The sequence below is a fragment of the Silene latifolia genome, chromosome 2, assembly GCF_048544455.1.
Source record: "Silene latifolia isolate original U9 population chromosome 2, ASM4854445v1, whole genome shotgun sequence".
Lineage (NCBI taxonomy): Eukaryota > Viridiplantae > Streptophyta > Magnoliopsida > Caryophyllales > Caryophyllaceae > Silene > Silene latifolia.
In genome coordinates this window covers 134129533-134201621 of record NC_133527.1, presented here as the reverse complement: position 1 = coordinate 134201621, position 72089 = coordinate 134129533, and the positions used below count along the sequence as shown (strand labels likewise).

The window sequence follows — 72089 nt, the reverse complement described above, 5'->3', positions numbered from 1 at the left end:
GGATCCGACCTTTACTTGCCTCTTTACTAATTGTAGAGTTGTTTGTGGAGCTATAAATTGTGTTTTGATTCGACCGTGACCAACGACCACATCTTAATTTGTGAATACTTAGCGGGATCGCATCAAAAATGGCGCCGTTGCCGGGGACGGTGTTTGTTTGATTTAGATTTCTTTTTATTGTCATTAGTTGTGTCTTTCTTCGCCTTGAGGAAGTAAAACTCCTCAAGGTTTGTTCTAATTGTTTTCGAGTTGTTTGATATTTTGCATGTCTAGAAGGTTACAAAGTGATTTGTTACCTTTTGACCGTGAAATCGAAAGAACCTTGACGAACAATAGGAGAGTTGTTAGGAGGAATTTACGAGGTATTAGTGAAGTTGTCCAACCCACTAGTGAGTTTGTCAATCCTTTCGCAATAGAAGGAGAAGAAAACCCATTACACAATACCCCACAAAATCCACCTACAATGCCAAAATTCTCGTCACACTCCGTACCCACCGAGGAGAATCTACCAAATGGTACTCCTACACCGCAACATCTCACTGGAAATTTTATTGCCATGTCCGCCTTCATCCAATTAGTTGAGAGGAGCCAATTCGGGGGGATGCCTAGTGAGGACCCTCATTCTCATATGGAAACCTTTTGCGACTATTGTGATGCTATCTCTCAAACGGGCGTGACTCAAGACCAAATTAGATGGGTCTTATTTCCTTTTTCCTTAATCGGCACCGCGAAGCAATGGTTGAAGGGCCTTGATAAGGCCACCCTTGGAATAGATTCTTGGAAGAAGTTGGCTCTAGCTTTCTACAAAAAATTCTACCCACCGGAAAAGACTAACATGCTAAGAGCTCAAATTACGGGTTTTAAGCAAAAGGATGAAGAGTCTTTGTATGAAGCTTGGGAGCGGTTCAAGGGAATTTGTCGCTCATGTCCTCACCATGGACTTAGCGAATGGTTTTTGGTACAACAATTTTGGAATGGTTTATATGAAGATTCTAGGAACATTCTCAATATGGGATCAAATGGAATGTTCACCGAAGTTGATGACAATCAAACATGGAACAATATTGAGGAAATGGCGGTCCATAACTCACAATATAGTATACCTCACAAGGCTACTAGAGAAGGAAAGCATGAAGTGGACTCCGTTACTCAATTGGGTGCTCAACTTAGTGCTCACATTGACACAATCAACTTGAAGTTTGAACAAGCTATGGCTAGACTTGAGGAAAACTCAAAATCATCAAAGCATCATGTTAATGCCATGACGGCATCCTCATCAATCCCAAGTGGGATATGTGAGAATTGTGGAACTTTGGGACATGACCAAGGTGAATGTAGGGGAACAAATGAACAAGTGAATGCTTTCCAAGCATACAAGAGTGGTACCCCTTATTCCAACTTTTACAATGAAAACACCAAATTCCATCCAAATCTCTCATACAAAAGCCAAAATATTCAAAACCCTCAAACAACATACACTCCACCACCCATGAGGAACCAAAATCAAAGACCCTTTTACAATCAAAACCAAGGTTACCAAAATCAAAATCCATACAATCACCAAAATGACCAAGGTTTTGATGTCCAAAAAGCGGTCCTCCAAATGCAAAAGAATCAACAAGAATTTTTCACTCAAATGCAAAAAGATAGCCAAGCAAAGGAAACCACCATCAACAACATTCTAGCTCACACCAAGATGTTGGAAACACAATTGACTCAACTAGCATCTTCAAGCTCACAAAGACAAAAGGGGCAATTACCACCTCAAAGTAATCCCCCTAGACATGAAACGGTTAGTGCCATTCACTTGAGAAGTGGTACAAGGTATGAAGCACCGAAGAAGCAAGTTGAGAATGAAGTTGTGGAAGCTAGTGAAAAGGAACAAAGTGTGCAAAACTCCAAAGATGGAGAATCATCAAAAGAAGAAAGTTCAAAGAAAAATGAAGACAAGGCCAAGGAGAAGGAGCCCATTGTGATTAGACTTCCTTTTCCGAGTCGTCAAGCCAAGCCCAAATTTGATGATCAACTTGGAAAGTTCATGGAAATTGTGAAGAATTTGGAAGTCTCAATTCCTTTCACGGAATTAATCAATCACGTTCCGGCCTATGCGAAATACATGAAAGATATCCTCACAAAGAAGAAGTCGATCCGGAAGCTTGAGACTATCGCCTTCACTAAGGTGAGTAGTGCAATACTTCAAGGGAGTTCACCTCCAAAGTTAAAGGATCCGGGAAGCTTCTCAATACCGTGTACCATTGGCGACACGACGATCAACAAAGCCTTGTGTGATCTAGGGGCTAGTGTGAGTGTCATGCCGTACTCGGTGAGTAAAAGGTTGGGGATGGGAGAGCTTAAATGCACCAACATCACACTCCAAATGGCCGATAGATCGACGAAGACACCGTTAGGGATATGGGAAGATGTCCCCGTGCGAATTGGGAAGTTTTTCATCCCGGTGGACTTTGTCATTGTTGATATGGAGGAAGATTCCAACATTCCAATCATCCTAGGAAGACCTTTCCTACACACCGCCGATGCGGTAATTGATGTGAAACATGGTGAGCTCACTCTAGAAGTGGGAGATGAAAGCATAACTTTTAATCTTGACAAGACTATGAGAGCTCCTCGTTTGCATGAACCATGTTTCATGATTGATCATTATAGCCGAAAGGATGAAAGGAAGAAATCGGAACTCCAATGGAAGAAGAAAATTGAAGATGCTCCATTCAAAGAGCAAGTGAATTGTGACAAGGAGAGCTTGCAAAGCTCATCAAAATCAACCAAGGAAGAAGAGGATGGCCTCATTGGCCAAGAGAAGAAATTAGGAGAGTTGTCTCCATCTAAGCAAGAGATTTTCAATGATCAACTCAATGAAGTTTGTGGTCTTTGGGACGACGAGTTTGAAGGGATTTTTAATCCCTACATTGGTAATGCCATCGATCAAGACCAACAACAAGGGCCACGGTCTATTGATAACCTCTACCATGATAATGAACAAGCTTTTGATTACTTCTTCAAGGTGTTGAGCAACATCAAAAACACCTTGGACATGCCCCCTTGACATCTCATCAAGAATGAGAGTTTGGTGGAGTCCTCCCTAAACCACCACTTGTAAATATTTCTAACTCCCTAACTTACATTTCAATTCTTATATTGCATTTTTGTCATCTTTGGATTTTTTATTTACTTTGATCAAAATAATTGTCATGTTTGAGAGAAAGTGAGGGAGGGACTAACGATTTCAATTGATGTGTAGTGCTTTTAACTTAGTGTGGGGATGGCAATTGCCTAGGCTATCCATGCCTTAGTAGTGCCCCCACAATGACGAACACAAGACTTGAAGAAAGAATGGAAGAACGGTATGGGAAATGCAATGTGCACGGATGGAACTGAATCCGTGTACACAGGGCCAGAATCCGAGCGGATTCGGAGAATCCGCCCGTCTTACGTAATCCGAGCGTATTGCGGAAAAAGACGCCCGTCCTGAACTGAGCTAAATTTTGAAAAATTCTTGACTGTGACTGAATCCGGGCGTCCTGTGAAGAATCCGCCCGTCTTGAAGAATCCGTCCGTCTTGTAAGAAAGACGTCCGTCTTGGCAGCTGAGGAAAACAAGCAAAATTTTCTGGACTGAAATCCGTCCGTCTTTGAGCAAATCCGCCCGTCCCGTGTTCAGCAAATCCGAGCGGATTGTCACAAATCCGCCCGTCTTTAGGCGAGTTTTGCAAAGTTCGAAAGAGCGAGAATCCGCACGGATTGGCGAGAATCCGCACGGATTGCCCCCGTCGAAAATTTCGATCTCTTTAAAACCCCTCCCACCTTCATTCATTCATTCATTCATTCATTCATAAACACTACCCACAACATCAAAACCCTCATCCTCTCCATCACAAAAAAAAAAACCCTCAACAACATTCACCAAATACAAATCAAACCATCCTTCCAACAACAAATTAATCACTCCTTCTTCAACAAAAATCAAAACCAAGCACAAAATCTTTAACCTTTGAGTCGATTTTTGTTTTCATAAAGGCAAAGCCTTTCACCTTCAAATCGATTTGGGCATACTACAAATTGAAGATTTTTCATTCTTTTCTTGGTTAGTTCATCAATGGCAAGGACTAAGGGAGCAACAAAGGCAACAAAGGCACCAAAGGCTAAGGCACTCTCACAAAGGCAAAAGGCTCTTCAAACAAAGAAAGCATTGGCTATGGTGGTAGCAACACCAAACTTGGAAGTGCAACAACAACAACAACCTTCTATGGGAGCAACAACACCTTCTACTCCGGTAATTGATCAACTTTTGCATTATCCGGAGGTAACTTTTATTTCCGATACCCATAGAAATACCTTTGTCAAGTTTGCTATGAAGTCATTAAAATCCACCAAATTCATATGTGAAGATACCTTACAAAAATTGGGTGTTCTTGAACAAACAAAAGCCTTTTTCAATGCCATGGGGTTGAAGAAATTGTTTGAAACAAGGGAATTGACATACCCCTCCCTTACCTTGGAATTTTTAAGTTCTTTGAAAGTCACCAAAGTTGAGAATAGGGAGAATATCGAGTTTCGTCTAGCTAATGTTAGTAGACGCATTACCTTTAGGGAATTGGGTGAAATTTTGGGTCTTAGTGATGAACCGAGTTATTTTAAGAGTTATGGAAAGTATGACCCCGAACCTCTTTGGGAGGCAATCTCCGGGAAGAAATTTGAGGATTTTCATGCGAGTCGTGCTCTTTTGGTCCACCACCCGGGCATAAGAGTATGGCACAAGGTCGTGGGTAACACCATAATTGCTAGGAAAGATACCAACCATTTCACAAGACTTGATTTTATTCTCCTTGAATCGGCTTTGAATATCGGAAGAGTTCACACCAAGCCTTACAATTCTTTGAGGCTCTTGGTAGATAGATGGCTCAATATATATTGTGGGAAGAAGGGCACGATCGTTATTGTCAATGGCAGCCTAGTTACACTCCTAGCCAAGCACTTTGATCCTAACTTCAATAAGGATAACAAGTACAAAGCAAAGGAGGGTGGCCATCTTGTTGATATGCATACCATGATTCACAAGTTCAAGTGGGTTGCCCATAACCCCCTTGACACTAAGTATGGATGGCTAACTAGTGAAGCTAGATCGTTCACCTTGCCTTCGAAGATCTGCCGTCTAAGCGTCCACCGGACCAATTATCTACTTCCCCTTTCCAAAGAAGCCGAGTATATCATTCAACAACAAAAGGGTGATCTTGAAATGCCCTCCTCTTCCATTGTCATACCACCTTACCCCTTTAAGTATGAAGAGTTCAAGCCGGAAGGAGTTGAAGTTGGTAAAGACTATGTGACTCTTCTCATGCAAGCAATGCACAAGCAAGCCTATGAAGATCGGAAAAATGCCTACTTGGCTCAATATCCACCCCTCCTACATTTAGCTAGGCAAGGACTACTTGATCCATCTTGTCCTTTGCCTAGTTGGGCGGATAGAGAAGTCTTATTTCCGGGTGCATCTAGGGTCGTTTTGGGTGACAATGAGGTTGTTGGAAATGATGAAGAAGTTGATGATAATATTGAGGAAGAAGCAAGTGAAGGAGAAAAGGATGGTGAAGATGATGATGAGGAAGATGAGGAAGAAAGTGAAGAAGCAAATGACAAGGAAAGTGGTAATGTGACCACTTCTCATGAGGGAAGTGATGATGATAGCATGATGGAAGATTAGCAAGCCTTGGAGACTCCTACACTCTCATGGTTTGTCTATTTCTCTCTTTGTATTTTATTTCATTTTGATCATTGTTGGAGTAGTCCTAGCCCCATTAGAGGACTCACACCTCGGTACCATTGAGGTGTTCTCATTCTATTGTTCCCATTTTAAAAAATCCAAAATGACAAATTAGTTTCATGCATAGCATAGTGTGTGCATGAACTATACCCATCCTTGGACATTAGCAATAGTGTCTCACTCGGTTTGGGGAAGTTAATGCATACGCAATGGGAGGTAATCTAAATTATCCTCTCCGTCATAACAAAAACCATGCATCATGTAGTGTAGCTTAGTATAGATTGCATTTAGTATAGAAATCATGCATCATCTTTGCATAATTTCCATCATTTTGGCCATTGAGGACAATGCCCATATTAGTGTGGGGATGGGAATTCTAACTTTTAACTCTTATTCAAAAATCCAAAAAAATTGAAAAATTTCAAAAATCATAAAAATTTGAAAATTGAAAACCCAAAAACATGTTTATTTCCTTTTGTAGTCTTGTATATATTGTCTTGTGTATATATTGTGTTTGTTCTATCCTTGTTCACATTGATTGACTACGCCACATCCGAGACATGAGGATATTGAAGACCGCATGGTATGATCTTTCTAATCTCCTTTTTCCTCTTTATGTTAATGACTATGTGGCTTTATTTTGATTGATGCGGTATAACAATGTGAATTTAGGACTTGCATTTAGTTTATATGTCATATTAGTTGATAGAATCACTTGCATTAGGATGTTTATATTAGTTGCATCATGGCATGTAGTTGCATGTTAGAAATGTTTTGAAAAATGCCTATTTAGGAATTTGACAAGAGCAACTAAGCCATTATAAATACTTGTTCAACTTAAGACTTTACCTACTAGAATGGTTGTAAAACACCCTAGATAGTGTCATACTAGTGTCTTTTGACCCATGACCCAAGGCCTAGTCAAGGGTTTGCATGTGAGTCACCTATCCAACCCCGTGATGCGATATGGACTTGGTTAACTTGTCTAGGTGACCTTGTTTGACCTTGTGATAAGGCAACCCAAAAATATTTTCTATCAATAAGCTTGAAGTGCTCATTTCAAAGAAATTTTGTCATGTGGAAGTAATGTAATGCCAAGGAAACCTCAAATGTTATGAATTGTTGAAAGTTGAGAAAGTTAAGTTGTTTTGATGAAGGCGTACCACTTCGATGTGCTTTGGTGTGGGATCCATTGAATTGGGCCCCCATACGGTTGTGAATTCGGCCGCCCAGAGACAGAGTGACTATCACCCCGAAAAGCTATTGTCTAGAGGTTAACCGGTTGCCTAATAAGCGATTGGCGAAAGCAAAGGACACTAGCCCGGAAGGGACAAACCCCATCTTAAATTTTTGAAATGTGAAAGTGAAATGAGGACAATTTTGAATACTAGTCATATCCACCCGTTGTGAATAAAGATTTGAGTATTTCATTCCGAAAAAGCCTTTTGTCAAGCCACTTGGTCGAGCTTGGGACGATCCATGACCTTTACTTTTGTAGAGAATTCGAGACTTGTCATGTCATATGCCACTAGTATCATAGAGATCATCATTCCACCACCATCCGATCGCTCTTGACGAAAGCATTTGGAAATTGAGGACGAAAGTAGTCTAGTTTAACACCATTTGGAGGTGATTTAGTGCCATCCTCTTAGACTTAGTAATTTGTTGAACTAGTATTTGTGAAGGATTACATGCTCTTAAATTTGTTCCTCTTTAGTGCCACCGCCACTTGATGAGGGAGTGGCTATTCTTTTTGTAGATGCATCCATTATGTGTTTTTGTGTGCTTAATGTTTGGATGTGTCGCCATTTTGGCAAGACCCACCTTGCCTTGCAAGAAGGCATCCTACCTCATGGTTGTCTTGTTGTGAGTTGAAGGGGCGGAGTGAGACCCGCTAATTGTCTCATATCGGCTATATTATTAGGATAGGTTAGTATTGGTCCTAGTCTCTGTCACCTCTTTACTCGGGACGAGCAAAGGTTCGGTTTGGGGATATTTGATGTGACCATAATTGGCGCATATTTAGCCCCCGAATTAGCCTTGTTTCCATGCTTTTTAGTGCTTATTTGGGTCATTTCTTATCTTTAGTTCTTTGTTTTGCATATTCTTTGAGATTTTGATCCCTTGGTAGGAAAGGAGTAAGAATCTTGCATTTTCATGGCAAAACGAGACTAAATTGATCAAATTCAATGACCAAGCATCAAGGAGAGACAAGATTAGAAGGCCTTTGTACATATCATAGTAGAAGAGCAATGTTGAGAAAGGATCCTTGAGTCCCCAAGGAAATCCCCAAGGAATTTATGAAGAAAAGGGAAGAAAAGAGGAAGAATTGTTTCCGATCGACAATCCGAGCGGATTGTCACCAATCCGTCCGTCCCGCAAAGAAGACAATCCGAGCGGCTTTGCCACAATCCGCTCGGATTCCCCTCCACAATCCGCCCGGATTCCCAGAATCCGCTCGGATTCCAAAGCGAGAATCCGCCCGTCACCGACCCTATTCCGCCCGGATTCTAGCACAAAGACGGATTGTCTTCTCAAGCTACGAAGAAAGAAGCCTTCTCTCAGAAAATACCGGCTCCTCCTTGCTCAACTTAAAAAGTGTAATTACTAGTTTAGCCCTTAGTTAACCCTAATGCATCCTCCCTAATTTCCACTATAAATACCCCATTAGTCTAATTAGAGGGGCATGTTCTTCTTATCAATAATTAGTGTAGTTAATATCAATCAAATCTCTCTTTAATATTGTAATCAAGTATTAATCAAGTTTTAATCCAAGTTTTAGTTCTTTAAATCTCTCTTTTGTTCATCCTTTATTTTGGGTAATTGAAGATTATTTGGGTTATTGTTGGGAGATTGACAACCTCTCAATCAAGCATTCAAGTACTTCTTTTATCTTTGCTTTATTATTGGAATCATTAGTAGGTATAATCTCTTAATCCCTCTTTAATTATTGTTAATTACTTTCATTTATTCATCATGTTTCATATTGTTGGTATGATTGACAACCTTGCTAGCATGATCAACATGATAATGAGTGAGTAGTCTCTTAGCTAGGGTTAATGGGTGATTAGGGGAAACCAACCCCATGGGGAATGATTCATGCTTAAATTAATATGCTTTCATGTTTTATTTGCTTGCTTGTTTTGATCTCAACTCATGCACATGTTATATTTGATGAAATGCTAAGCCTATGAATCCTTGCATTTACTATCATCTTCTATATTTTCAATGAGACTTGTAAGACATAACCCAACTCGAGTCTCATTAGACCATGCAGGTTGTTGAGTAGGGAAGATTAAGTCGACTTGTAGGTGTTGTACAATCTAATCGATTCGGCTCCGGGACCCAAACTTTCCTAGGATTGTAAGATATAACCCAACTCAATCCATCACAACAATAATTGCTTGCTTATAATTTGAGAACATGTTTGTATGATCATATCCCATGATTCCCCTATGATCCCATGACACCCTAGTGCCTTTAATCAATTGTTTACACCCCTTTAATTCATCTTGCTTGTTTATTTTTATTGCTATTTTAGTTTAGTAACCTTCTACATCAACCCAATTTGTGACACCCCTTAGACACCACTAGTTACAATAGAAATCTCATTTCAACTCCCGTCCCTTGGGATCCAACCTTTACTTGCCTCTTTACTAATTGTAGAGTTGTTTGTGGAGCTATAAATTGTGTTTTGATTCGACCGTGACCAACGACCACATCTTAATTTGTGAATACTTAGCGGGATCGCATCAGGGCTCATAAATGAGTCGCTTGAGTTGGTCACATTTATCCTGTAGATTTCACATAACGTAAATTAGTCATTATCGCTTATTATATTGTATTTAACCGGCATGTCAAATTATAAAATGGAATATTTATTAACATAATGCAAGTATGAGATATTTATTATAAATAGTTACTTGTAGTGAGTTGTATTCTTAATAATGTCTAGTATTGTTCGGTTGTGTGAGTCTTGGTCCTATCAGACACTAGGGGTGAGCCATAGGCCTTCTAGTTGAGATATGATCGTCGTCCTACCAGGAGGTTGGAGTCTAGGATGTAGTCTTGTGTGTGGTATCTCGGACATGCTTTCAAGGTAGCCTCTGAGTCGGATACTCCGTCTACACTTTGTCTTGGTCTTACACATATGAATCGTATTTGATGCGTGTCTTTTATATGATGTTTTACACCTCATTTTACACGCATTTCAGAGCTCATTCATGTAGTTTATGCTGCATTTCTCCCTATTTTCGTCTACTTCCGTATTTTGTACATTATTGCAGAAATGTGAAGAATCCAACGGAAATCGAGCTAAATCCGTCCCCGAGTATCCTGCATTGCATATGACGTAAAGTATTCACCCAAGGAACGAGCTTGGTGCGCAATTCAAGGCCCAAAAGACAAGTCTACGAGTTTATAGAAGTCTAGTAGCAGCTTAATCAGCCGATCGACCATCTCCAGCAGTCGATCGACCAACCATCGGGGTACAGAAGCTACTGTACACTGCTAAGCAGTCGATCGACCAACAACTTTAGTCGATCGACCAAGACGCTATTCCAGACGAGAATTAAAAGATCGATATTTATCAAGCCCACTAGTTACTAGGTTTAGGAATTATGTTACGTATACTCTCTTTATAACGTAACCTAATTCATTCAGTTTATCATCAAGCTTTATTCAGTAGTTTTACATTAAGTTTTACATCAAACAGTTCTTTATTTATTCATTAGGGTTTGGGATTATTGTTAAGCATTGGATTTTTGGTTCTTATCAACTAATCTTTCCTCTGCAAATTCGGTATTCATCTGCCCTAATTTCAGTTTATTGCTTTATTTCATCATTAGTGTAGAATTGATAGTTAGATTCCCGCAACCAATTTTATCGTTTATGTTAATTGTTTACTTTATCGTTTCAAGCATGAATTCAGTAATTCTCATCGTTAATGTTATTGTTTCCGCCATTAGCATGAGTAGCTAGATTATTTGTGCTAGGATGTAGGCGAATTTTAGCGTAGGCGGCAAAGTATTGAACACGGACTGAATTCGCGTGTCAGTCGATCGACTGACCTCGTGAGGATACCCTTCGTTTTAATTGATTTTAATGTTGTATTTAACGAATCGAATGCATGCGACCAGTTAGATGCTTAATTTATGACCGACCCATTAGATCGAAAGATAGGGAAAGTTATTTGACCACCAATTAAAATGACTAAACTGTGCTGAGATCGGAAGATAGGTGTAGTTTAGACCGTTAGTCACTTTTCAGGACGAGAGTCAGTATTAGTGATATTAGGGACCTATAGCGAGATCAAGAGATGCTATTTGTTAAGAGTGGACCGAGAGGACCTCTTGTTTCCCGCCTCACTTGTGTTCGATTTAGACCTGTTTAGTATGCTGCCGCCGAAGCTTTAATGAACCGACCATCCTAGTACCCCTTCTTTATCTGTTTAATCTGTCTTTCTAGTTTATTATTTATTCTTAGCTGTAGACCAATTCAAATCAACCCCCACAATTTTTACTTTAGACTGAATTTAAATCAACTAGAATTTACATCTGCCTCTCTGTGGTTCGACCCGACTGCCGCTTGCTATAGTTGTAGTTGGAAATTATAAATCTTATTTTTGACACCTCACGACGGGTATCAAATTTTGGCGCCGTTACCGGGGAGGCAATAGTTCTAATTTTAGTTGTTTTAATTTTAGTCTTTCTTAGTTTAAGGGACTTCTGTTCCTTAAACTTTTCTTATATTCTTTTTGTAGTTTCTTCTTATGCGCAGGGCACAGGGTGGTGAACTAGTACCATTTGATCCTGAGATAGAGAAATCTTTGCGCGAGTTGAGACGAACACAAAGGGTATTACCGACAGAGGAAGAGCTGAGTACTCTGTCAAGCTATTACGAGAACGACCTGTTCGAAGAAGACCCACATTCTTCACCCGTTTCCACTTCTTCAGACGAGACAGTTACTTCTCCAGAAATTCCAGTCATGGCCGAGGAAGCGAGTATAGCTAGTCATTCTGAGCCGACAGCTGAAAACTTATATAAGGGGTTCGAATTACCAGGAGATGCCAGGAAGTTCGAACCAAAGCCTTCATACATCAATATGGTTGAGAGAAACCAGTTCGGGGGAGCTGCAAATGAAGATGCAGCTAAGCATAAGGAGACCTTTATTGACTACTGTTGTTCCATACCCCCACCAGCCGGTGTGACCCAGGACCAGATCAAGGAGACCATGTTTATCTTCTCCCTTCGTGATGCTGCAAGGGAGTGGTATAGAGATCTGGACCGAGCCGTTCATAGGATTACTGACTGGAATTCCTTGGCATTGGAATTCTACAAGAAGTACTTTTATGCTTCTAAGACGATTGCTATTAGAGCCCAAATCACAAGTTTCAAACAAGGGCCGGATGAGAACTTCCACGAGGCATGGGCCCGATTTAAGAAGCTGGTGCGAACCATACCTCACCATGGGTTCGAAAAATGGAGCTTGTGCAATCATTTCTATAATGGGTTGTAGGACGATCAGAGGGCCATTTTAGATGCTGCAGCCAATGGCCGGTTTGCTGAGAACTTGGGGGCAACCAAGGGGTGGAAGATCATTGACGATGTAGCCACCCATAAGGCTGAGTACGGTAATTCCAGAGGGAACCAGAGGAGAGCTGCTGAATCTTCCTCTGTTGTTGCGCTTGAAGCTCTTACTGCGAGATTTGACAAGTATGAACTAGGAGGAGCTTCTAAAGGTGGGATGTACCAAGTAAATACTGTGTCAGACGGTCCTTTCGTCTGTGAAAGGTGTGGAGCTGAGGGACACGTTTCCAAGAACTGCCCTAGTCCCTTTGAGTCTTATGCTGCTTTTCAACACTATAGGCAGACAAACACCTACTATGAGCCGAATGCCCACCCAAACTTGAGTTGGAGGCGCCAAAATGTCCTGAATCCAACTCAACCTCCGCCGCAGCAGCAACCTTATGTACCTCCTCATCAAAAGCAACAACAATATCAGAAACCTCCCTATGTGCTGCAGCAGCAACAATCGCAGAATTCTGAATTTTCCGAGCTTAAGAACTTGTTGCTAAAGGAGTCCCAAGCAAGAGAGGCCGGGATGAAGCTACTAGAGAGCCAAATTGCTCAATTGGCTAGCAAAAGTAACACTCGAGCTCCCGGACACTTGCCGACCCAAACTGACCAAAAGGAGACCTTAAATGCCATCACTTTGAGGAGTGGGTCCACCCTTGAGGGTCCTGCCATGGTCGAGGATGCTGTTGAAAAAGATGAGTCGGAAACAAGTCAAAAGAAAGCTTCAACGAATAAATCAAAGAAACAGGCGTCTACCGGGTATATCGTCGATCGATCGACCGATACACCCGGTCGATCGACCGATACACGGGTTACTGGGGGCTTCGGAATCTGTACTGTGTCGATCGGCGAGGACAGTGGTCGATCGACCAAGGTTACTGCTGATAGCGAGATTTTTCGTCCTCCAATGCCCGACAATTTGAGGGACCATTTGTTTCGAGGCACGACAACTCCGAAGGTGTTAGGACCAGACCCGAGTGCTGATGGGTCCGTCCCGGTTCCGAAGTTCAACCCAATGACGGTCAATGGCTCACATTTGAGACAGTCTGAGGAGGGTTCAAGCTTCAACAAGGAAAAAGCAGTGGACTTCCAGCCTAAGTCCACGGATGCCGGCACGCGCGATTTAGAAGAGAGGGCTAAGGTACTTCTTACAGCCCCATATCCGGAGAGACTAGTGCCAACAAAGGAACAGGTATCTTTCAGTAAGTTTGAGAAAGTTATTCGTAGCTTGAATGTTTAGGTACCCTTCCTTGAGTTAGTTAACCAAGTGCCAGCATACACTAAATTTATGAAACAGCTATTGTCAAAGAAAAGGTCGCTTGAACATGTTCACACTGTTGCATTAACTAAAGAGTCTTGCTCCTACTTGTCTCACACTGCACCCCATAAGCTAGAGGACCCGGGTAGCTTTTCTGTTCCATGCAATATAGGTACCTTCTCCATTGAGAAGGCATTATGTGACCTAGGCGCTAGTATAAGCGTCATGCCCTTGAGTCTAGCTAGGAACCTCAAATTGACTAGGTTCGCAGTGACAGATATGACAGTTCAGATGGCCGATCACTCCGCGGTCCAACCCATAGGAGTCCTAGAGGACATCCCTGTCCAAATAGGGAAGTTTTTTCTTCCCCGTAGACTTTGTGGTCCTTGACATGCCTGAGGATGCTCATATTCCCATTATTTTGGGTAGGCCATTTCTGCACACTGCTGGTGCAGTCATAGATGTCGGTCTAGGTACCTTGACTTTCAAAGTGTAGAGTAATATCCGTATAAGACCCTTTAATTATAGGATTATAACGCAAATTTTATATGCAAATTATTGTCATAAACGAAAAAAATGATGAAACGATAAAGATCAAGGAATAACCTTCGGTCCTAGTGCAAATTGGCAATGAGAGATCAAAGTAGATCTCCTCCTAAATGATGCACCCAAGATCGTCCGAGAAATGCCCTTGTGCTAGAATGAATCCTCTAATTGCCTTGCAATATTGAGAGGATTATTTTGTGAGTTTTTCTTTAGATGAGAGATCTAGGTTTAGAGAGGAAAAATGTCTCTCAAAACCCTAAAATTTTTATCAAAATGAATTAGGTTTCAAAAGAGAGAAAAAACTCTCTTTTGTCCTCACTTGGCCGGCCATCCATGGGCTCACTCGGGAAGTGGGCTTCCACTTCCTTTTAGTTTTAGCTCATGGTCCGGTTCGCAAATTGCTAAAACGTATACGACGGGTTTTCTAATTATAAATTGTCATCGGTTATCGGTAATTAAAGCATCAACTAATAATACGGGTTAGTTGAATTATTAATACATGTCCGACAAAGACAATATTGTATAATTAATTTATTCAATATACGTTAATCAAATATAAATCATTTATATTCAATTTTACGAATTAATTGCTTAATTCGCCTTATCCGTTATTATTTAATCCGTATTAAATAAAATATCTCAACATCACATTTTGACTAATTACTAGTCAAATAACTCGGACTAACTGGTTAGTCAAATTTGGCATCTACATGACTGTATTTTAATACCGTCACATCTCTCAAACGTATCCTATAGGTGTGACTTTTAGGGACCAGTTGATCACCGCCATCTGTATGACAATAACGTCAAACTTATCTAGCAAGCCAACCGTTATTGATAAACGTGGACCAACTGATTATGATACAAAAGTATACCCTTTGATCCTTTTAGAGATTTATAAGTCCTTGCACTAACTGTAAAGGACACCAGCCCTAACAAGCTCCCACTTGTCCGTACAAGTGTATGTGCAATGACGTTATCCGCACTAACTGGAGGACACCACCTCCAACAAACTCCCACTTGTCCGTACAAGTGTATGTGCGATAACCGATTCTCATATTCATTTAAAATTTCTCCCACTCAATGTAAAACAATTTGCAGATCCGGATCCGCAAAGGTCGTATTTTACAATCGATCTGTATCTAGAGTGGTTTCCCCGACTAGAGAGTAACTTAACCGATAAAACGAATCCGTATCCGAGCATGGCCATGCATTTCGATTCTGACTCCTCGAGTGGCCCCGAGAAATATCGAGTACTGATAAAGGCTGAATATTTCCTTCAACTCGAACTCCTTCCGATCTAAGCACAGCATGAAATGACCCAGAAACAATCTACTTGGCCCCGTGTTACGGATGACCGTGAGAAAGAAACCAAAGTCACCCAAAATCTGCCTTAGTCTCAAGAGACAGTCGATAGTCAAAAGAATCTACTCTTAGAATCACCATGGAGGTCCTATCCACGACCGGGCACCGAATGTTATAAAACATTTAGGACTCCACGTCGATGTCACAATTGTGTCCTACGAGATATTCGTATAACTCGCCTCTGCGATTGGTCAGTCAACCGGTTGACTTATGGCTCGTTGAACCCACCATCAACCAACGTCACAAAATAATTGCCAGAGTTATCAGCTCATGTGGGCAATTAAGGACTGAAAAATATAATGTTTGTTCAGTTCACTTTGTGGTGTTCAAAAATTGTCGTACAATTCCACATGAAAAACAAAATATATAAATATCAAAACGATGATGTCGTATAGAGTACAAAAGAGAATGAATCTAATCCATAAAAGAGTACTACAACTTAGGAACACGTTTAATTCCCATGGAATTAACGTGCCCTTCATGCTTATCTTGTCGTAATGGTTTAGTGAGAGGATCTGCTATGTTATCATCTGTAGCAATCTTTTCTATCACTACTTCCTTTTGCTCCACGTAATCTCGGATTAGATGAGCTTTCCGTTGTACATGTCTAGACTTGTTGCTAGACTTTGGCTCCTTAGCTTGGAAGATGGCACCACTATTGTCGCAATAGATGGTGATCGGGTCATTCGAACTAGGCACTACGGATAGTCCATGTAAGAATTGACGCATCCATATCGCTTCCTTTGTAGCTTCAGACGCGGCATAGTACTCGGACTCAGTCGTAGAATCTGCTGTAACAGTTTGTTTGGAACTCTTCCAGCTGATGCAGCGCATTATTAAGAGTAAAAACGAATCCGGACCGAGATTTCGAGTCATCACGATCCGTTTGGAAGCTAGCATCTGCAGAATCGGTTGCGCATAGCTTTTGTTCGCCTCCATAAGTCAATGCCCAATCTTTAGTCCTCCGTAGGTACTTAAGAATGTTCTTGACAGCCATCCAATATGATTCACCTGGATCTTTGTTGGAATCGACTTGTCATACTCAATGCATATGCCACGTCCGGACGTGTGCATATCATGGCATACATGATTGATCCTATAGCCGAGGCATAAGGAATCCGTGTCATGCGCTCTTTCTCTTCCGGTGTCTCTGGTGACTGAGACTTGCTCAAATGCACCCCTGGAGCCATAGGAAGAAACCCCTTCTTGGAGTTAGTCATGCTGAATCTCTCTAGGACTTTGTCTATGTAAAACTCCTGAATGAGAGATAACATCCGTCGTGATCTATCTCGATAGATACGGATGCCTAGAATTCTTTGTGCCTCTCCCAGATCTTTCATCTGGAAATGGTTTTTCAACCATACTTTCACCGAAGTTAAGAGAGGTATGTCATTCCCAATCAGGAGTATGTCATCGACATACAATATTAGGAAGACGATCTTGCTCCCACTCGACTTGATATAAAGACATGGTTCCTCGACCGATCGAGTAAATCCATTTTCTTTAATCACTTGGTCGAAGCAATGACTCCAACTCCGAGATGCTTGCTTAAGTCCATAAATGGAACGCTTAAGCTTGCACACTTTCTTAGGATGTTCTGGATCGATGAAACCTTCGGGTTGTACCATGTACAACTCTTCCTCCAAAAAGCCGTTTAAGAAGGCGGTTTTCACATCCATTTGCCAAATTTCATAGTCATGAAAAGCGGCAATTGCTAAGATAATCCGAATGGAATGCAACATGACTACGGGTGCGAAAATTTCATCGTAGTGCAAACCTGGCACTTGGGTGAAACCTTTAGCAACTAGCCGTGCTTTATAGATATCTTGTTGACCTTCCACAGAATGCTTTATCTTGTAAAGCCATTTGCATTGAAGGGGACGAACCTTAGCAGGTAAGTCAACAAGATCCCATACGTTGTTCTCATACATAGAGTCCATCTCGGATTGCATGGCCTCAAGCCATAGCTTTGAGTCGGAACTAGTCATGGCACCTTTATAGGTTGCGGGTTCACTACTTGTTAAGAGTAGAACGTCATCTATGTCATGTTCCTCGACCATACCAATGTATCTGTCTGGAGGAATAGAGACTCTTCCCGACCTCCTAGGTTCCTCAGGAATATTCACCGCAGCCGGGATTGAAGGAATTGGTTCCTCCAATGGTTGCTCGGTATTTGGTTCTGGAATCTCCGACAGGTCGAAGGTTCTATCACTCTTTGCATTCTCGAGAAATTCCTTCTCTAAGAATGTCGCACTAGCCGCAACAAAAACACGTTGTTCGGTTGGCGAATAAAAGTAATGACCAAGTGTTCCTTTAGGATAACCTATAAAGTATGTCTTGACCGATCGCGGGCCGAGCTTATCCTCGTGTCTCCACTTGACATAAGCCTCGCAGCCCCAAACCCGTATAAAGGACAAGTTAGGGACCGTTCCTTTCCATAGTTCATATGGAGTCTTGTCAATGACTTTAGACGGACTTCGGTTAAGTATTAGAGCGGTGACAAAAGAGCATAACCCCACAATGAGTCGGGCAACACGGTGTGACTCATCATGGATCGAACCATATCAAGTAGTGTTCGATTTCTCCGTTCGGACACACCATTCAATTGAGGTGTTCCGGTGGAGTTAAGCGTAGGGCAATCCCACGAGTCCTTTAGGTGTTGATCAAACTCGTGAGAAAGATACTCGCCACCACGATCTGAACGTAGTGTTTTAATCTTTCTACCCAATAGGTTCTGTACCCTATTCTGGTATTCTTTGAATTTCTCAAAGGATTCACTTTTGTGCTTCATTAAGTAGACATAGCCATATCTACTTAAATCGTCCGTGAAAGTGATGAAATACCTATAGCCTTCTCGTGCGGTGATTGACATAGGTCCACATACATCCATGTGTATGAGTCCTAATAGGTCAGCAGCGCGCATTCCAACACCTTTGAAGGAAATCCGAGTCATCTTACCGATGAGACATGATTCACACGTGCCAAATGATTGAAAATCAAAGGCCGAGATAGCTCCATTTTTTATGAGCTGTTTTACGCGTTTCTCATTAATGTGTCCCATACGGCAGTGCCATAGATACGTTTGATCTTTGTCACCAACCTTTAACTTTTTATTCATTACGTGTAATATTTCGGTGGTCTGATCTAAAACATAAATTCCGTTCATGGAGACTGCCTTGCCATAAATCATATCGTGTAATGAGAAAATGCAAGTATTATTCTCTATTACAAATGAAAAACCAAGTTTGTCAAGTGCGTAAACCGAAATAATGTTTTTCAAAGATGGGTACATAATAGCAGTTATATAAAAATAACTCAAATCCGCTAGGAAGCTGGATCACGTATGTTCCCCTCGAGACGGCGGCCACTCGTGCTCCATTCCCGACACGCAGGTCCACCTCACCCTTTACGAGGGGTTCGATGTTTTGAGCCCCCGCACATGATTACACAGATGAGAACCACAACCAGTATCAAGTACCCAAGTTCCGTAACTTGCGTGGTTAATCTCAATCATATGAATAAAAGTAGAAGGAGAAGACATACCAACAGGTTTAACGCGACCTGCTTTTATGTCCTCATGATAAACAGGACATGTACGCCTCCAATGCCCAGTCTTGTGGCAATGATGGCATTCCATGTTTTCGGTCTTGCTCTTTGTCGCGCTTGATGAGTTACTTGCCTCACCAGGCCCACTCTTACCTGACCCTGACTTCTTAAACTTCGGTTTACCTCCGCTAGGCCTGTTTGAACTTTGCCCTTACCCTTGCCCTTGTTTGTTACAACGAGAACATCCTGTTTAAGGCTCCCACTAAACTTCATGTCCTTCTCGGTCCGTACGAGAAGGGAGTGTAGTGCGTGAGGACTTTTCTTCAAATCATTCATATAGTAATTGGCTCTAAAGAGCGCAAAGCCATCGTGGAGTGAATGAAGCATGCGGTCAATCACAATGTTCTCGCTGATTTTACAATCAAGCGTCTCATTTCTCGACATTCTCAATCATCGAGAATGTGTGGGCTAACCGGTTGGCCCTTCGGAGTTTCGCATCAAAGAAGCGACGGTAAGCTCATAGGTCACGATTCTCGGTGTTTTCGAGAATTCCTTAGTGAGCGTAGTGAAAATCTTGTTTGCACTTTGGGCTATGAAGCGTTTCGGCAAATTGGATTCCATTGCAAAAATAAGTACGTTCTTTACCGCACCCGCTTCCATGGCAAAATCGTTATACTTGTCGATCTCGTTTATTTCAGCCGTGGGGCCTGGGTTTGGTGGGATGGGCTCAATAAGATATTTGAGCTTCCCATCGGCAATGGCAAAGCATTCCGTAATGCCGCCTCCCGATCCGTGAAGTTTGATCCATCATTCTTGATCGAGTAGATCGATTCATCCGATCCATGAAGATCCGAAGCCGGGACTCACGGTCCAACGTGACACTTGGCATTGGGTCGTCATCACGGCCGATCATTATGTTATTAGCGAGTTTAAATGATCGTGTTTCTACTTTGAAAAAGGAAGAAAAAAAAAACGAAATAAGCAACTCATCGAGGTGATTTAAGTCTATTTAAAATTCATTTTAACGTGTAGACTCATTGCACTTGCATAATTGATCTCCCTCAAGAATAATACAAGTGATCCCAAGACTCAATTTCCGTAAATTGATAAGCCAACTGTTTAGCTAATTCTTCCGTAAGAACTCTTGGTCGATAGATTTCCGTAAATCCTATCTATAGTCCACCATGATCACAGGATCGTACGAGTGACCATAGTGTTGAGATAAAATAGGTCAATCGGTTTCAACTTACCCGACGTAGAAGGGGTCATATTATGCCTACCGACGAAGAAGGGACTCATTGGAGTTTGACCTATAAAGACTATTCTCAATTTTTGTTTATACGAGGAAGATCCCATCAACTAAATTATAATTCATATTAAGTGAACGAATAACTAGCGTCTGCGTGAATGAATTAATTTGGGTGATGGCTTAAAATCATGTGACATAAGAATGTCAAAGAAAACTAACTCGTGACCTCTATATGTGTCAGTTTTCATGCAATAATTAGGTGGTTTGGTTTTTTGGCGGAAAATGATGCAATCTATCGATACGATAAAATAAATAAATGAATGCAATACGTAAATAAAAATTCCTAGTGTGGCCTATCCTAATAAAAAGAACATAAAACAACTTTGGAATCCACCGTTGGACCCGAGAAGCTTGTCTTGATGTTCCATCTTGATCCATGTAGCGGGAGTGAGCATCCAGTCTCCATCTTTGGTCGTCTCAAAAATTACAATTTAAAATTTACAAATATAAACCTATTTACATTCTAAATAAAAACTGTAATTAAAAGAAATAAAAATGGAGATACGAGATCTCAAAATACAACCAAGACCGTGTTCCATCATTACGGTAACACGTTCTACTAAGGCCACACTAAGTTACAACCGTTTGTAAAATAAATAAATACGTAATTAAAAGCATTCAAAATAATCAAAAACGATAAATAAAATGCATCAACTAAATTAAATTTATTCGTGACATAATTCCGTAATTATGTTAAATTTATCCAAACCACCAAAGATAATTAAAATTATGTGACAAAACCGCTTCATCAACTTAATTTTAATTCATGATAATCCGTTACTTTAAATCGTTTCAAAGTAACTAAATTGTTCGTGGGTGAACCGTTTCACTATCAAGCGAGTGCATAAATCCGTATTATGCAATAATTGGCCGAAAAAAAAAAAAACAAAACAAAATTTTTTTTTTTTTTCTTCACTGCTGGGCGTGAACAGTACCCAAAAATTTTTTTTTTTTTTATTTTAGGCAGAAATGCCGAGAGCCTCAAAAGGCCAAAAAAAAAAAAACGGCTCAAATCGTGAGCAACAAAAGGTCAAAACAAAACGATTTGTTAAAACCCAATTGCAATTTAATCTAATCTGTATAGAATTGAAATTACAATTGAAACGACTTTAACATATTGCAATAATTATCGATTAAAATTACAATATGCAAAGAACGATTGATAGACAAAAATCGAATGATCTATCAAAATTGTGTGGCACGCAAATCTATGCAAAAAAAAACAGAAAAACAGGCCGTGTCAACCAAGGCCACACGGTTTTTCCAAAAAAAAATTTCCGAGACAAAAATTTTGTGCCGCACGAAATTTTATGCAAACATTTTGATGGATCTTTAACATATTGCAATGAATATCGATTACAAAACAATATGCAAAGATCAAAATGAAAACAAGACAAACGACAACCATCACCGTGTAAACTTGACACGGATCCCAAGGCACAAAAAAACGCAGCAAACGCAACAAAAAAAAATGCCGTGATGAAGAAATGGCTGCCGAGACAAAATTTAAAGAAAAATCCATCGATTCAAAATTCGTCTGATGAAAATCACATAGAAAAATTTACGTGGCCTCGCTCTGATACCACTTGTAGGGTAATATCCGTATAAGACCCTTTAATTATAGGATTATAACGCAAATTTTATATGCAAATTATTGTCATAAACGAAAACAATGATGAAACGATAAAGATCAAGGAATAACCTTCGGTCCTAGTGCAAATTGGCAATGAGAGATCAAAGTAGATCTCCTCCTAAATGATGCACCCAAGATCGTCCGAGAAATGCCTTTGTGCTAGAATGAATCCTCTAATTGCCTTGCAATATTGAGAGGATTATTTTGTGAGTTTTTCTTTAGATGAGAGATCTAGGTTTAGAGAGGAAAAATGTCTCTCAAAACCCTAAAATTTTTATCAAAATGAATTAGGTTTCAAAAGAGAGAAAAAACTCTCTTTTGTCCTCACTTGGCCGGCCATCCATGGGCTCACTCGGGAAGTGGGCTTCCACTTCCTTTTAATTTTAGCTCATGGTCCGGTTCGCAAATTGCTAAAACGTATACGACGGGTTTTCTAATTATAAATTGTCATCGGTTATCGGTAATTAAAGCATCAACTAATAATACGGGTTAGTTGAATTATTAATACATGTCCGACAAAGACAATATTGTATAATTAATTTATTCAATATACGTTAATCAAATATAAATCATTTATATTCAATTTTACGAATTAATTGCTTAATTCGCCTTAGCCGTTATTATTTAATCCGTATTAAATAAAATATCTCAACATCACATTTTGACTAATTACTAGTCAAATAACTCGGACTAACTGGTTAGTCAAATTTGGCATCTACATGACTGTATTTTCATACCGTCACATCTCTCAAACGTATCCTATAGGTGTGACTTTTAGGGACCAGTTGATCACCGCCATCTGTATGACAATAACGTCAAACTTATCTAGCAAGCCAACCGTTATTGATAAACGTGGACCAACTGATTATGATACAAAAGTATACCCTTTGATCCTTTTAGAGATTTATAAGTCCTTGCACTAACTGTAAAGGACACCAGCCCCAACACAAAGTAGGCAAGCATTCCATTGTCTTTGCCCAACCGGCTAAGAAGAAGGACCCCATGTGGCCTGTGACTTGTAATACGGTTTCTGAAAAGAAATCGTACTTTGTGCTTCCTGAATTACCTGTTTCTATTACTACTCCTGTGTTAACCCCTCCGCCCCAGAATGGGAGCAAAAAGGAGGAAGAACCTGTTGTTTTAGATGTTGCAGGAGCTGGTTTGGGGAAGGAAGTGCTGCAAGTTGTTCCAGCTGTAAAGAAGCCGATCATTCAAAGAGGAGGTCTTGGTTGCCTGAGCTATGGAAATGATGAGGTAGTTGATGACGAGCCGGTCAACGCCAGAGAGTCTGATTTGGATTCTGACAAGCCCGAAGAGATCCTTGACTGGAGAGATGATGAGAGTGTTGATCCGTTGAGCCATACGGACATGGAAGCTAAGAAGGGTGCAGCTGCTCAGATAAGCACCGTTGAGGCTACCTCAAGTAGCCAGAAGCCGATGAAGTGGGCCATACCGTGGTCTTTCTTGATCAACTATTAGTTGATCGAGCTCTTCATAAACTCCGTTTTATTTGCTTTTGTTAAGACAATTTTTATTGCTTTTGTGTGCGCAAAAACTTCTCATTTTATTTCTCTTGCTTAGGACTTTTTAAGTACTTTAGAATTTATTCTGGGTTTTGCGCAATTTTGGGCGCGTATTATTGTGCACTTGCAGGTTTTTAGACCTCATTTGCTCAAGTTATTGAGCAAATACGAAGAAGTAAGGAGTACAGCAGTACTTTCAGTCGATCGACTGGCTTCATCGGTCGATCGACTGAGTTGCGCTTTCCAGGAGCTTCTGTTCCTGTTCATCTGGTCGATCGGCTGCCCCCTTTGGTCGATCGACCAAAGACGCTGTTGTACCTGTTCTTGACCTCTCCCCTGTTGTGTTTGGTCGATTTGCGGACTTAAGGGAGTTTTCTAATCCACTTTACTTTCCATCAAATCATTTATTTCTTCTGATTTTCTCATTTGTGCACAATTTTACCGCTTCAAAAATTGTTTTCTCGGTTTTATGTGTGGTCTTGTTTGTCTTTCAGGTAACTTTTAGTAGCACTGCTGGCTACTGAAACCTCCTAGCTCACGCTGGTTTGGGGATGTTTCCTTTGCTGCGCTTAAAGTCTTGTAAGTTCCCGATTTTCACTTCATGTCATTTTTATTTATTTTCCCGCAAATTCCCATTTCTCTTTTCTTCATTACATGATTTTGCACAATGGGGACATTGTGCGATTTGGTTTGGGGAAGGGTTTTGCGTCGCATATCATTTGCTTGCATTCACGTTTACATTCTGTCTTGCAGTGTTCATTTCATTTTATATAATGCAAAAAAAAAAAAAAAAAAAAAAAAACATCAAAAAAAAAATTGAAAAATTTCAAAAATTTCCAAAAAATGCACGTTTATTTTAGCATATAGGTCGAGTCGGAACGGTAGTATTTCAAGGATGATATAGCATTTGTACCTGTTTTTGCCTAAGCCTTGCTAGATCAACATGTTATTAGTAGAATCGTAATTGCATATCTACGAGTTTTCGTTAATTATTTGCTGAACTGGAGACGTGACTTAGAAAATTGGCAAACTACATCATATTTCTAAGATTTAGAGCCTACAACTGGTGACATCTATGACCAGTTTATTTAGGAATGTGAGTAGTACTCCTTATGAGGCATGTTACATAAATGTGCATAAATATGAACTTAATCTGCTTAATACCTGTACGCATTCGGTCTGTGGTTAGTTGACACATGTGGTAGAGGTTTCCCTTTTCTCATTTTGCCCATAAACTCCACACTGCCAAAAATATCTTTTTTTTGTCCTAATTACTACATCCTACATCTAACCTGTCCTTTGTCAAGCTAGTAGTCTGTGTTCTTGGGGTTGTTACTCGTTTTTGGTGGCATATGCTCATGTTTGAGATAATATTGGGAAGATGAAATGAAGGAGGAAAGAAAGAAATATAAAAAGAAAAAAAAAATGAAAACAAAATTATTCGAAAAAGAAAAAAGAGTTTTGTACTGTTTCAGCAGTCGATCGACTGCCCCTATAGGTCGATCGACTGAGGTTCGAGAAAGAGAAAAATTCAAATTCGCATAATTCAATCCTTTATCTTTTGGCGATTTTTGCTCCCATGTTTTATTCATACTTCATGGGGAGTTAGTTGATTACTTGTATCTCTGGAAATTGTGAGATTTGTGCTTGCTATAGTACCGTTTCGTTTGATTATGAGCAAGAAGTTGGATGTTGCCATTTGGTTTAGTTTTGGTACTAGCTTGATCACCTGTACCTCCACTTTACCATAATTGTTTTGCCTCTTCCTACCCATACCTCACATATCCACATATATACCTCGGCATGTGTCATGGTCATTTTGTTGGTTGGAATGCGTATGTACGGTTGTAGAGATCATTTTCATATTAGATTGCAGGCATGTTCTTATAGGTCGTAGTTAGGTGAGAGTCACTACAAAATTACTTCTTTCTATCTTATACAATATTCACCTGTGCTTATTTGAGTGATTTGAGCGACTCGTGAGAGTCCAATTTGATAAGTCTCTACAGTTGACGGTTCATCAGTTTTTAACGGCTCCATACTTCGTTTGCATGATTCAATTGCTAATTGATTGTTGGTTAAAGCATTAAATTGGTTTAGGCTTCACATGTTGCATTTCGCTCTGAGATTGAACTCGTTCCATTAGGTCATTAGATCGAGTCTAGTTCTTGCTTGAGGACAAGCAAGGGTTTGGTTTGGGGAAGTTTGATGCGTGTCTTTTATATGATGTTTTACACCTCATTTTACACGCATTTCAGAGCTCATTCATGTAGTTTATGCTGCATTTCTCCCTATTTCCGTCTACTTCCGTATTTTGTACATTATTGCAGAAATGTGAAGAATCCAACGGAAATCGAGCTAAATCCGTCCCCGAGTATCCTGCATTGCATATGACGTAAAGTATTCACCCAAGGAACGAGCTTGGTGCGCAATTCAAGGCCCAAAAGACAAGTCCACGAGTTTATAGAAGTCTAGTAGCAGCTTAATCAGCCGATCGACCATCTCCAGCAGTCGATCGACCAACCATCGGGGTACATAAGCTACTGTACACTGCTAAGCAGTCGATCGACCAACAACTTTAGTCGATCGACCAAGACGCTATTCCAGACGAGAATTAAAAGATCGAGATTTATCAAGCCCACTAGTTACTAGGTTTAGGAATTATGTTACGTATACTCTCTTTATAACGTAACCTAATTCATTCAGTTTATCATCAAGCTTTATTCAGTAGTTTTACATTAAGTTTTACATCAAACAGTTCTTTATTTATTCATTAGGGTTTGGGATTATTGTTAAGCATTGGATTTTCGGTTCTTATCAACTAATCTTTCCTCTGCAAATTCGGTATTCATCTGCCCTAATTTCAGTTTATTGCTTTATTTCATCATTAGTGTAGAATTGATAGTTAGATTCCCGCAACCAATTTTATCGTTTATGTTAATTGTTTACTTTATCGTTTCAAGCATGAATTCAGTAATTCTCATCGTTAATGTTATTGTTTCCGCCATTAGCATGAGTAGCTAGATTATTTGTGCTAGGATGTAGGCGAATTTTAGCGTAGGCGGCAAAGTATTGAACACGGACCGAATTCGCGTGTCAGTCGATCGACTGACATTCTTGGTCGATCGACTGACCTCGTGAGGATACCCTTCGTTTTAATTGATTTTAATGTTGTATTTAACGAATCGAATGCATGCGACCAGTTAGATGCTTAATTTATGACCGACCCATTAGATCGAAAGATAGGGAAAGTTATTTGACCACCAATTAAAATGACTAAACTGTGCTGAGATCGGAAGATAGGTGTAGTTTAGACCGTTAGTCACTTTTCAGGACGAGAGTCGGTATTAGTGATATTAGGGACCTATAGCGAGATCGAGAGATGCTATTTGTTAAGAGTGGACCGAGAGGACCTCTTGTTTCCCGCCTCACTTGTGTTCGATTTAGACTGTTTAGTATCTTTCTTTGAAGCTTTAATGAACCGACCATCCTAGTACCCCTTCTTTATCTGTTTAATCCGTCTTTCTAGTTTATTATTTATTCTTAGCTGTAGACCAATTCAAATCAACCCCCACAATTGTTACTTTAGACTGAATTTAAATCAACTAGAATTTACATCTGCCTCTCTGTGGTTCGACCCGACTGCCGCTTGCTATAGTTGTAGTTGGAAATTATAAATCTTATTTTTGAAACCTCACGACGGGTATTAGTATTCTTGTAGAAATGCCATAATACCATCGTATGTGCTTGACATGCATTTACGCCCTACTTGTGCTGTTCTGGCAAGTACGGGTTTGGCCTACTTGTGCTGTTCTGGAAAGTGTGGTTTTGGGCCACTTGTCTTTGTCTTTGGCAAGTGAGTCTTATCTTAGTCTTTCCGCCACTTTCGTCTTTGTTTCGGCGATTGGGGTACTCGGTCTCCATGAGTAGCCGAGTCTTGGGTGCGTGCTGTGCTGGCGCACGTCGAATCGGAATGTACACCCGAGAATCTGCAGATTTAGACTAGGACCGTATCATTATCATAGTCCTACCCGGGGAAATTATAGTCTAAGAGTAGTAAATATCTTGCATTATTTGGATGGTTACTTTGGTCATATCACCTTGAAATACGTGCTCGTGGCTAAGTGGTCGTGTCTGTTTCCTTGTCTTTCTTCTCCAATTATTTTATTGTTGCTTATGCCTTACTTACTTGTTTATTCCATCATTTCTTTTATCCTTGTTGGTTTAAACACGTATGATCCCATGTTTAGTTATAAGTCGATTCACTCATAACTTATCTAATATGATTATTTGTTCATGTTCTTTGTTATGTTCGTTTTGACATAATGTAGCTGGGAGAACCCTGAGTTACTCCCCACTGATTGTGGCTTTCATGTTTACATGAATGACAGTTTTGTGAAGATGCATTTGTGGGGTTTAGACGTGTGAGCTAGCGAGCACCTTGGACTAGTAGTCGGTTTAATAGAATTGCTTAGACTCACCTTTTATCATTTGTCATTCGAGGGATATATTTTCCCTCACCTTGACTACCACGTTTGTATAATTTAAATATTTATTTCCGCATTCTCTAGTTATGTTTTAGGTTTTAATGAACCCGCGCTTTAAACTTTAAAAGTTTCAAAAAAATTCCTAATTTTCGCTTAAATTTATAAGTTATATTTTCCGTGATGCGTGTATTTTATATAAGGTTTTTACCTCATTTTTACACGCATTTATGTACTATTTACGTGGCAATTAGCTACAAATACCCCCGAATATTCTACTTTGGTTCGTTTTGTGTAAATTGCAGGAATAAACCAAAGAGGAGATAAATCGAGCCTAAACTCGTCCCATTTGCACGCATTTATGGAAAACAAGGAGCCGGAGCATGGAATCTATCACTTTGAAGACGCGTGAGCTGGTTTCGGAAGGTGTCATAGTGTCTAACGTGCCAAAATAGCTCGATAGACTACTTTTCTAGTCAATCGATGCTTTATATACTGAAGGTTACTCGATTGAGCAGTTCCAGTATCCAATCGAGAAGACAATAGAAGGAGTTACTCGATCGAGTGGTTTATTTCCACTCGATCGAAGGGTTTGTCGCTTAGTTGCTCGATCGAGTGGTTTATTTCCACTCGATCGAGTGGTTTGGCCTGTAATAGAGTTTTTTCGCCTATTTTCGTATGGGCTTTTGTAATTAAGCTATGGATTAGGTTTAAGGGGGATATTTTCGTATGCTACTAAATACAGTAGACTGCGTAACTCTTCCTTATTCACTTTTCACTCTATATTTTTCGATTGCTTCTTTCATTTCACTCCTCCTCTACTCCTTTCTACTCGGATTCGGATTTGTAATTGGTATTATTTCTCCTTTTATTTCTTAATCGCAATTATCATTTGTTTGTATCTTTCTCTTATTGCTTATATTACTGTTTACTCGATTCTCCATTTCTGTTATTATTATGTTTAATTCCTATTACCTATATGTTATTGTTGTTGATTCGATAGTAATGTGTAGCTAATTTCCCTTTGCTAAGACTAGGGAAACCATGATTATGACGGAATAGCAATTGCCATATTAGGTCTTGTGCTTGTGTGGTCTCTGTTGTTAATCGCTACACTTGTTTGTATCTGTCTAATTGAGTCGACGCAATTAGGCATTTAAATTATAATAAACCTCGACCTGGACCGGAAGGTTGGAAGGGGTGAGACTCGTAGCGAACATTAGGGCACTGTAGTGAGGGCGGAAGGTAAGCTATTTGTGCTTTAGGGCGAATTGAGACCGGAAGGAGATATTCAATGCTCCTCAGACCATACTTGTATTGACCTGAGATTTAGATTGCTTGACTGAATGATCGTGGTGAATCGACTGTCTTAGTTGTTTTCTCCATATTTGCTTGATCTTTATTCTTTTGTTTGTCCTCTTTTTCTTAGTCTCTTTAGTTTAAAACAATCAAATACAACCCCCCAATTTGGTTACCGTGACAAACTTAGGCAAATCTGACATTTTCCCATCTCCCTGTGGAGATCGACCCGACTTCCCTAGCTATACTAGTTAGAGCCAGTTGGTTATTTTTGATAGGTATACGACTGCCCTGTCAAATTTTGGCGTCGTTGCCTGGGAGGTGGCGCAATTTTGTTGCTTTATTTAAGTTTGTCTCTCGTCTCAAGGAATTTATTCCTTGAGACTGATCTCATTTTTGCAAAGTTTTGATTAGTCTTGCAGGTTATCTGTTCTATAAGAGAACATCGTCACACCTGCTCTGCTTTGTAAACTCTATCTGCCAGGATGCCGAATATAGCCAGCCATTCAGAGCCTAATGTGGATTCCCTTCCAAAAGGTTTCTTACTACCCACTACTGAGTCGGGAACTTTTGGAATCCACCCATCCTACATACAGCTGGTCGAGAGAAATCTCTTCGTGGGGGGTACGAAGAAGATCCATGCAGGCATATAGAGCTATTTACGGAGTATTGCTCTACCATTCCTCTTCTTCTTTGGGTGACACAGACAAAGTGAAGGGAGTTATTTTTCCCTTTTCTTTAGCTGATGATGCCCGGGAATGGTTGAGGGATTTAGATAGGGAAGCAGCCGGTATAACCGACTGGAGTTCTCTTGCTTTGGCCTTTTACAGGCGATATTTCCCACCGCAGCGCACCAATGCCTTGAAAGCTCAGATTACTTCTTTTGAGCAATTACCTACCGAAGACTTGGATGGGGCTTGGACTAGGTTCAAGAAGCTCGTCCGTTCTGTGCCTCACCATGGTTTCAAGCGTTGGTTCCTTTGCACCCAATTTTACAACGGGTTATATCGGAACCAGAGAGCTATTCTTGATAGTGTGGCTAAGGGGAGATTCACTAAAAATGTGGAAGATGATCAAGGGTGGCGTCTTATTGAAGAGATGGCTATCCATGTTGCAGAATATGGAAATCCCCAAGGGAGTGGGCAAGTTAACGACTTGGCTGCAGCTGTAGTGGAAAGTCCTAGCAAAAGTCTAGGTAATGTGGAGATTACGGAGACTATGGGTGAGAGTGCACAGGTTTGTTCAATTACTGAGCATGTGGAGATATGTGGTAGATGTGGTATAGAGGGGCACGACCCTATTGATTGTCTGGCGAGTATTGAGCGCGTCCTTGCTTATCAGAAATACAAGCAAGGAGTTCATTTCTCTCAATTATATGAAGAAATAAAAAATGTTTCTACTCCTTCTACGCCGGCGCCGCTACCGGTCTCTCCTTCTACAAACGAGGAAATTGCCGAACTGAAATCCTTGATGTTGAACTTAACACAACAGTTTGGGGAGAAATGTAGCAAGAATGAAGCTGTTATCGTGGAGTTAAGGGAACAAGTCGCACAATTGACACTCGCGAAAGACCAAGCTAACCATCCACCGACATGCGACCCAGTTAATGCAACGAATCTCCAAAGTGGTCTTGCTCATGAGGGTCCAAAAGTACCAGAAGACGGGGTTGTGATAGCTGGTAATACCCCGGATGATGATTTGGATGAATTTCTAGACGATATCCTTGCTGCGTGTTATCCAGACACTCGATCGAGTGAAATTTTTACTCGATCGAGTGAAATAATCCATCCAATCACTCGATCGAGTGATAATTGTGGTTGATCGAGTAGTGCCCAATTTATAGATGCTCGATCGAGTGATATTTCTACTCGAGCGAGTGAAAAAGAGGAAGAAATCACTCGATCGAGTGAACAAAATGGTCGATCGAGTAAGCCTGAAATAGAAGACCTCGATCGAGTGGTTCAAACAGCTCGATCGAGTAAAAGCCAAGATAAAACCACTCGATCGAGTGAGGAAAGTACTCGATCAAGTGAAAGAACCAGTGGAGACTCTATTTTGACATCTAATTCCGCTACCGTGTCATCTTCCCCTGCTGTGAAGACGTCATGCACTGATAAAGGTAAAGAGAAAGTCGCGGGTCCACTCATTGCTACCAGAGTACCCTTTCCAAGTCGTCTGAAGGACGCGAAGGTCGAGCGACAGTACGGTAAGTTTGTGGACGTCGTGAAGAACCTCCAGGTAACTGTCCCTTTTACCGAACTTGTTACCCAGGTACCCACTTACGCCAAATTAATGAAAGATATTGTGACGCGTAAGAGAGAGCTAAGTGAATTTGAGACGGTTTCATTTATGGAAGAGTCTAGTAATTTACTTTTAAATAAGGCTCCGCCTAAAATGAAAGACCCGGGTAGCTTTTCTATTACCTGTGTTATAGGCAATGTGGTTATTGATAAGGCTCTTTGTGATTTAAGAGCCAGCGTCAGTGTCATGCCCCTATCTGTCTGCAAGAAATTGAATATGGGTCATCTTAAGTTGACTAATATTACCCTACAGATGGCTGATAGATCTGTTAGGAGACCCTTGGGTGTCTTAGAGGACGTGCCTATGAAAATAGGCAAGTTCTTTATACCAGTAGACTTCATTGTTTTAGACATAGCTGAGGACACCCAGACCCCAATTATCTTAGGAAGACCGTTCCTTTGTACAGCTGGGGCCATTATTGATGTCAAACAAGGGCGTTTGACTCTTATAGTAGGGGATGACGCGATCACTTTTAGTCTGCCTAGTACCTTAGCTCGGCCAATGATAGAGGATACATGTTATTCAGTTGATATTATTGACGAGTCTATTTATGACTTCTGGTCGGGTTCTTTTATGAAGGACCCGCTAGAAGCTCTTATGCTTTTGGATGAGTGTCTTTGATAACCCGGATGACGATGATCTTTGTGTTGGATTTGCTTATAGATGATTTAGATGAGCGTGAACTCACCGACGCTGAGGGAGAGCATGTGGAACGGATGATCAGTACCCTTTGCTCCATTGAGGTAAAGGTGCTGGAGCGTAAGCCTCTTCCCTCTCATCTAAAATATGCTTTCTTGGATGATACTGAGCGATATCCAGTCATCGTTAGTGCTAAGCTTGATAATGATCAGCTGACTTCTTTGTTACCTGTGCTTAAGAAAAACAGGAAAGTTTTGGGTTATTCTTTGGACGATATCAAAGGGAATAGTCCCGACATTTGCATGCACAGGATAGAGCTGGAGGAAGATCACAAACCTTGCAGACAGGGCCAGCGCCGGCTGAACCAAAAGATGCAAGATGTTGTGATGGCTGAGGTAATGAAGCTGCTCGACGCAGGTATTATCTATTCTGTTGGTAATTCGAAATGGGTGAGTCCAGTGCAGGTGGTCCCGAAGAAATGAGGGACTACCGTGGTTAGGAATGACAAAAATGAGTTAATACCCACTCGAGTACTGACTGGTTGGCGGATGTGCATAGACTACAGACAACTGAATGCCGCCACCAAGAAAGATCACTTTCCCCTTCCTTTTATTGATCAAATGGTAGAAAGGTTAGCTTCTCATAAGTTTTTCTGCTATTTAGACGGGTATTCAAGGTTCTTTCAGATCCCTATTCACCCAGATGATCAAGCTAAGACTACATTTACTTGTCCTCAGGGCGTGTTTGCTTATCGCAGGATATCTTTTGGTTTATGTAATGCCCCTGCCACCTTCCAAAGGTGTATGATGGGGATATTTTCAGAGTATATTGAGTCTATTATGGAAGTTTTCATGGACGATTTCAGTGTTTATGGAAGTGATTTTTCTAACTGTATGTCTAACCTTGATAAAGTGTTGCAGCGCTGCATTGAGGTTAATCTCGTGCTTAACTGGGAGAAGTGCCATTTCATGGTCAACGAGGGAGTTGTCTTAGGGCACTTAGTTTCTGATAGGGGAATAGAAGTTGATAAAGCAAAGGTGGAAGTGATTCAGCAATTACCACCTCCTGTTAATGTTAAGGGGGTAAGGAGTTTCCTTGGCCACGCCGGTTTCTATCGCCGGTTTATCAAGGATTTCTCAAAAATTGCTAAACCACTTACACAGCTGCTACTTAAGGATGCCCCTTTTGTGTTTACTGATGAGTGTTTTTCTGCTTTTAACAGGTTAAAGCAGGCTTTAGTCTCTGCGCCGTTCATACAACCTCCCGACTGGGACCTGCCGTTTGAGATAATGTGTGATGCCAGTGACTATGCACTAGGAGCAGTGCTAGGCCAACGGAAAGACAAAGCTTTAAACGATATCTACTATGCGAGCCGAACTCTAGATGAGGCTCAAGTGAAGTACACAACCACTGAAAAAGAACTGCTAGCTGTAGTTTATGCCTTAGAGAAATTTCGTTCTTATTTGATTGGGTCGAGAGTTACTGTTTTTACTGACCATGCAGCTTTGAGGCATCTCCTTGCTAAGAAGGAGGCTAAACCACGGCTATTGAGATGGATACTCCTTCTTCAGGAGTTTGATTTGCAGATTAAAGAGAAGAAAGGAGCTGAGAATGTTGTAGCTGATCATCTGTCGCGCCTGTCGCGACAAGAAGGGGAAGATTCTTTACCTATTGATGAGTCTTTTCCTGATGATTCTTTATTTGCTATATCATCGTCTATTGTTAACCAAAAACCTTGGTATGCAGATATAGCGAACTACGTTGTCAGTGGCAAGCTGCCGCCTGACCTTTCTCATCAGCAGAGGAAGCGTTTTCTGTATAACGCTAAGCAATATTTCTGGGACGATCCTTATCTATTTAAGGAATGTGCAGACGGTCTCTACAGACGGTGTATTCCGCAGTGGGAGACCAAAGTAGTCCTGCAAGGCTGTCACTCCTCTTCTTATGGTGGTCACCACGGTCCATCGCGTACCGTGGCTAAGGTACTTCAGTTTTGTTTTTACTGGCCTTCTTTGTTTGCTGATGCTAAGTCTTTTGTTTCAGCTTGTGATGCCTGCCAACGATCAGGGAACATTTCAAAGAGACATGAGATGCCACAAAATGGTATCTTAGAGGTTGAGGTTTTCGATGTCTGGGGCATTGATTTCCAAGGACCGTTCCCGTCTAGCAAAGGTAACAGGTACATTTTAGTAGCTGTAGATTATGTGTCGAAGTGGGTTGAGGCAATTGCTTCACCTCATTGTGATGCCAAGACCGTGATAAAAATGTTTAAAAAGGTCATATTCCCCGATTTGGTGTCCCTAGGGTCGTCATTAGTGATGAGGGAATGCACTTTAAAGAAAAGAAACTAACTTCCATTCTGTCTAAAGTTGGTGTTCAACACCGGCGTGGTTTGAGGTACCATCCCCAAACTAGTGGTCAGGTTGAGGTCTCTAATCGCGAGCTGAAAGAGATCTTGTCTAAATTAGTTTCTAAATCACGGAAGGACTGAAGTCTTAAATTAGAAGACACATTATGGGCCTACAGAACTGCCTTTAAGACACCAATTGGTGCATCACCTTATAGGTTAGTTCACGGGAAATCATGTCATTTACCTGTTGAGTTGGAATGTAAGGCTTGGTGGCCAATTCGTGAGCTTAACTTTGATCATAAGTTGTGTGGTCAGAATCGTCTTTTGCAGCTAGATGAGTTGGAAGAATTTAGGCTTAATGCCTATGATAGCTCGCGCATTTATAAGGAAAAGACGAAGAGATGGCATGACAAAAGAATTTTACCTCGGGAATTTCATGTTGGGCAAAAGGTGCTTCTGTTTAATGCCCGACTGCGATTATTTCCTGGCAAGCTGAAGTCCAGGTGGAGTGGTCCTTATATGGTGACAGCTGTTACTAAATTTGGATCCGTTGAGCTAGAAAGCCCCGAGGGAAACTGGTTCAAGGTGAATGGGCAATATGTGAAGCATTATCACGAGGCAAATGAAGCAGACAATCGTGTTGAAGTCCTGTACTTCGACGAGCTTGACGCGCCAGTTAATTGAAGCTAGAAAGGTCGTGCGAGACCTCTTAAACCTGAGCTCTTCGAGAGGCAACCCGGACTGTATTGTTGTATTTTTGTTGAACTATTTATTTGTCTTTAGCTTTTTGTTGAACTTTAAAACACAAAACTATGATTTTTCTACATTCCCTATGCTTCTTGTACGTGTTTTGCAGGTGCAGTTACTCGATCGAGAGGTTTTTCTACTCGATCGAGAACTTTAGCCAAGAGATTCATTCGATCGAGTAATATTTCTACTCGATCGACAAGCTGCGAATTCACGTCCACTCGATCGAGGAATAATTTTGCTCGATCGAGTCCTTCTGACACCAAATCACTCGATCGACCTGTTCTAGGTCACTCGATCGAGTAGTTTTGTCTTCCAGCCGTTACTTTTCGTCTGTTGAGCTACTGCTTGACTTCCTTTGACCTCTCATGTTCATGGTCGGTTTGGGGAGGTCCCTCTTCATGACGTTTTGTAAGTATTCCGACTCCACTTATCCTTTTCTCCTCAGTTTGCATTTCTTTCCCTATTTTTGGTACAATGAGGGCATTGTACGGTTTGGTTTGGGGAGGTATGCATCCATATCTGTGTCTGCATGTTTTCTTGCATTTACGTTTGCACATTTATTTATTTTCGCATGCATTGTTGTTTTTAATTCAAAAAATCGCTTAAATTTCAAAATTTTCACGTTTAATTTGAGTCGGAACGTTTGAACTTTGACGCTACATTGAATCTTTACCTTAGCCCTGCATATTCTTAACATTTAGTTGGCATGATTATGTGCATGATCTACGAGTTTTTGTTTCTCTCTTATCTGAACGAATAGACTTGACTCACATATCGGCAAGCTACATTACATTATGAGGTTAGAGCTTTATAAACTGGTGACATTCATGACCGGTTTCATTTAGGATGTGAGTAGTACTCTCTGTAAGGCATGTAACATCAATTTGCATAAGCATGAGTCTAGTCTTCTTAATACCTGTATGCATTCGGTCTGTGGATGGTGACACATGTTAGGGGAGGCAATTCCCTTTTTATTTCATTCTACCCATGAGCCCCACAGCCAAATTGCCTTTTTGTCCTATTAGCTACATTCTATAATTTTCCTACCCTAGCCGAGCTAGTGATGAGTAGCTGTCTGGAATGCTTTACTGCAGTTTGGTTATTTTTTTATCTGATTTCAGAAGTTGGTGGAAGAATAGAAGGGAATGAAAAGAATAAAATGATGAATGAAAAAAAAAATGAAAAGAAAAAATTGGAAATACGAAAAAGAAAAAGGAAAAATCATGTGCGAAAAGAAAAAAAAATGAGAAATTGTATGGATGATTTTCACTCCCATGTTTTACTTATATTTTATGGGGAGTTGACAAGTTTATGGCGTATTGCGAGATGAGTGCATTGAATTTGCACCGTTTTGTTTTGTTTTATTGAGTATGAAGTTGGGATGCAGTTCAATATTTGGATTCGTTGTTGCTAGCCTGGCTATTAACTCCACATATTCAAATTCATCTTAGCCCCATCTTACCCATTACCTCACTTACCCAAATGTTAGTCCTCGGCATGTGTCTTGGTCATTAGTATGGTTGGAATGCGTATGTATGGTTGTAGAGACTTTATTCATGTTAACTGCATGCATGTTCTTATAGGTCGAGTTAGGTGAGTGTCTTTACTTCTTTCTATCTTTCACATATATACTCACCTTGTGCCTAATTTTGAGTGATGAGCGACCCGTGAGAGTCCGATACTTTTGAGTCTTGCAAGGTCGACGGTTCAGTAAGTTTGAAACATTGATTTAATTCGTTTGCACTTATCACTTGCCATTTTGTTAGTTGTTGCATTAAACTGGTTTTGGTGGATGATTTGTAGCTGATGCGTTGGTCTCGTTCCACTGTTTATTCTTAATTGCATTCATAGTTTGCTTGGGGATAAGCAAAGGTTTGGTTTGGGGAGATTTGATGCGTGAATTTTTTATACGGTTTTTACCTCATTTTTACACGCATTTCTGTACTATTTACGTGGCAATTAGCTACAAATACTCCCGAATATTCTACTTTGGTTCATTTTCTGTAAATTGCAGGAATAAACCAAAGAGGAGATAAATCGAGCCTAAACTCGTCTCATTTGCACGCATTTATGGAAAACAAGGAGCCGAGCTTGGAATCTATCACTTTGAAGACGCGTGAGCTGGTTTTGGAAGGTGTCATAGTGTCTAACGTGCCAAAATAGCTCGATCGACTACTTTTATAGTCGATCGAATGCTTTATATACTGAAGGTTACTCGATCGAGCAGTTCCAGTATCCAATCGAGAAGACAATAGAAGGAGTTACTTGATCGAGTGGTTTATTTCCACTCGATCGAAGGGTTTGTCGCTTAGTTGCTCGATCGAGTGGTTTATTTCCACTCGATCGAGTGGTTTGGCCTGTAATAGAGTTTTTCCGCCTATTTTCGTATGGGCTTTTGTAATTAGGCTATGGATTAGGTTTAAGGGGAGATTTTCATATGCTACTAAATACAGTAGACTGCGTAACTCTTCCTCATTCACTTTTCACTCTATATTTTTCCACTGCTTCTTTCATTTCACTCCTCTTCTATTCCTTTCTACTCGGATTCGGATTTGTAATTGGTATTATTTCTCCTTTTATTTCTTAATCGCAATTATCATTTTGTTTATATCTTTCTCTTATTGCTTATATTACTGTTTACTCGATTCTCCATTTCTGTTATTATTATGTTTAATTCCTATTACATATATGTTATTGTTGTTGATTCGATAGTAATGTGTAGCTAATTTTCCTTTACTAAGACTAGGGAAACCATGATTATGACGGAATAGCAATTGCCATATGAGGTCTTGTGCTTGTGTGGTCTCTGTTGTTAATCGCTGCACTTATTTGTATCTGTCTAATTGAGTCGACGCAATTAGGCATTTAAATTATAGTAAACCTCGACCTGGACCGAAAGGTTGGAAGGGGTGAGACTCGTAGCGAACATTAGGGCACTGTAGTGAGGGCGGAAGCTAAGCTATTTGTGCTTTAGGGCGAATTGAGACCGGAAGGAGATATTCACTGCTCCTCAGACCATACTTGCATTGACCTGAGATTTAGATTGCTTGACTGAATGATCGTGGTGAACCGACTGTCTTAGCTGTTTTCTCCATATTTGCTTGATCTTTATTCTTTTGTTTGTCCTCTTTTTCTTAGTCTCTTTAGTTTAAAACAATCAAATACAACCCCCCAATTTGGTTACCGTGACGAACTTAGGCAAAGCTAACATTTTCCCATCTCCCTGTGGAGATCGACCCGACTTCCCTAGCTATACTAGTTAGAGCCAGTTGGTTATTTTTGATAGGTATACGACTGCCCTGTCATTCCGCGTTATAGCGGGGGTTCACAGTGTTTGGGTAAATGGATGATATGAGTGAGAGGAGCGTAAAATAGAGGTATTATTGTCTCTCATGCGCAAATAAAAGGTTCATGGTCATTTGGTAATTAATTTTAAATCAAACTAACAATATTGGTAGCAGTTTTTAAATTTTTTTTACTTTGGTAGTAGTTGATAAAATCTGAATTATACGTGGTGGCAATTATAAAAAACGTTATTTATAACCATAAAATATTTATTTTATCAAATTTAAATAACGTGTCCCATGTCCAAAATTTTACAGGATGCCGTATCATGTGTCCGTGTCCGTTTTCGTGTTATCTAGAATATTCGTGTCAAACTTTTCCATTTTTAAATAATACTCCCTCCGTCCCGGTCAATTGTTGTCCTTTGGTTTTGGCACAAAGACCAAGGAAAGAGGAAGGGACCAATTACTAAATGACAAATGGAACAAATTGAGTGTGAATGATCAAATTGTTTAGCAAGTTCATTCTTAAGATAGAAATGACAACAACTCACTGAGACACCTCAGTATGGAAAAGGACAACAAATGACCGGGATAGAGGGAGTAGGTAAAAATTTTGCCATTTATAAAATGGTCAAATAACCGGTCTGAAATGAGTTTTTGCGTCTAAAAAATGGAACCAAGAATGATAGATAAGCCCATTAAGCCGTCAGGAAGAGTAAACTGAAACTAGTGATATTGATACAAGAACAATTTCCTATTTACTAAATGAATAAGCGATTCTACGTTTTTTCCCGCCTAATATATTAACTTCTATTTGGGCTTTTAATTTTTGCATTCTACTATGTGTCAAGTCTAACGTAAAAAATGTTTGCCAAAAAATATGTATAATGTCCTTCTATTCTACTATTGGCTAAATCTAGATCATATCAACTCTTGCCCAAAAATAACGTAAAAATTAATTGCCAAAAAAATAAGTATAAAATCCTCAATCATTGCCAAAAAATAAGTATACCGTCAATCATTGTTATAATTATCTCATTAATTCAAGTATATTAATAAGGCCAAATCTGCAAGCTCATAAGACAATCATTGCTATAATTTTTTTTTTTAGGTGAAATGTAAGATTTCATTAAGCACAAACTTAGGTAATACAACCTAACAGTTTTACAAACTAAGCCAATTTGATAGAGACAAGCCTCTATTTACATACATCAATACTTTCTAACCATTGCCTATCAAGAATATCCAATTGGTTCTGGAAAGTACAAACTCTTATCTTAGTAACATTCCTAGCCAACCTAACTACCTCAGCAGGCCTGACCAGGGAGTGCTCCACCCTTGCTCTATTCCTCTGCAACCAAATAAAGTAGAAACAAGCCATGAAAGCATAAAGTAAAACTCCTCTTCTATGCTTAGACCATTTCTGCAGCCAAATCCATCTAAGAATATCAGTAGATGGGAGGGCAACATGGCACAAACGAGCCATTTCTAACAAGATAGTTCTGCTATACAGGCACTGCTGGAATAAGTGCACATGTGTCTCTGCAGCATTCCCACATAGCAAGCAATCAACATCAGGAGCAATACCCAAACCAAACAGCTTTGTTTTAACCTGCAAAGCTTCTCTGGCAATAAGCCAACAGATGAATTTATGCTTAGGTATTGCCATCTTGTTCCACACAATACTATGCCAATCAACAGGATGATACTTCACTCTCAACATCTCATAACCACTCTTCATAGTATAACCCTTAGCATCAAGTAACCATTGACCCTGACTGTAACCAGAACTGAGCTTATCACGAACTCTGCAAACTGATCTTCATCCCCAGCTGATATCACCACTGGGTACATACTCAGTCCAGCACCTGCCTTTTAAATAAATCTGGCTGATCCATTTCACCCATAGTTTATCAGGATTAAAGTAGATCCACCACACTAACTTACCCATAGCAGCTACATTCCACACAAAACTATCCCTTAAACCCAGACCACCCTCCTTTTTAGATGAACAAATCTTGGCCCAACTGACAGGGGGTACTCTCAGGTGATCAACACTGCCATCCCACAAATAGTTTCGACAGATGGAGTTCAACCTATGCAAAACACCCTTAGGAATAACAAAGATGTTCATCCAATAAGAGTATAGAGAGGTCAATACTGAGTTAACAAGTACCAACCTCCCTGAATAAGACAAGTGTCTGGATCCAAAACTTACAATTCTTGCAGTAATCTTCTCAACCAAAATTTGACCTTGAGCTTTTGTTAACCTACCAGCTGTAATAGGCACTCCAAGATACTTAAATGGGAGTTGCCCTTCCTGAATTCCAGTGGCAAGCAAGATGTCCTCCTTAACTCCCCCAGGGCCCCCATTAAAATAAGCATTGGTCTTGGGAGGGCTCATATGTAAACCAGAAGCCCTATAAAAAGTAGCAAAAGCTCTAAGTATTACCATGATAGAACCCACATCACCCTTACTGAATAAGAGCAAGTCATCTGCAAACATCAAGTGTGACAGTTTGAGTTTGCCACACATAGGGTGATATTTGAATCCCATATTTTCTGCAACATAACCCAGAATCCTGCTCAAGTACTCCATACATATAGTAAACAAGAGAGGAGACAATGGATCCCCTTGCCTTAACCCTTTCTTGCCATTAAAAAAGCCAAACACGTCTCCATTCAGAACCAAAGAGTAACTTGCAGTCCTAACACATTCCATTATCAAGGATATAAAATGGGTAGGGAACTCCAAAGAAACCAGCATCTCCTCTAAAAAGTCCCAGCTGACTGAATCATATGCTTTCATCAGATCAACTTTCATAAGAAATCTAGGGGAGACTGATTTCCTATTGTATAGCCTGACTATATCCTGGCATATAAGAATGTTTTCCACAATGCTCCTTCCCTTAATGAAACCACCTTGACTATCACTGATCAACTCAGGCAGCACCCCAGAAAGTCTTGCACACAAAAGCTTAGAGATACACTTGTAAACCACATTGCAACATGAAATTGGACGAAACTGAGTAACATTCTGAGGCATTGCACACTTAGGTATTAGAGAAATGAGGGTATGGTTTAATTGTTTAAGTAATTTACCAGTTTGGAAGAAATCCTTAATAGCAAGACACACATCCTCCCCCACAACATCCCACGCATCTTTGAAGAAGGCACTAGAATAACCATCTGGCCCTGCAGCCTTATGGTTAGGTATAGAAAACATAGCTTTCTTAATTTCATCATTAGTGACAGGGCTCAACAGCAACTGCTTATGATCTTCAGTACACACCTTCCCCATCTTAACCACTCTGTGACTAATATTCAAGACTTCCTCAGAGGTACCCAGCAACTTAGTATAAAAACTTAAAAAGGCTTTCGAATTTCTTGAGGATCTTCACACTTTACCCCCGAGTATCCTCAATTTTGATAACCTTATTCTGATCGCCTCCCCTTAATAACACTATGAAAGTATTTGGTATTATCATCACCTTTATCAACCCATATAGCCTTTGATTTTTGCATCGGGAACTCGAAAGGTAGACTCGGGAACCTTACACTCGTTAGCTTCCATCTCTTGAACAATAAGTGCAAAGCATTAGAAGGATCATTCACGAGTTTTAATTGAATAAACTCAAGGTTCATTTTAGCCCTAGTAGCATTGTTAACAACATCATCAAAATTTTCCTTGTTAAGCTTCTTCAGAGGCCACTTTAAGGACTTCAACCTCTTAACCAGCTGAAACATCAAAGTACCATGCCAGCTAGTATCCCACACTTGCTTCACACACTCCTTAAAATCCTCAGCTTTACTCCACATGTTATAATACTTGAAACTTCTCCTTGGTTTAAAAGTATTACTATGTTCTTGTATCACACAGGGGGTGTGATCAAAAACACCTTCAGTATAGAAGTGAGCATAAGAACTATCATTACTCCTTATCCAAGCTTTATTCACCAAAACTCTATCCAATCTACTAAAAACTCTAGAGGAAGGCTCTTGTTTATTAGACCATGTATACATAGAACCTATGGCAGAGCAATCAGTCACCCCACACTCAGCAACACACTGATGAAAATCATCCATTTCCTCATAAGTTGAATTACCTCCTAACCTCTCAGAAGGAACCAAGACAGTATTGAAATCACCACATATAACCCAAGGTCCCTTAACATCTTTATTATAAACACACAGTCTAGACCACAAAGCTTTCCTTTCATTCAAATCATTAAAGGCATACACCATAGTACACTTAAACTGAAAACCAGTGCCTAAATCCTTAACCTCCTTGTGAATAGATTATGCAGTATAATCTAAGAAATTAACAGAAAACATAGAAGGTTGCCACAGAACCCATACTCGACCCCCTTTGTGATAAGAAGTATTAGTAGAGACACACCAATTAGCACAAATATTATTACGCACACTATTTAGAGACAAAGGCTTCACCTTTGTCTCAAGGAGACCAAATAACCCAATTTGATGATGGTGTAAGAACCATTTAATAGTATTCTGCTTGGTTGGGCTATTTAGTCCCCTAATGTTCCAAAATCCAAAATTATACATTACCCCCAGAGGGAGGTAATGCACTACCATTTACAGCAACCACACCAATTCCAACAGAAGGAGCAGGAGTGTTAAGGGACTCAAGGAATATGTCCTTACCAAACTTGATAGAACTATACCCTTTGTCCATCAACTCCCGTCTCATCGAATCGATAATTCTCTTTGCGGGGGTTTGAGCCATATGGTACTTCCCATTCTTTCCCAAGTCACCTAGAACTGGTTAGGCTTCTCAATAGGAGTAACTAATCCGACTCCTCGATGTGTGCACTTTGGAACAACAGGCTCAACTGGTGGTCGAGCTTTAGGTCTCAACTGCTTAACTACCTCCTTTGGAGCCTTAGGTTTAGGAGTCTGTGGCTGTTTAGTTTTCCTGCAACTTGCAGAAGCATGACCAACTCATTTACACGACGTACAAAGGATTGGTTTCCATTCAAAAACAATCTTAATAACAACCACATGACCATCTTCATCTAGAAACTTAATCTTATCAGGGATTGCCTTGCCAAAAGGAACTTCCACCATGACTCGGGCAAATCCAAGTCTAGTCTTATCCTTAGTAGCCGCATCACATTGAATATATTTCCCCAATAAACTGCAGTGGGAAGACACTTCCCCCAAAATTTCGAGAGGAAGCATTCTAATCTCACCTTTGATGGCACCTCTTTGACATCCTCCTTCACTAAGTCAACATCAGGACTCCAAGGATGCACAATAAAAGGTTTATTGTCGAACAAGAAGTGCCCTTGTTGCAAGACACGATCTTTGGCAGCACTAGTGGTAAATCTCACCAAAAATACTCCATTGGGAAGAAAGGATACTTTATCGATTGGAAGATGAGCCCAGATTCTCCTGATAAAACCATCTACTACTTCTACTGGCGGATTAGCACCCAATATGAAGCAATATACCGAATTTTGCCAGAACTCAATTTCCTCCTTGACATCCTCTGAGGAGAATCGTAACAGAGCATCAGGTTCCTCCTCAATCACTTCAAGCTGGTTCTTCCCTTTTCTCCTACGTTGAACCACCCACTCCTGTTCATCAGGTTGAAGTGAATCCAGGTCATAAGGTTGAACCCCAACAATAGAATTCACGCTTTTTGTTTTCTGAATATCCTCCTCTGACGGACTCCCAACCAACACCACAGGAGCAGAGGACGCATCAGAAGAGGGCATAACAGAAGTAGTACCCAATTTAGAACTTTTGGATTTAGAATTACCAGAGATCAGAGGGGGAAATTGTTCAACATTCGAACAATCAATAGACATGTTTATGGATTTTAGGGTTTAAGATATTTTTAGGGATTTTTTTTTTAGGGTTTATGAATTTTAGAGCTTTTTCTCTCTCTATCTCTTCGATTGATTCATGCTTAATCTAATCATTGCTATAATTAATTCCCCTATTTACTAAAAGAATAGGTAAACTCGTAAATTTTCCTCCAAAAAGCATCTTCTTAAATAAGGAAGTTATTTATTTAATTGTTTTCACTAAATAAAGAAATTAGTAATTATAATATATTTCATTAAAATTAATATTTTTATCAAATTATATAATTTTCACTAAACACTAAACTATAATATTTTAATTAAAATATATATAATATAAAACTATAAAATATTAAATCTTTTATTGATGCTATTATTTAAGAATGGCTTGACTCAAACTTTGTATTAACAAAACTCTAAATAGTTTTGATTATTTTCGTGACAAAAAAATTGAGATAATTTATAAAATTGGAATTATCAGCTTTGTGGTATAAAAAATACTTTTAAAAAAATACAATCCAGCACATCACTCAATTCTCTTGAATTAATTTTCAATTTTTATTATTTTTTCTCAAAACAAAATACAATAACGAGAAAAATGAACAATTAATGAGATACCACTATTATTTTACAGTTCAATTTTACTCAATTTATTTGAATAACTTTACAGTTCAATTTTTTTTTCCAAATCAAAATATAATAACGTGAAATATTAAAAATTAATGAGGTTTTAATTTAGCATTATTAGGTAATACAAAATAAAAACTTGGATTATTTAATAGGAATACTCTTAACTATGATGATCCCGCTCAAAATACTCCAATCTTTCTTTTAACTACCAATACACCCACTATTACCCACCTTCCCTTTGAATAGGATTCGTGTAATGTTAACTTGTTGTAGCGGGTTATTTTAGCTTGGGCCCACTATTTTCTTTTCTATACTTCATCTTCCTCCTCCCCCTCTGCTACTTTATCTTCTTCATCTGGTAAATTTTTTGTTTTCAAATTTCATCTCTCCCCTCCATTTCAAAGGTACTTCTTCCTTCTCCTATGTTAATTTTTCTCTCTTTCCTCACCCATCATCATCTTCATCAATGTGGTTCGATTAAGCCACTTCCCACATACAAGTGACCATAAGTCCAGTCCTAATAGCATACTCATGTATCTCCTTCCCCTGATCAACAGCGACAAGTTCTGCAAACATAGGAAGTACCCACCAGAGAAACTAAAATCGTCAGCATTTGCCATCTCCCTCAACATTCCCAAAGCTTCTGCAAACATCCCATTTTGAACTATTACGGTGTTCCATGAAACAAATCCCTAGACTCCCTACATGGCATAGTCTCAAATATTTTCTGAGCACTACTTTGTTTCACTCTAGAAGTACCCATTTCGTCAAAATCGTTCCTCGGCCGAAAACCGACATCATCACAATATATCTTTCGTTGAGGCATTTCGTCGAACATATGAGGAGCATTTCGCTTAAGGCACGTCAATTTCAAATACATGTTCATAAGTGCATTCCGAGTATACATATCAAAATCAAGACCAATCTTAACACATTCACCAAGATCCAAATTTTTCAAGAAAGTACAAAACTTAATAATAGAAGGGAACAAATTATGATCTGGGTATAACCCAGAAACTTTAAATTGGTTAAAATTAAGATTAAGATTTATAATAAAATCCAGAAGAAGTGTAACAAGTAATCATAAATTTCCAAGCAATAATGGGAGTGATGAATCATGAAAAAGGTGAAAATATTGAGTGTTTCATGTAAGAGATTGAGTTTTGAGTAAATAAGAAGGATGAATGAGAGATTATACGGGTTGAATTCGTTGTGTTTGATGAATTGGGCATGAAATTGTTTGAAGGATGGGTTAAAATGGTTTTATAAGAGAGGTGACTTGCTTATCAGGTTATCGGTCACACTATTCTAATATAAGCGAATGAGTTAAATAGCTGGGCATATAGGTAGTTAAAATAAAGGTGGGAGTATTTTGAGCAACACTAAAACTTGGGAGAGACGGTCTCTCACTAAGTTATTGAGAGACCAATCTTTCGTACCCTTTTATTTGTATTTCGTACCCTTTTGTTATTGATCGTAATATAGTAATTTCGTACCTATTTACGTAATAAATGTACCCATTTTATTATTAATCATGATTTGTACCTATTTTATTACATTTAGTACTACTTTTTCTAAAACTTGTACAATGGTCTCTCAATAAAGCTTATTAAGAGACCGTCTCTCAGGAGACCTATTCTTTGAGCAGAACTACGATAATTTAGAATATTCCTATTAAATAAACCTAAAAACTACTTTATAAATAACCCGCATTTAAATGCGGATCTAAACTAGTTACCAATTACACACAAAAGAAAAAGGAAAAGGGTGATGTTTGTGCAGACAATAAGCAAAGCCTTGAACGCTTCTCGCAAACTCTTCCCTTTCCTCAAAATCAATACCTTCCATCTCTCTCCTCACTCTTCTTACTCTCCCATGGCGGCGTCCTCCCCTTCCCTCAAAAGGGTTTATCCCTTCTCCACCACTTCTCCCACCCACGCGCCACTCAAGCGCGTTGGCACTCACAATGGCAGCTTTCATTGTGACGAGGCTCTTGGCTGCTTCATGATTCTCCTTACTGACAAGTTTTCTGATGCCCAAATCATTCGAACCCGCGACCCCCAGGTTTCTACTCTTTTTTGTCGCTTTTCGCTTTTAATTTTTTATTCAGTGGCGGAACCAAGATTTGAACTTGGTTGTTTGATTTATGCTGTGCAGGTTTTGGAGAGTTTGGATGCAGTATTAGATGTAGGAGGAGTGTATGATCCAAGTAGAGATAGATATGATCATCATCAAAAGGGTTTTGGGGAGGTTTTTGGTCATGGCTTCGTTACTAAGCTCAGCAGTGCAGGTCTTGTTTATAAGGTATCAACTTTTCATCTTTTTTATTTTTAGCCTGCTTTAAATTTGAGTTTTGAGTTTTTGTAAAGTTTCGGAAAAATGTTTTTATGTTGACAAGGTATAAAGTTTCCAACTTTCAGCTGTTTGGTGTCACGATTTTCGCTGTATTCTAGACGAATTTTGTAATGAACTAGATTATGTCTCGTAATGCTTGACTTGTACAGAACAAGAAAGTGAAAAACAAGAAACAGCTGACAAGTATTGAAATAATAATGTGTAGTTTTTGTTAATATGGGTTGTTCTCTAGGAGGCTTTTGTGAAGAATGTCAGTGGTTTGAGTTATTTGTGTACAATTGTTTGTGATGCTATTTGAAAACAGTCAATGTTTTTTGTTAGGACAAGGGTGAGTTTGTGTACATTTGACCCCCTTATCTAAACATCTCTCTTAAGGCGCTGGTGTAATGTTGTTGTTTGTTTGTGATGTGTGATCTTAATGAATTGTTATTTGAATTGTTTTGTGTAGCATTTTGGAATGGAGATAATTTCCAAGGAGTTGAAGTTGGAATTAACTCACCCGGATGTGTTTCGGCTGTTTATTTCAGTCTACAGGAACTTCATGGAGGTTTGCTTTTTTTTTTTTTTTTTTCTTCTCCTTTGTTATTGGATTTACTTATTCCTGTACCTAATGGCTAGATTCTTACTGTGATTGTCCTTATTTTAGTTTATCCTTAGTCCTTAGAATTTGACAGACCAAAAATCTGGAACCTTTGGGGTTTGGAGCTAATGATGGTTTGCTTATTCGTTCCTTTAGATTGGTTTCTTGTTATTTGTCACTCCCTCTGTCCCACTCATTTGTTACCTATTCCATTTTTTGGTGTCTCACTCATTTGTTTACCTTTTTAATTTGGGAAGTGCTTTTCATGAGTTATTTGATCATACATCTCATCTTGCTCCACTTGTCATAATAGAACTATTTCTAGTTATCTACACATGATCCCCTCCCCTCTCCTTGGTCTTTGTGTTCTTGGTCTTTGTGCCAAAACTAAAGGTAAACAAATGATCGGGGTGGAGGGAGTAATTTATAGTTTGATACAAATGAGAATTTTTGACCATGTAGAAGGTTGGCTATGATAATTGACTACTAACACCATGAGGTGCTATCTAGAGCAGCAGAGATGATTCTCTATTTGCTTTTCTTCTGTCTCCCTCCTGCAGAATCTTATTTACTGTAGAATTGTCATATTTTCCGACCAAATAGCAAAGTGGCTCACCATAATCACTAAGTGGCTATGCTTCTTGCATTTTGAATTGTAGAATACTAGAATGTCAATGCACTTTACAGCCAATTTTCTTATGAGTCTCCGGAAACAGTCTTTCTGTTTTTAACACAGGGGTAAAGCTGTGAACAACTGAACATTTAATCCTCCTTACCTTGTCACGTGTTGGAGCCACTGAGCTAGTGGGGTTATGTTGAAGTTAGTTCTTTAAACAGTTTTGATGTTTATCTTTTTCTTCACAGGCCATTGATGCTATTGACAATGGAATCAATCAGTACGATACTGACAAGCCACCAAGGTATGTTAATAACACGTCTTTGTCCTCAAGGGTTGGAAGATTGAATTTGGATTGGACAGATCCCGATCAGTCAGCTGAGAAGGAGAATGAAGCATTTGAGAAAGCAATGAGTCTTGCCGGTGATGAGTTTTTGGATGTGAGTTCCTTACTATGTCATCTACCTCCGTTTTAATTTATTGGCGCCTATACTTGTATTTTCTTTCTTACATCAATGTTCAAAATCTATGTCGTCACTCGGCACTTATATATACTTACTTTTAACATGCAACATCCTTGTTGCAGAATGTCCGAAGTCTTGCAAAGTCATGGTTGCCAGCCCGATCAATTGTGGTGGAGTGTCTCTTAGCAAGAAAAGATATTGATCCTAGTGGAGAGATTATGGTGTTAAATAGATTTTGCCCTGTAAGCTTGCCAAAAACTTCACTTGAATCATCCTTCTCTTTCACAATCCATCCTATCACAGAGATTATGTTGTTAAATCTTTCTTCTCTTATGATCTCGCCTGTCATTTTGCTTGCATTTCTTATTTTTGTATATACAAAGGACTTGTCGTGGCGTGATCAATGTTTTTTTAAAAACTCAGGAATGATTTTCATGAGCCCATGATATGGAGTGCCTTTGAGGCTTAAATGGGTTCTTCCCATGTAGGTTTTTGAAATTAATAGCAGCAGTGGGTTATCAATGCTTTTGTACTATGGTGATATAGTGGTCTTTATATTAATATCAGCTGCGTGTTATCATTAATGTTTTTCACGTCCAGTTAGCTTAACAGGATTGTCAATGGGCCGTCTTTTTCCCAGTATATTAGTTGGCCTTTTGGGAAATTGAGCTTGGGGGAGGGGGGAGTTGCACCAAGTAAAGTGAGAAAGGATGTTCAAGTTCAACTTTACTATTGAAAGTACCTACGTCTCTCCGACAAGGCGACAAGACTGTAAGTATTGGAGAGATGGAGATGGCTATTCCCTGAACCAGTTTCATGTTTTTGCCTGAAATGAAGTGTCATGTTGGAATGTAGAACATGGGACATGCAGCCCAAGTGAAGTGTTTGGAGTAACATAGGAATTACGTCTAAAATGTCGAGCGCTTAAAAATATTCTAGTCGTGGGAATTTTCTTGTAGACTTTTGTTAGTGTGTATTTCTCTTTTCCTACCCTTTCACAAATCAGTTATTCATTTTGAGGAATCCCAATTGAAATGATATTCCTCCTTGCAGTGGAAACTCCATCTTTTTGAGCTTGAGGAGGAGATGAAGAGTGATCCTCTCGTCAAATATGTCGTTTACCAGGTATGTTGACAATTGGCCAAGAGAACTTCAGAATTATGCCAATATTAGTAGACTGGACAAAGCGAATGACCTGTCCCAAGCGTGGTAATAACAGCTGATGTAGACTCGAACACAAATTGACCTGACTCAACCCAGCTCAGAATTGACCCAACCCGACCCATAATTACCTGACCCGTACAACTCGTTTGACAAGCCTGCCATTATTCAATCAGCCGTCTTTTGCTTGATGAGAGAGCTGAGTTCTGTAAAGTGTAAATTTCAGTATGCCTTGATTGAACATCAAATTGTTTGGCAGGATGAGAGGAGCAAACACTGGAGAGTGCAGGCAGTGGCAGTTTCACCTGATAGCTTTGAGAGCAGAAAGCCTCTTCCAGAACAATGGAGAGGGCTGAGGGACAATGAGTTGTCGGGGAAGTCGGGCATTCCGGGTGGTGTTTTTGTGCACATGAGTGGGTTTATTGGCGGGAATGTTTCTTACGAGGGTGCTCTAGCCATGGCTAAAGCTGCTCTAAAGTTTTGAGATTTAGTTTAGCGATTTTGGCCGATTTCCTTGGAAAATAATCTTAAAACTTGTGATGCCCATGTTTTTAAGTTGGACAATAGAGGCATTGTATTTTGTAGACAGCGTAGTTTGCTTGGATTAGAATTAAAGAGTTGATACGCCAATCACGCAAAGAAACTGAGTGTAAAGTATGCAGGTGATCAAAGTGCATTAAAACATTTTAGTTTATTTTCGTAGTTTGTTTTTTACTCAATATAGTACCTTTTGCACAATATTTCCATTTACATACCCTGGATTAACAAAAGTTCTAAACCTAAATTTTCAACTATTAACCAGAACATCTCAAATCAATCAAGTCAAGTTTATAAACTAGAGGGAAAAAGTAGGAAATAAATGTTATTCTCATGTAAGATCGTCTTAGGCAAACATCATATAGAGGGAGTTATTCTCAGTGGCTGAACGATTTTAAGGCAAATTGTTTGGCGCCTGAACGGCTTGTTTCCGAAGCAATTTTTCAAAAATCTCGATCCTATGTGGACCCATTTTGGGTAATACGTTTCAACTTGACCCTATTTTGTTAATTTTTTTTGTTTTAAACACCTTAGAAAAAAATTCAGTAAAACTGTAAAAGCTAAACTAGTTACTTAATGAAGCCGTTTTACAAACTTCTAGTGTAAGATCACCTTACATAAGGATTAGTAGAAATAAATAGAGTTACATAGAGTTGGAGCCTTGGAGGGAAATCGTATATAAATAAAATGCACTTCATCATATTCAAATTTATAAAGTGTGTTTTTAAAGTTCTAGTTGAAGGTATTTTGCTATTTATTTCCGTGGGTAAGTCGTAAGTTTTAAGACCCAAAAACCGATTTAATTTTGACCAAAATAGTTTTTCAGGAGATACCTTTTTTGAGTGAAATAGTTTTTTTTTTTTGTCAAAACTTTCAGGTAGCTTATTCTTTTGGCAGTGTTTGACGAGTAGTTTATTTGCTCAAATAAGCTACCTGAAATCTAAAATGCTACCCTAGGTAGCATTTGTTTAAGGTACCTGACTTTTTATCGTTGCAATCTATAATATAGTAAATAATTATTATATCATTTTACGTCATCTCGCCAAAATAAGCTACATTTTCAGTTGGTTTGCCAAACAGTTTTTTTTATATATTTAGTTAGCTTATCAATTCCTAATTTTCAGCTCATTTTACCAAACAGAACCTTAGCCCTATTTGGGCTCGCTAAATAGACCCATACATTTAGGCCACCCAGCCCACATATATGGGCCATTTTAGTTATTCTGTCCCAAGCCTGTATCGGGCCGGCCCATAATACACCTCTAATTATAATGCTTCATTTTGCGCAATAATTGGAGAAAGTATTGAATGTTGTATACGGGGTAGGTGTATCATGTACGTGAATTTGGTCGTTGGCACATGGAGTCAGTGTAGATCGGGGAAGTACGAGTTGTTTACTATTCGTGTATGGGTGAAGATTTAAAGCTCACAGTCTTTTAAAGGTCCTTCCATATATCTAATACTCCCTCCTATTTTACATAATCTTCTCTCTTTCTTTTTTTATCTATTCACAAATCATAATACCTTCCCTATTTCCTTATTTAGTAAAGTTTTATACTTATTTTAATCAACTTACCCCACAACAATACTCACCTTATCTCACAACAATACTTATTTTAATCAACTTACCCACAACAATACTTATTTTAATCACCTCACCTACAATAATACCCCACAATACCTTCCCTTTCTCCAATTACCTAACCTCACTACAATACTTTACCTTATTTTAATCCATCTCCTTAATTCTAGTGCCCCATGAATAGGGAGGTTTATCTAGAATAGGAGAGAGTAATATATACTATCTCGGTTATTTGTTGTCTTTTTTCATATTTGGGTGTCTTAGTAAATTGTTGTCCTTTATATTTTAAGAATAAACTTTATGGACAATTTGATCATTTACACTCAAATTGTTCTACTTGTCATTTAGTAATTGACTCTTTCCTCTTTCTTTGATTTTTGTGCCAAACCAAATGATAACAATTGACTTAAGGGAGTAATTCATGAGCCCCATAAATCTTGCAACATGTTGATGTTGTCCTTCTCCAAAACCAAATCTCTGGCCCTCCATGACTACATTAAGCCACATACCGACATACGGAGTATATCTTTTTCTTTCTTACTATACTTAAACTAACTAAACCAACCAATAAAATGAAATTGAGAATAATTATGACAATCCTAGAAAGTTCGAATATCATTTTTTTTTAGGAAATGAAGAAGATACTTATCCATTGTAGTATCATCACTAAAAAGCACTGTTGTCAAAAAAAAAAAAAAAAAAAAAATCACATAAAAAGCTTTGAACTCATACTAACACAGTAACATTATTGTCTCTCACAAATTCTTATGACAACTGCATAGAATAGAATATATTTTATCTCCTTTTGAGAAAAGACAATTCTCCCAATAGTAGGTAACTTTACCACAATTCCATCTCACCCAGCAGCTTGATCTTTCCATTAAACAATTCCAAATACTAACCAAACATTCCTCATTTTCTTGATTCTTTTATTGTACTCTACTTAATTTCTCCCTGTTTCCGTGTATTATCTCTGTTTTCTTCCTCTTTTTCTCTCACTAATCAACTAATCCTCTTTACTTGTTTGAAACAATGAAGCAAAAGAAAAGAAATCATGTTTCTGTTTTTGTTCTTGTATTTACAATATTACTATTTGCATTTTTTATGTATAATCAGAATGTAAACTCCATGGCTCAATTTCCATTTAACAAACTAAAATCTCTACAAAACCCACTCCATATTAAACAAAACAGTGACGACGACGACAACGACGAAGAAATTGAATTACCAGCAGCAGATTGTGATCTTTTCACAGGGAAATGGGTATTTGATAATGTCAGTCATCCATTATATAAAGAAGATGAATGTGAATTTCTTACTTCTCAAGTTACTTGCATCAGAAATGGAAGGAAGGATTCTATGTATCAAAATTGGAAATGGCAGCCTAGAGATTGCAATTTGCCAAAGTAAGGCTATACAGTAAATTTCATTTGTTTACCTTTAATTAAAATAGCCGCTCTCGCAAACAATAAAAGAAGTAAATAAATGATTGGAGTGAACATAGTGATCAATTTTGGTATGTTATTAAATATAATGTTTTTTTTTTGTTTGGCGTAATTATTGGAAGGTTTAAGCCAAAGTTGTTGGTTGAGAAGCTAAGGGGAAAAAGATTGATGTTTGTGGGAGATTCGTTGAACAGAAATCAATGGGAGTCAATGGTGTGCCTTGTGCAGTCAGTTGTTCCTCCTGCTAAAAAGAGTTTGATTAAGTCTGGTTCACTCACCATCTTTAAAATTCAGGTTTCTTTCTTTGTTTCTTCTTAGCTGACCCGAGATCGATTCCGGATTCAAGCAATCTGTTGTTGTGCAAGATAAAATTTGCAAATTAGTCTGATCTAATTGTATGAGCCAATGGAGTTACATTTTACAATTGAAATAAAGTTGGTCTTGCACATGTAACACATTGCGTTTTTAATCCGAGTATTTTTTTTCTTTTGTTTAGGATGTATATTGTCATAACGTGTATTACGACTTTGGTTGAATTTGAAGGATTATAATGCGACAGTGGAATTCTACTGGGCACCATTCTTGGTGGAGTCAAATTCTGATAATCCCAAAATTCACAGCATCGTCGATAGAATAATCATGCCTGAATCAATTGCAAAGCACGGTGTCAATTGGAAAAATGTTGACTATCTTGTCTTTAACACTTACATTTGGTGGATGAACACCATTCAAATCAAAGTTTTGTAAGTATTCTTCTATTTACCCTCTAAACTTTTTAAGCTACATGTTATTTTCGACATTTTATTTGGAGTTTTAGGGAAAATAACATGAATTTGTTCACAAAATAGCCAGGGATGTACTTGGTACAATAATAATTCTTCTATATTGTTGGTTGTAATATAATCAACCAGGCGAGGATCTTTCGATGAAGGGGCGACCGAGTATGACGAGGTAGAGAGGCCGGAAGCATATAGGAGGGTGATGAGGACATGGTCTAAGTGGGTGGAGGAGAACATTGATCCTAATCGTACCAAAGTATATTTTAGCAGCATGTCTCCTCTTCATATCAAGTATGTTATTCTGATCACATTCTTAATTAATTCATTTTCTAATCTTCTACTGTAAATTGAATGATTGAAGAACGCAAGTTACGTAACCACAGTCCACAAAAAGTCACCTAATCAATCATCAATCATGGAGCATAACCATTAAATTATGAGAAAACAACTTTCTTTAAAATTCTTTATTTATGAGGGATATTTTAATCAACCATTAACAAATAATTATTGAAATGTAGATGGTATTTATTTTCATAATATCCATTTATCTTTGAACCAAAATTAATCAGGGGCAGATCTGATACATGAACCAACTCAACCAAAACCTTAAGAGCAAGTTCTTACTCTTGAGATCTTCAACAAGAGCTTTATTTAAAAAGTTGATCTACTAAATCATAAAGTTGGTTCTTAATTTTAAGAATTGGGTTCTAAAATAAGAACTAGGTTGATAAGCATATGGAAATGTGATGACCAATGACAATGCATAGAAAATGTGAAGTGTCTTAAAACTTTGTCTATTTCCAAGGGTAAAAAAAGTTCATATATTGTGGATGAAAGTTCTTAAATATTGGAAATAGACAAATATGATATGACATGAGAAGAACTTTATATAGAGTTCTTCTATTGCTATTGCTCTAAGGTGATGGTTGAGGACTAACTATTATAAATATTCTTATTACGCTCCCTCACTCAAATGATCATTGGGCTTGAAGAGTGGTTAGTTGTGCACCGGCTCCCCCGTACCGTGTGCTGGGTTTCCACTTCGAGTTTTTTAGGTTGCCATAATTTGAACCCGTGACCTTCGTTCACACTGGCTCTGATACCATGATAGATGGACCATCTCAACCAAAACCTTAAGGTGATGGTTGAGGACCAACTATTATAAATATTCCTATTAGGATCTACAGGAGGTGATGGGGTGTTAGAAAAAAAAAATTAACATGGTTAAAAAAAAAAAAGATACTGCAAATCACACAAACTGACAGACATACGGAGTAACCAATCGCCCAAATTGCATGATTTATATACTAATTTCTACCATTAAGGACTCCTTGACCTTCAATCTTACAATTTCAGTTCTGGTGATGGCTTCACATAAACATTAAGTTCAACGATTTATGATAAGTTGGTTTAGGGAGGTAAAAAATAAGTGTGTGATAGAAATCGCGATAAAAAAATCAAGTTAACAAAGAAGTAGAGATTTGGTAATGGCTTCACAGAAAATGTGTTCAATGAATTGAAAACTTATAGGGAGAAAAAGGGTAAGAGAGAGAGGGAGAATTTAGATATGTTAGGCTGTTGGCTGCACGCTAGGAACAAGTTAGGGCTAGCAATTAGCATTACAAACAATTTTTATATGAGTATAATCTAATTTGGGTCCTAAAATTACAAGGCCCAATGCAAAATTAGGAAGTCAGACTTTTTCCGGATCTGGTCTATGTTCGAAAATTTTTAAATTGCAAAATTAGGAAGTCAGATTGGTCTATTAGCGAATTAGGTTTAGGAAATTAAGGAGTAACTAAAGCAATTATAGCCGTAAGAAATTACTAAGTTTGTTGTTTGTAGCTTGACAGTAGTATAAGAGATAAGTATTTAGGTTAAAGATTGCTTGATTATTAACAAGAATTACAATGTATATATATACATAGAGGATGATACTAGAAGCTATAAACTTAGGTAAACAAATAACTAAGGATCCTAAAACTAAGGAAAGAATATTAACAATAAGATACAATAATAACAATAAGATTACAAAGGAATAATAAAGATTATGTATGCTTAATATGCCCCCGCAAGTTGGACAAACTGGAGGATAGACCAATCTTGGATAACAACGAGACAAACTGTGGTCGAGGCAGAGGTTTAGTTAAAGCGTCTGCCAGTTGATCATTCGTGTGGACATGCTGAACTCGGACATCATTATTTCGAACATGTTCTCGAACAAAATGAAAAGATATAGCCACATGTTTCATACGGAAGTGAAAGACCGGATTTTCCTATTAATGTGTAGCACTCAAGTTATCACAGTAAATAACGGGAACAGGGGTACTTGGCAGCTTCAATTCCGAGAGCAAAGAGCGCAACCAGAGAAGTTCGGCAGTGACATTAGGAAAGACGCAGAACTCTGCTTCTATGGACGAACGGGCAACCGTTTTCTGTTTGCGAGAGACCCATGAAATGAGATTTCGACCGAGATAGACAATGAAACCCGTCGTGGAAATGGAATAAGCTTTGTCACCTGCCCAATCGGCATCGCAGAAGGCATGGAGAGACATTGGGGATCGGGCATGTAGTTGAAGGCCAAGATCACTAGTACCATTAAGATATCGCAACAATCGTTTAAGCGCGGACCAATGACACTCTTTGGGATCATGTAGAAACTGGGTGAGGCGATTCACTGTGAAGGCAATGTCGGGACGGGTGAAGGCAAGGTATTGAAGGGACCCAATGATGGCACGATATTCGGAATGGTTAGTAATGGTAGGCCCCTCGGTTATGGTAAGGGGAGGATACGAGTGAAGTGGTGTTGGTGTTGGTGTTGGGTGTTGGTGTTGGTTTGGAGTCGGAAAGATTACAACGGGTAAGAAGGTCGGTGACATATTTGGTTTGGGTAAGAAGAAGGCCCTGTGGGTTGGGGGTGACCTCAATACCAAGGAAGTACGACGGTGGTCCAACATCTTTTAAGGAGAAGCGAGCATGAATATGATGAAGGAAGGCCGTGAGGTGAGGGGTAGATGAGCCGGTGACAATAATGTCATCGACATAGACAAGGAGATAGAGTGAGTAAGAATTGTGAGTGAGATAAAAAAGAGAAGGATCAGAAATGGAGTTAGTGAAACCGTAAGAAAGGAGGTAAGTGCGAAGTTCATTAAATAAACCACGCACGAGGTGCTTGCTTAAGACCGTAGATAGCTTTGTGAAGGTGATAGATATGAGAGGGAAATGAGGAATCGGCAAAGCCCGGCTGTTGAGACATGTAGACGGTGTGAGTAAGAGAGCCTTGAAGGAAAGCATTATTGACATCAAGGTGACAGAGAGGCCAGGAATTACCAAGAGCAATGGACAGAATTCGACGAATAGTCGCGGGTTTGACGACGGGGCTATAAGTGGCAGTATAGTCAAGTCCCGGTCGTTGGTGAAAGCCTTTAGCAACGAGACGGGCTTTGTATTTATCAATCGTATTGTCGGGTTTATATTTTATTCGAAACACCAACTTGCAGCCAATAGTATTAAAGTGAGATTGAGAGGGAACAAGGGATCAAGTGAAATTTTTAGTGAGAGCTCGATACTCGTCTTCCATGGCTGCACGCCAACGCGGATCGAGGAGAGCTTGTTTGACTGTAGAGGGGAGACTGTGAGAAGAGCAGGTAAGAGAGGCAGTTTTAGCATATTTGGGATTTGGCTTGGTAATATTATTAGTAAGACGAGTGACGACAGAGCGAGGATGAACAGTAGTGGACTGCCGTGTGATTTCGGGAGAGGAAGAGGAGTCAGTGGAGGGAGATGTGGAAGGAGTGGAGATGGATGAAGCTGAGGACGAGGAGGAGGCAGAGGACTGGGTGGAGGCAGGGGACTGGGTTGAGGCAGAGTGCGGGGATGAATCAGAAGAGGGAGAGGAGGACAGAGGAGTGGAAGAGGTAGTGGAGAGGAGTGGAAGAGGTAGTGGAGGCAGTAGGAGATGTTGGGGAGTCTGGAGGAGTAGTCGTGGGAGTTGCGGGTGTGGAAGGAGTTGAGGGAGGAGGTAAAACAGTGAGGGAAAGTTCACACTAGTGGGAGGGGGATGGTAAAGGAGAGGAGGTTGATGAAGTGAGCGAGTAAAACGGGAATGTGTGTTCGACAAATTGGACATGTCGAGACGTATAAAGTCGATTTGTTTTGGGATCTAGACAATGATAAGCACTTTGTGAGGAAGAGTATCCAACGAAAATACAAGGGATAGAGCGGGGATCGAGTTTATGAGATGTGTAAGGGTGAAGCCAAGGATAACAAAGGCACCCAAAGCTACGCAGTTTAGTGTAATTGGGTTGAGTGTTAAAGAGCTTAAAGAAAGGAGAGACATTATTAAGAGTTGGGGTGGGCATTCGATTAATGAGATAAGTGGCGGTTGTAAAGGCGTGAGGCCAATGAGTTGTGGGTAACTGACCGTGGGAAAGAAGGGCAAGACCGGTCTCAACAATGTGCCGATGACGACGCTCGGCATAACCATTGTGCTCGGGAGTGTGGGCAGGGGAGGTTAGATGACTAATACCGTGAGTTCCTAGAGTAGGTGTTAATTTAATATATTCTCCGCTATTGTCGGAATAAAGTTGAAGGATGGGTCGATTGAAATATTTCTTAACAAGAGCTTTGAATCGAATAAAGGTTGCTTCGGTATCGGATTTTCGTTTGAGAGGATATAGCCAGACATACTTGGTAAAATGGTCCACAAAAATGACACAATATTTAAATGAATCATATGATAAAACAGGAGAAGTCCAAACATCCGAAAAAATAAGTTGTAACGGAGCAGTAGAATTTAAAGTAGAAATTGCAAAGGGGAGCTTATGGCTCTTATTAATGGAACAAGCAGCAGATGACTCAAACTGAGAATGTTTAAACGAAAAATTAGCTAAACGACTGAGATTGGCGAGAACTTTGGAGGACGGGTGGCCGAGACGATGATGCCAAAGTGCAAGGGAAGCATGCGAGCTGGTGTGAGCTTGTGGCGGGTACGGGGTCCATTCAAACAGGCCGTTCTTTTTGGTTGCTTGAAGAAGGAGTGTCCCTGTTTGAATATCCTTAATAAGACAAGAAGAGGGTGAGAAAATAGCGAGAGCATTATTGTCAGAATAGAGCTTAGGAATAGAGATAATATTATGGGAAATAGATGGAACATGAAGAACATCATTAAAGTGTAAAGGAATAGAGGAGTTGGAGTAAGAGAAAGAACCTATATTATCAATCGGGGGGAGGAGCCATCTCCAATAATGAGATCATCGACACCGTCGTACGCATTGTGGAGAGCAAGATTATTGAGGTCATTGGTTATATGGTGCGTGGCACCGCTGTCGAGGAGGTAGGTGTTTGGGTCAGAGGAGGCGGCTGCCGTGGCAGTGTGTGCTTGTGGTTGAGAATTGTAGCGGGGCATAGGGGGAAATTGGATGTTGGGAAAGCGACGTTTGAAATCCCGACAAATTTCAACAAAGTGACCGGGTTTGTGACACCATTGGCATCTACCCTTAAAGTTGACCGAAGGAGGATTAGGGGAGGTCTGGTTATAGAACGTGGCGGAGGGTTTGGGAAGCAGGCCAGGGGAGTTATTTGGTGGTGGAGGGCGACGGTTGGGAATGGCGTAATTGACAGAGGCAGGGAAGGTGGGGGAGGTGGTGTCGGGTTTGTAAGTAAGGTCATGGTGCAACAATTTCTCATGAAAAGCATCAAAAGAGATATGAGTGTCACGAGCACGTACCGCGTCGATTACGGGTTTATATTTCGCATAATCGAGACCTTCAATTACCTGACCAATAATGTCTTCAGCATCCATTGGTTTGCCGAGATGAGCCAATTCGTTCGTACATGTACGAATTTCTTGCATATAGACGGTCGTTGACTTGTCACCCTTTGATATCGACTAGGGTCGATCTTTGACCTGAAGAATGTGACTACGGGATGGATTGCCGTATGTGGAGCGCAGCGTGTTCCACACTTCATGGGATGTTTTGTCATTGAGAAGGAAGAGGGTGATAGACGGGTCGATGGTACCAAGTATAGCACCCTTAATACGTCGATCTTGACGAACCTAAGTATGGTACGCTGGGTTCGAGACTTCTTTCTTTTCGTTATCAGTTTTGGTGGATGAGGGACAGGGATGAGAGCCATCTACGAATTTGAACAAGTCAAACCCGAGAAGGAAGTCGGTGAGGTGAGTAGTCCATGAGCGATGTGTTTGGGGAGTGAGTTTGATGCATTGACTGAGATTGACAACAATGAAGGGAGAAAGAGGTTCAAAGGAGTTGGGAATGGTGGTTGTAGAAGACGACATGGCTGGCTAGGGTTCCGAAAAAAAAAAATTTGAGAAGAGGATGATCGTTGGCTCGATACCATATAAGAGATAAGTATTTAGGTTAAAGATTGCTTGATTATTAACAAGAATTACAATGTATATATATAGATAGAGGATGATACTAGAAGCTATAAACTTAGGTAAACAAATAACTAAGGATCTTAAAACTAAGGAAATAATATTAACAATAAGATACAATAATAACAACACAAAATCTCATTGAAGACGGCATGTATCCGTCACTTTGGAGTGACGGATACCATTTCCTCTCACAAATGACCCAAATAGAGAAGAGAGAGAAGCACATGGGGGTGCCCCCACCTTGTCCCCCCTATCCGTTTTGTGAGTGGCATTATCCGTCTCTTGCTCCGACCCGTCTTCAGCAAGACTAACTGTAATAACAATAAGATTACAAAGGAAATAAAGATTATGTATGCTTAATAAGTAGAATTGACGAAATTACTTTTCGTCTTGTTGAAAATGACGATGTACTAGATAGTTTTCAACGCGAGAAAACTCATCGCATTTATTGCCCCCACGCTCTTAGCATAAATTGTGTTATGAATTACTCGAGTAATTATATTTTGATTTTTTTTATATTATAAATTTTAATGAACACCCGTCTCCCCTATCCCATAAATCCTAGATTCGCCACTTGAATTAACCAAGTGGTGTTAATCTAGTGGTAGCCGAGTTAAACCTTGAAACTTGCACAAATGCAAGAGTTAAGAGGTCCCAGGTACCTACCAGCTCGGGCGATGATCACTTGGCCACTGCAACCCCTGAAAGGGGTGGCTTGCATGGGCCCGGAAGATTCAACCCCCTCGTCATCAAAAAAAAAAAAACAAATTTGAGGAAATTTATATATTTATTTGTCGAATTAGTCACATTATCAATAAGGTGCATATATATCACGTAGTTAGAATATGAAATCAAATCCTTACACAAGGATTTATTATAGCCATATGTTTGAAGAAAAAAAGTTAAGTCATCAATCATTCAAAATGTAGCTGTTAAGAACATAAGTAATGCTTTGGGTTAGTCCAAACTACTTCACATCTTTATATTATTACTGAGTTTTTAATTGAAAAGCTGCCTTCCTATGAACGAACTTCTACATGGTTGTGTCTTATTTTCTTAATGACATTGATATACATCTCGGTTCACTGAACTGTCTATGCTTTATAGATCGCTGTATAACCTCGAAGCAATGTGATCTTGAAAATGATTTTCATGTATCTTATCTGATAATCGACATTAGAAAATTCGTGTACATTATTCGATCCTCTTATCCTGTATTTTTTGTTTGTTTTGATGATTACTAACCTATAAAGCTTCAACAACCCAATCAATGTAGGAGCTTGGACTGGAACAACCCAAATGGAGTAAAATGCGCAAAAGAAACAACACCAATACTAAACACAAGCATGTCGTTTGATGTAGGAACAGATAGACGACTCTTTTTGGCAGCGCACAATGTGTCACAGGCAACAAAGAGGGTGCCTGTGAGCTTCCTTAACATCACCACGCTGTCAGAGTATCGGAAAGATGCACACACGTCGGTGTACACCATACGACAAGGGATGATGATTACGGCAGAACAACAATCCGACCCGGATAACTTTGCGGATTGTATCCATTGGTGTCTTCCTGGTCTACCCGATACTTGGAACGAGTTTCTCTACACAAGTATCATTTCTCGCACGTGACATTTCTTATTCATGTCGCATGCTTTTATATGTCGTGCTCGCCTTTTTCCCCTCGATTTTTATGGACATAGATTTGTTGTAAGTCCAATTTTCGTGAGTCCTTAGCTTGTAAATTGTTGATATATAGGATTGTACACTCCCATTGTAAAGTATTGACAAAGTTATAGCAAAACAAAAGGGCAAGAATTGCCCTCCTTGCAAAGAAAGGATTAAGGTTGTAATGTAAAAGCAACATTTTGTGCAATATTATTTTTCATTGTTATGATCTAGGTAGCACGAACACTTCTCTTAATCAGTCGTCCCGTATTCGACACTCGTCGGATACACGCCGAAACGTGTCGGACACCTACAAAGCCGTGTCTAACTTTCTACATTTATTTGGGCACGTGTCCGACGCGTGTCCAAGATATTTGGGTCGTGTCCGACGCGTGTCCATGGTATTTGAACATCATTTAAGGTGAATGATGTTCTTTAAACGAAAAATGAGCTTTCGAAAGAGATTGATTAAAAGATGGGTTTGGATGAGAGATGAAAATGAATTATAATTAAGGGCAAGTTTTAGCTTCACTCATTTAAATTTAATATCAAATACTAAAAAATATATCAATATCAATAAATCAATATATATATATATATATATATATATATATATATATATATATTAATAAATGAAGTTTTTTTCGAGCGATTATAGAGTCTCTAACCTTCGCAAAACACCTTAATAAAATAAATAATAAATAATTACCCCAATAAACAAAAATTAAAACAGAATTGATCTAACCAATCTTATCAATCAATACTATATATTAATTCCAGAAACCAAGGGACTTCAATGTAATTAAAGGAAGTTATACAAATTAATTATACTATATAGTTTTAAATCACTAGCACCGTGTGATGGACCCGATTAAGGGATCTCAATGCAAATATTATATAGTTTGAATTAAAATTAAATTATATAGAAGCTTGATAATTTTCCTAAACATGATCAATTTCCTTAAAATAAAATAATTGATTAAGATGGTCAGTTTCAAAGAGACTAAAAGAAATAAGCTTGGTAATTTTCCTAAATATTTATAGAATACTAGAATATGGTCAATTTCCTTGAAATAAAATAATTAATTAGTATAAACCTGCACACTTATGATATTAATTATTATCATCATAAAATTATACTTCATATATTAAATTTAAAATTATGCAATTTTACTAAACTTTATAATTTATTAGATGTATATAGATGTTAATTATTCAACGTACAAAAATATAATATAAGTAGGTTATAAATAATTCAAGTTATATTCCATAATATATAATATTGCATGATTCTTTCGATTTGATTTAATTCATATACGTAATATATTTATATAAATATATAATCCTCTTAAAATTGCATGCCTGAGTAGTAAAAGTAATTTCGTCAGTAAAGAAAAGAATTGTAGTAACATTGGATATAGTTATATGATAGTAATCACTCATTTGAATAGTAAAAGTAACAATATTATCACTTATCAGCGAGATTAGTGAAAGTGGTAGAAACAACGGGAGTAGTGAAATAATCAATATTAATGCGGCAATAATAAAAGTAACAATGGGCGGGAGTAGTGAAATTATCAATATTAACGCGGCAGTAATGACAGTAACAATAACTACGGCGGGAGTAGTGAAAGTAACAATGATTACGGACAAGTAGTTAAATGCTATTACTATTGTTCCATTAATAAGAGTAAAATATTAATAGCGGGAGTAGTGAATTTGTCTCAAAATTTATTTAATCGTAATTGTAGGATATGCCATAGAAAAATATATTAATGATAAATTTATGGGTTATGCACCTTTAAGTAATTTTATTTAATGAAAAAAAAAAATTAATGGTAAGTAAAGGTAGCCCGGGCGAAGCCGGGCACCAATACTAGTCTATATAAATTCAGAAGACAATATTCATTGTACAGCCCGCCACATCATAAATGCATTTTTTTTTGGTGAAAATTCAGGTTATGGTGGGACCTATGAGTGTGCAACGTATTTAATTATTCAGATATCCGTCTTCTCGAACATGCGCTAAATTCCGTGTCGCAACAGATTATATAAAATAATCTTATGGAATACTTCTTCGAATTAATATTATGATAAAATTTTATACATTCCGTGTAAAGAAAATGCATAACATTTACGCAGAATTAATTACAAATGCGAGTAAATGTGATTAAATTACATAATTTTAGAAACAAAATTACACAATAAAATTACATAATTTCAGGAAGGAATTACAGTTATATACGGGATCGAACCTACAACGGAAATGAATTACAAAAATGAATTACATGTATTTTTGTTAATATTATTGTACCACAAATTCACAACATAATTTTTTAAAACTACAGGGTACAAATTTTTTTTTTCAAAAAACAATAATGACGGAATATGTACTTGTCACAACATAATTTTTTAAAACTACAGGGTACAAATTTTTTTTTTTCAAAAAACAATAATGACGGAATATGTACTTGTCACAACATAATTTTTTAAAACTACAGGGTACAAATTTTTTTTTTTCAAAAAACAATAATGACGGAATATGTACTTGGAATATAAAACTCGGCATCTTAATTATCAGCCGCGCACACCGAAATTGGTAGGTGACAATGATAGGAAACCGAGTTAATACAGTCTTCAACAAGCATTTAAAGCTATTTTTAATTTTTTTTACTCTAGAAAAACAAATAAATAAATTTTATTTTAATTTACAAGTGATTAAAATTTTTTTAATAAATTTTTTAATAAATAATTCACAATTGTTATAACAAATATTGTTTAAATAATAAAAACACGATAAGGTAAGTCGAATAAATTAAATATTTTTTAAAACTAGATAGTACGATGTTGTTGAGCGCTTAGTGAGAGATCTATATGCCGAATATGGTGAAACTCTTACTGATGTTAATCCGTCTGTAACTGGAAATGAACATTCACCCGGTAGTTGTGGTTTTAACGCATCCTATTTACGTGGAGAATGTTCATTTTCAGTTAGATCACTGATCACTGATATAAAACAATTAAATAATTACAATAGAAATGTAAAAATAAAATATTTATCAAAAAACATTCATACCGTCCTAAATACAAACCCGTGCAATTTTGCACGGGTTTAAAACTAGTTTTAAATTAGATTATGAACATACGTACTCCATGTATTACTACTATTTTAGTCAAACTAAAAGTCTATAATCTATATGAATTCAGGACTCCATAGGATTCTAATATAATGGTGTATATATATACTGATTTTTTTGCAACCAAAACTCCATATGAGTATGAGATTATTTTTTTTATTTGTTTCTCTTTAAGATTACTTTTTTATTGTGAACGTAGGATTTGATGTTTTAATGTACTTCTTGTGTCTTTACTTGCTAATACTTAATTTGTAATTTTCTTTTTACTATGTTTTATTATTATTTGGAAGTCTCATGTTCCTACTCTATATATTCTATGTACAATATTCAATTCAATCATTATATAGAAAAACCTTATTTATGTTTATCATTTGCCGCAGATAACATGATTGTGCGGTATACATGAAGATTGATCGAGACGAACCAACACTATTCCTTCGTTATGACTAAAAAAGCGACCCTCGGTATTATATATACACACAGTAAGCCATTTAATCGTATTAGGTTTCATATATATTTACTGTTTTATAGTTTGGCATTATTTTTGTTCTCTGGTGCTTATACGAGGGATAGTGTAGGTTAGTTTTTTTCATGTGTATTCCATGATAATCACTTTCTTCTTTGTTTTGGCTTAATATGAATTTGAGTTATGATACTAATTTTATATTATAGTCATCATATGTTAACTTCCATAATTTGTATGAAGTTCGTTAAGATTAGATAATAGCAGGATCAGTCTCGGTTTCCGAGTCATCACTCTTATCGGACAACCCGATGGATTTTAGTGTGGTATCTTCAGAAGCAAGGAGATGATCGATGACCTCGAAAGCCTCGGCCGTATTAAGTAAAAGGAGGCGGTTCATGGTTCATGTTGGAATTTTTGGTTTTAAGAGTTATTAGAATGAGATTTTGATATTGCAGACCGAGAAAGCGAGGTGGAAAGAGATATTTTTAGTCACCATTGCGAGACCGAAAGTAAAAGAGAGTGACTGCTCCGTTCAACTCCTTACTTTACGTATGTAATACACTAATACTTCGTATACATTAATACAACAACTAATAATTAAGAATAAAACTGTATTGCATAATATGCTTCCTATTATAAGCGAATGATGATATATTGATATGCAACAATGGTAATATATATGTATATAAGATTAATAAGAAGACGTAGATCATGATTGTATTTGTATCAGAAGTCTACTTTGGTCTAGCTTTTGGGATATAACACGTTTTATTTCTATTTTTTTTAGTTGTAATTGGCACATTGAAAGCGATCAAGAACTCAATGGATGAATTCTAAGCAAACTATCCATTATCTATAACAAAATTAATTATGCTCCGTAGCTATTAAGGCTTAACAATGCTTAACGATGCACGAATTTTGGAACCATTTTTCGTTGTCGTTATGCGAGGCACCTAGATTTGTTTATCGAAATCAACTCTAAAACTAGAATAGTTATTTTAGCTCAATCAGTTTTAATATTACTATGTATCTACGATCAATCGATCATGCACAAGTAGATAGTTTGTTACGGAGTAATATAAATCAACATTTTCTAGATTTCGACAAAAAGTACGCCTTCGAGGCTATATGTTCTTTAACATTTGTAATATTGCTGAAGAAAAAAAAAACTTGGATAGTTCAACAAAGTAGAACACGGATATAAAATCATGGCCCAAGGTTTCATCTTCAATCTATAATTCAATTAGAACGAAACATGCCGATTAAAGGGTGTGGATAAGCACACAATCTATTTAAATGATTATTGTAATCAATAAAAAGATTTACACTTTTTAGATTACCCTTTATATTAATTAGTTTAGATTACCCTTTATAATTAATTAGTTTGAAATTTAAAAGAGATGGGAGGGAAGTGAAAATTGTTGACCAAATTACGATCATGTCCTGGATGGTACTTTGGAGACCACTTGGTGGCGTCATCTCATTTTTCTATGAGTATAAATCTTTTATGCATTATATAGCATATTGCTTTTTCAAATCGTTGTGTAAAATTATGAATATGGTGAAGCATGGTTTAGGCTTCTTTTTCTTTCTTTCTTCTCCTCCGATGCATTTAGGTCACGCACTATCTAGCTACTCTAAAATAAGCTATAATATTTGATTTTTTTTTCAAAGTATAAGGGCATTAGATGAATGAGATCGATTTCTTACCGTGGCTTTTAGATAATATATGCAACTATGCATGGTATTTAATTAATTTCTTATGACGCTGATTCTTTCGCAGAGTATCATTCCATTTAAAAACAAACCTCTACTTCATTATTTGAGTATATTATCGAGTGGTCTTATTATTATATACGCATAATCCATCCATAGCTCTATCTATATATTTCTGAGTACAAATGTACCTTATGCATAGCAGGACAGTAGACTGATATTATCTCATAACCATACGAAATTACAAATTGGCCCGTGCATCGCCCGAGCATTAAATCTAGTATCTATCTATATTAATAAAGGAAGCTTTTTTCGAGCGATTATAGAGAGTCCAACATTTACGAAACTAAAGAGTTGTAGAAGACTACATAACCTATTTGAATCCAGAGATTAGATGAACGTGTAAAGCAAATCAGATATATACTAAAATACTCCTGTTGTTTTCTTTCTATTTTCTTCTTATAAGATTTAACGGAGAGTAGAATTCTATTAAAGCAAACTTAATTGTGTATATATATACACCATGGCACCGTACCATATGTGGACATGGCCCACCTGCAGGCCCGGTTTGATCTGCGGACGTGCAACGGTCTTTTTGAAAGCCACGCTCAGCGGCGTAAAGGTGCTTTCGACCGGATCGTTTTTTAGATCGGTCGGTTTCGTCTCGGTAAGGGTCTCGAAACGGTTAGAGATGTTCGGAGTCGCCACCAAGCATTTGTGGGATGCCTGAAACCCGTTCGAATTCCACTTTATACCTCGGTCAAATCGAAGCACAAAGCAGCGTTTTGACATAGGTACTAAATATAAGGAAATCGTCCCTCTTTAGCATCCTATCTCTAAAATGACTCTCGTACGCCATGGATAAGGTCGTCCACTATCCAAAGTTTCTGAGTAAGAGGTGAAGGTACGTATTGGGAAGCCCTTTAATCAGACACCCAATCCCGCCCGCGTTTAGCGGCCTCTACTGATCGATCTTGGTTGGTTGAATGCAAAAGTTGATAAAACGGTTTAAATGCATGAATGCGCATCCAATGATTTAAACCTAACATGTGAGAGCTTTCTAAGTCGGTTGATTTAATCCAAGTATCAAGTATAAGATGTCGAGTTGGATTAATGTTTGATTTGCATGCAAGACGGAAATTAAACATCCATTTACCGTATTAGGTTTAGGGTGCATAACATGATCCATTTGTCTTAGTAAGACATTTTGCAAATGTGGATTGAATAGTCATCTGATCCGTCCTATATCCGGGTTAACCGGAGTCGGGATCGTCCTAGATTAATGCTGGAAGGGAACAGGCCCTGTACCAGACGGCTATAAGAGGCGCGAGCCAGCCGGCGGTGTAAGGGGCCTCCCTCTGGTTTTGAAAATGAGAAAGAAAAGGCATGCTTGAGGCGCGGGTTAGCCAACGGCTATATGCCGTGTTCTGACAGTTTAGAAAACGTTATGAAACGTGTTAAAAGTGGGTATTTGAACCCGGTTTGATTTTGAAAGGGTCGTTTAGACCGCATTTGTTGATTTGAAGAACTAGACTCGAATAATCATCATTATTTGATAATATTCGGTGTCGGGTTCGATTTGACAAGCTTGACATGAATAGTTTTGAAAATGATTATGGACAAATTGTTTTAAGTCCATTTTGAATGTAATTAGTCGGTACTCATCATCGTACCCGGGTTAAAATCCGACATGGTATGTAGAACCAAGGATGATTTCGTGTTGGTGACTAATATGTTTGTTTGAAAATGTAAAGAAATGAAATAAAAGGCTTTGAAATACCTTTTAAATGTCATTAACCAAATATTATCACCGAAATACGGATTTAACCGTCATGGTATGAGGAACCAAGAGTGAAAAATGTTTTATGGTTAAAAACATGTGAAATGAAACAAAAAGGTTTCGAAAATACTTGAAATGGTAAAAACCGATTACAAATATGAAAAATGGATTAAGGGAAATGACGAGAACAAACACGGTTGATCTCTGGTCTGAGTACCCCATTTAGGCGCGAGCCAGTTGGCGACCTAAGGGGCTTCTTCCTCAGACCAAAAATCAGTTTTGGCTCGTTTATTCCATGTTTTGGTTCATGTTATGCATGTTTTAGCATGTTAAAGTCATGAAACAAATGAAAACATAATAAAAGAGGATTTTTACACCCTCATACTTACATGTTTGGTTATGGCGAGTGACCGACGTAAGTGTAACAACTTGTTTGATCGAAAAAAAATTCGGTTTAAAACCGTTTTGGTAAGTAAAAGAGTGTTTTAAAAGTTAAGTGATGGTGTAGTGGTCAAAGTGGTCGGACAAGTGATTTAATGCACGATGACGGTACCAAACAATGTGTAAGGCTCGTGTTTACGATCGGTAGGTCGTAAACACGCGTCGGATTGTGACTTCAGAAGTCGAGTCGAGAATTTTAAGGGAGAAAAGAGGGGGCGGACACTCGCGTCACTCTCAAATGGGCAACATTTGAGGGGTATTTATAGGAGAATGAGTGGTTGTGTGAGTTTTGAGTGACGTGGCCACCTGGGCTGCTCAAAGAGGCGCGAGCCACGTCGCGGCACTTCGAGTTGTGTTGTCACTATCACAACAAACGCAATCATGATTTGTTCTATCCTAGGTTTTGTAGTCACATGTTTGGTACTTGACCATTCATGAATCCGGGAAAACTTAGTATAGAAGGCTTGAGATATTTTGTTTTTGTGGTTGACTCGGTTTGACTCGTTGTTGGAGTCGGGATTTTGAATTTTCGAGTCGGTTTTTGGTCCGGTGTAGGTTTTGACTCTAGTTAGTGTCATTGCGACCCCGTCGTTGTGCATTAAACACTCCAGGTATTTTTGAAATGTTTTGTTTTCGAAATCGTTTTAAGTTTTCCGACGTAAAGTTGTACACAAACTGTCGATCAAACGTTGCGATCCCAAAACATGTTGTAGTCCCATAATCATCGGGTGTTTGTTGGAGTCTCGGCAGAGATCTTGGGTATCTCTGAGCCCCTACTTTGACCGAGGCTTGGACGGGCGAAAGTCAAAGTAGAGTCCACAGTCAATCGAAGATTACAACTCGAAGACAAGCGACGTCGAGGCGGCTCGAAAGGATTCGGGCCAAGGACCCGCCGTCGGGAAGGGCGACGCCGAGGCGACTCGAGGGTACGAGTCCGGGACTGTCGTCGGGAACGTTTAGAAGTGTCGATTGTCCGTGCGGGTCGTTTAAAGTCCATTAGACTGCGTACGAAGGCTCGCCAGCCATAAGAAGGAGTCATACCTGAGGCATCTTCGGATATGTCCTTGCATGGTTGCGGATGAATGCTCGCCAGCTGCGGTGCGTACGTGAGGAGGGCTCGCTAGTCGCGGTGCGTTGTAAGGCTCGCCAGCCGAGACAAGGAAATGTACCCGAGGCATCTTCGGGATGTATCCTTGATAGGTTGCGGACAAAGGCTCGCCAGCCATTGTAAGGAAATGTACCCGAGGGATCTTCGGGATGTGTCCTTGAGTGTTTACGGACAAAGGCTCGCCAGCCACGGTAAGGAGATGTACCCGAGGCATCTTCGGGATGTATCCTTGAAAGGTTGCGGACAAAGGCTCGCCAGCCGTGGTGCGTATGTGAGGAGGGCTCGCCAGCCGCGATGCGTTGTAAGGCTCGCCAGCCGCGATGCGTTGTAAGGCTCGCCAGCCATGGTGCGTATGTGAGGAGAGCTCGCCAGCCGCGGTGCGTTGTAAGGCTCGCCAGCCGTGGTATGGTCGGTTAATGGACCATGGGAATAGCCGCGTCGAATGGGCTTGTTTTGAAAGTAGCGAACTCGTGATGTCGCTGGGGAAATAGCGAGTATGGATTCTCACTATCACTATTTTGGAATGAGCGGGTTTCGCGAGGAAGCCCCCTGCTGGCATTTGAAAGAATAGTGAATTTGGAATTTTCACTATCGATTGAAGTGACGGTTGATGTGCCGCCGTTGACGTTTTGAAAGAAATAGTGAATTTGGAATCTTCACTATTAATTGAAATGACGGTTTATGTGCCGCCGTTGACATGTGTGGTGAAAATAGTGGAATTCAATTTCCAACTATTATTTTGAAATTGACGGTTTT

The 72089-nt window shown here is 38.9% G+C and overlaps 2 protein-coding genes and 1 non-coding gene across 4 annotated transcripts; 2 read left to right on the top strand and 1 right to left on the bottom strand.

The window, feature by feature from the left end:
• Positions 1-835: 835 nt before the first annotated feature.
• On the bottom strand, positions 836-942 carry LOC141645477 (small nucleolar RNA R71). Its single transcript, XR_012544959.1, has one exon. It is a non-coding gene; the product is annotated as a small nucleolar RNA R71 (small nucleolar RNA).
• A 45884-nt stretch (positions 943-46826) lies between these two features.
• LOC141643013 (uncharacterized) lies at positions 46827-51013 on the top strand. Its single transcript, XM_074452035.1, has 7 exons — positions 46827-47163; positions 47257-47403; positions 47903-48001; positions 48899-49090; positions 49237-49356; positions 50168-50239; positions 50535-51013. The coding sequence occupies exons 1-7, from the start codon at positions 46870-46872 to the stop codon at positions 50757-50759; spliced, it is 1149 nt and encodes a 382-aa protein (XP_074308136.1). The 5' UTR covers positions 46827-46869; the 3' UTR covers positions 50760-51013.
• Positions 51014-53056: 2043 nt separating this feature from the next.
• LOC141643012 (xylan O-acetyltransferase 1-like) lies at positions 53057-62893 on the top strand. 2 transcript variants are annotated; one of them, XM_074452033.1, is made up of 5 exons: positions 53057-53800; positions 53962-54133; positions 54383-54582; positions 54751-54909; positions 62298-62893. In XM_074452033.1, the coding sequence occupies exons 1-5, from the start codon at positions 53427-53429 to the stop codon at positions 62647-62649; spliced, it is 1257 nt and encodes a 418-aa protein (XP_074308134.1). In that variant the 5' UTR covers positions 53057-53426; the 3' UTR covers positions 62650-62893. The 2 variants fall into 2 exon arrangements, with proteins under 2 accessions (XP_074308134.1, XP_074308135.1); XM_074452034.1 differs by having other exon boundaries at positions 62384-62490.
• The last annotated feature ends 9196 nt before the right edge of the window (positions 62894-72089 follow it).

Bases quoted from the DNA above. Each gene is read 5' to 3' on its own strand.
- LOC141643013 (XM_074452035.1), top strand. From the start codon at position 46,870: ATGTTTGTGCAGACAATAAGCAAAGCCTTGAACGCTTCTCGCAAACTC. The intron at 47,404-47,902 runs GTATCAACTTTT...TGTTTTGTGTAG, and splicing joins GTGCAGGTCTTGTTTATAAG to CATTTTGGAATGGAGATAAT. The intron at 48,002-48,898 runs GTTTGCTTTTTT...TTTTCTTCACAG, and splicing joins TCTACAGGAACTTCATGGAG to GCCATTGATGCTATTGACAA.
- LOC141643012 (XM_074452033.1), top strand. From the start codon at position 53,427: ATGAAGCAAAAGAAAAGAAATCATGTTTCTGTTTTTGTTCTTGTATTT. The intron at 54,583-54,750 runs GTAAGTATTCTT...ATAATCAACCAG, and splicing joins ACCATTCAAATCAAAGTTTT to GCGAGGATCTTTCGATGAAG. The intron at 54,910-62,297 runs GTATGTTATTCT...CAATCAATGTAG, and splicing joins ATGTCTCCTCTTCATATCAA to GAGCTTGGACTGGAACAACC.